General features: G+C 41.1%; 1 protein-coding gene across 2 annotated transcripts; it reads right to left on the bottom strand.

Moving 5' to 3' along the window:
- Positions 1–56522: 56522 nt before the first annotated feature.
- Positions 56523–60206, bottom strand: LOC147446312 (uncharacterized). Of its 2 annotated transcripts, XM_086525568.1 has the most exons (6): positions 60073–60206; positions 58619–59686; positions 58223–58280; positions 58052–58135; positions 57795–57936; positions 56523–57302 (listed from the first exon to the last, which is right to left on the bottom strand). In XM_086525568.1, the coding sequence occupies exons 2-6, from the start codon at positions 59580–59582 to the stop codon at positions 56856–56858; spliced, it is 1695 nt and encodes a 564-aa protein (XP_086381694.1). In that variant the 5' UTR covers positions 59583–59686; positions 60073–60206; the 3' UTR covers positions 56523–56855. The 2 variants fall into 2 exon arrangements, with proteins under 2 accessions (XP_086381694.1, XP_086381693.1); XM_086525567.1 differs by lacking the exon at positions 60073–60206 and having other exon boundaries at positions 58619–60000.
- Between the last annotated feature and the right edge of the window lie 11883 nt (positions 60207–72089).

The raw sequence follows: 72089 nt of genomic DNA, 5'->3' as shown, positions 1-72089 counted from the left end.
TGAGGTGGGAAAATTTTATTTCATATTGCTCACATTGCTGTTAAGCACAATCAAGTGGCCGATGCACTTTCATGACGACCAAAAGTTAATGCGGCGTCTATAGCAACTCACAATGGTCTATCTTCTATGATAGATGAGTATGCTACTCACGCTGACTTTAAAGACATATTGTCAGCCCTTGTTTTAGGGAAGAAAGAGAAACCATTCACCTTGCAAGATGTTGAGCTTGGCGTGGAAGCGAACAGAGTCCTGGATGGACATAGCTAGCAAGAGAAGAGAGCAGACAAGAGATGAGAGGAGGGGAAAAAGAAAACACATAAAAAGTGTCCAAAGTAAAGAGAGTTTCATTAGATTTTGATGAGTCTTATAAAGGCATTTACAAGAGTTCACACCCAAGTGACCGCCCAAGTTGGGCTGACCCCAACAATTGCCCCCTTCAGCCAAACTTGGCATAATCTTCTACACATCGCCCCCTAGAACTAGACTCGCTACTCTCATGACACACAAACTTTTAGGTTTAATCTCAACCAAGGGTTTTAGGTGTACCCATAACCTGACGCTACCAAGAGAGCCTCCCCTTTATCATAGGTGGAGGTAGGTGTAGCTACCAAAACACGGAGTTTTTGGTTTACCCCCAAACCCTAGAGTTTTTGGATAACTCTAGCTAACCTTGAGTTTAGGTTTACCCAGTAACCTCATGAGATCGTGGTTTTACAAAACGGGGCTATACAAGGGAAGGTCTTACCGTCGCTGACACATACGCGATACTGTCTAATCCCTTAGTAAAGAATCTCAGTGATATACATCTTGACAAAAAATATCATGATACTCATGAAGACAGATGTAGGTTTCAATGCCATTGGTTCAATTGACATATACATCAATATGGTTTGGAATACATCGCTTCATCATTTGTGCTTCAACATTGTGGTCATTAAAGACAACATGCACATTGTACGTGTGATTTGTGTAAACAACCTCTTAAATAAAAGGCCATTTTGATGAAAAATAATAGTAATAATTTTCTTTTTGTGATAATGCTTGAGAAATATAATTCGCTGGCAAAGCAGCTACCGTGAGAATTTGTCAACGCCTTCATCATCACTCATGTGTGTGTGTGTGTGTGCATCATCGCTACCGTCTACAGCTCGTAGTAGCTGTAGGCTCTTGTGCTGCGCACATGAGGCGTTCGTGCCTTGCGTTCGGTGAAAAAGGGCGCTCCAACTCAGCAAGGCCCACCATGCCCCTGCACGTAGAGAAACGACTAGCCACCATTGCTACCGCAATGGAAGCCCCCCCCCCCCCCCCCCCCCCCCCCCCCGCCCCTTCATCACGTTCACCAACCGTTCCCATGCGTTTGCATGGCGGGAGTGAGCCTGAATCAATGTGCCGTCTCCAAAAGCTGCTACACACTCACGTGGCACTCCTTGGTTCCTCCCTGCTCTGCACCTTGAACTACAGCAGTACGTCAGCTACAACGACCGCTGTTTAAAGAACCTCATGTGCGCAACATGGCGACCGACAGGGTGCGTTCATTTTGCCATTGGACGTGTGATTGAAGGTCTCATGTGTGCTTCACATCTATCTCCTTGCCCTTGGAGGACTCAGCGGCCCTAGCACCTGAGGTGGGCCGCCTGCGAACTCGGTTCCTGCATAGCTCCCTTGAGGCTTATGTGACAGCCGACCTGGCTCAAACCCCCGTGATGCTCACTAGCATGGCAACCCGTGTTGGCCACCACTCGCCCCTTTGCAGTGCTCTCAAAGCCCTCGCTCATTGCGTGCTGCTGCTGCCCCTCTCTATCACCGGATCCGGGCCTGAGACTCATGCCTCCAATTTGCCATCTCTAGTTTTGCCTGCTCAGCCCCCGGGCTGTTGTCCTCGTTCGCCACTACCTGTTCATTTCTCTGCTACAGTCAAGGTTGGCTATGCCCCCCCTTTGAGGCTTGTCTTCTCACGGGCCTTTGGCCGGTCGAGCCGGCTGAGGCTATGTTGCTGGCTGCCTCAACACCAAGCTTTGCACCCACTCTCGCCTTTTGTAAGCATCTCTTCAAACCTTTACGACCACTTCTCTACTACGATCTCCCCTTTGAAACCACCACCCATAGACCAAACCGGATCACTTGTATCCAGAATGATATGGTGAGCCGAGTCAGGCGTCGCGGACCCTCAGGACTAAATAACACATAGCATTAAAGAGGGGGGGGTAAGGGGATCGAGGACAGAGAAGTGCGCGCACAAAAATCGGGGAGATTGTAGCCGTAGATGGACACTTAAAAACTAAACCCGGCCACAGACTAAACCCGGGCAGCGTCTATGTTTTAATAATAAAACCCAAAAAAACGGGCCATGGTAACAGCATGTGCGCGTGGGTGGGATGGTTACCCCATGCGTCTCAATCTGGGCGACGAGGCCCTGGGTTCAAATCGAGTCGACGCCCGTCCACATTTTCGCGTTGACTTATCGCGCGTCCGGGTTTAATCTGCCTCGGGCTCCCTCCGTCCACTTCCGGGCCGTCGATCCCATCACCCCCCTCCCTTTAATGTCATGTGTTACTTAGTGTCGTGGGTCGCCGACACCACTTCGGCCAGAGCATTGGAAGCCGCAATAAGTCAAATTTCTGCAGAAAATTCAGAGATGGTTCGAAACTCACCTCAACTCAATACCTCCAAGACCTTGCTCTTATACCAGTTTTTGAGCTTGGTGCGGAAGCAAACAGTCCTGGATGGACGTTGGGGATAGTTGTGAAGTGCCATGTTTTGAAGGGGATGCTTATGTGGTGAACTCTAGATTTGGCCTGCAATGGTCCAAGATAAACATTTTGCTATGGATAGTGCATTGACTTGTACCCATTTAGTTGCCTTGGTACTTGCAAACTTGCCAGAGGAGTACGAGATGGTGCCATGTCATTACGCCTTCAAATCATAAAGGAAGAGCTAGATTTCAATGATATAAGCTATTTTCTCATTGAAGTGGAAGCTGTCTTAGTCTTGAAGGGCAAGGTTTGAGATGAGACTCACATGGTGGTGCCCAAAGTGGCTAAGAATCTGGGTCTATAGTCCAGTGGAATTTGATGCAACATGCTTCAACCAGAGAGAGGAAAATGAGCGATAGAGAGGGGCAATTGGAGCTGCAAATGCTTGATTTGGATGCATGTGCTGGAGTTCAAGTCATCACTATTTGAACCCATGTGTTGGAGTTCAAAAGCACATTGCAAGCTAGCAAGCAACCATGATTATGTATACAAAACACTAGGGATGTAATGCAAACAATCCATTGTTGTTGGCTAGATTATGGACAAGGTGTGTTCCAAAGTTCATTATCTTGTAAAATCTTAGACATGATGTGTTCATAATTCATGAATGGGGATTCTTAAATGAATTTTGGTCTACATTTAAACTTTTTATGAGGCAACCAATGCTCGAGATGGCATTCTATTCATGTGACAAGTTGGTGATTGCAAATTCACCAAGGTGTATCTAATGGTTAGCTACTTATGGGGTGTCCATGGTAGTTTCTTCATTGACTTGGTCTTCCTACATATTTCCATTATGAGTTTCAGAGAAGGTGTTAGAGCTTATGCATCTCAAGTCAATGCCTAATGTGATCCTAGTATTCATTTTGTCCCTTAGGTATTTAATTTACTTAAATGACATGTAATGGGTAGGTCAATTTCTTGAGGGGGGGATATTTAAGAACCCCAGGTAGTATATAAGTGCACCTTTGCCCCCATTGTATAATATTCTAATTCATTGCTAAGTTGGTTGGTTTAGCAAAATCTCTCTCTAACTCTCTCTCTCTCTCTCTCAGACATTCTCTCCCTATCTCTATGCTTCCTCATCATTAACTTTGACATGGCATCAAGGCAAGGCAAGCCCCTGCATTTTCTCTCTCTCTTGGTGCTTAGTGTTTTAAAACGCAACCCGCAAGGAGGGCTCCATTGCCTAGATGCGCTTTTAGATGCCCTTGCAATTGGGGGGGGGGGGGGTTGGGTTTTCAGTAGATGTGAGCATTTTGAGACACAACTATTGGAGCAGCTCCATTCGACGTAACTTTCTTTATAGATAGGCTCCCTCTTTGTAGCGTTTTAAAATGCTTAAGGGGTGGTGATTTAAGAAAAATGGTGCCATTGTGCATGCTTTTGGCACATTTGGAAATGCAATTAGCTAGAGAGGCTCCATAGACCGATTAGACCGATTACTCTAGGAGCATTTTGAGATGCCGAGGAAAATGAATAGCTTTTGTGAGCTCGTCTTAGCATTTGAAATGCTCTCGATAGGGCCTTCAAGGTTTTTGGCTCCTCATCGAAGCGTTTTAAAACACTAACGGTCTTGAGCTCTTCTACACCCACATTTTGGCCATGGAGAGGAGCATTGTTTGGCCAGATCCAACATTGGCTATGCAAGTAGAAGGCATTGGTAGGCTTTGGCTTGGAGCCAAGGGGTATGTCATATGTGCTGTGAGTTTCTTTATGGAGCAATACATTCCTATGGAGGCAAAGGCAAGGCATCAAGTGTTTCTGGAATCTATAACATTTTCAAAAACCCCCATAGGCTGTTGTTAACCCTCACGGCTCACGGACACCCCATCACCTACGATGGACGCGTATTATGTATTTGGTAGAGTCAGGTACCGGGCTTGTCGGACCAATAGGGAAAGGTAGAGTGATCGCCGATGAGAGGCGCACTTTAACTTGGACATTCAAGGGATTAGCTGGTTAAGCATGGGCGCCCAAGTGTGAATGGGGTGAGCTCCTATAAAAGCCAACTAAACCTAATTTTTACTCATTCTCTCATTTGTGCAATTGAAGAGTGCTCTTGCTCCATCTCCATCTTCTTCTTCTTCACCTCCTTGTGTGTGTGTGTGTGTGTGTGTGAGAGAGAGAGAGAGAGAGAGAGAGAGGGAGAGTGTGTGTGCGATCGAGCATTACGAAGGCACGACGGCGGCGAAGCGGTTGAGCGCGGCACGACTGCAGCTTCTTCTTCATCGCGGCGAGGAATCCACCACGAAGGCGAGCGTAGAGCGGTGAGTGACACACCCTTTGTTTTCTTGAGCTTGCTAGTTTAGGCTTGTTGTGTGCTTGGAGCCGTTTGTGGCTCGCATACGGTGTATTGGCAAGTCCCTTGCTTCGACAGTGCGGCAAGGAGCGCACATTTTTGGCGCCGCTGCCGGGGATATGCCCTACACTAAGCTCGGTTAGCACTTTACGCTTCCTTGTGGTGCAATTTCTATCATAGGAAAGGCAGGGAAGGAGTGTGTGGAGATTTCTGTTTTTTGCGTTTTCTGCATTTGCTGTCAAGTTTCAATTTCTGCTATTGTCTGCGTTTTTTCAATTTCCGCAATTTCTGCATTTTCAAGTTCGGCGTTTTCAATTTCTGCAATTTTCTGCAATTTCTGCGTTTTTTTTAATTTTCTGCAATTTCTGCAATTTTCTGCAATTTCTGAATTTCTGCGTTTTTTCAATTTCTGGGATCGGGATCATTTGCCCAGGCCCAGGCCCAGGCCTCAGGCCTCAGTCCTCAGTCTTATGATATATACTAGACTCACTCTTATATATATACCCTACTCCCTCAAGAGAGAATGAGAGCATGTGGGACAAGTCCTCCACTCTCCTCCTTTCTCTTCCCACTTGCACCCTTAGACTTTCTAGTTTGGGCCTAGTTCCCTACTGGAAATTGACAGTTTTAGGGATTCCGAGGGCATAGAGTGACCAAACGGAGGGCTGTAAAGCACGGCACGACCCTCTGACCGATACGCTCGTTTCGAGCTATCACACGGCCCATTCCACGACACGCTCTAAAAAATCTAGCAAAAAAATAAACAAAAAACACGCTAAAAACTAGTCACAAGGCCTCCTAGAGCAGCTTTTTGACACCTTAGGGTATCAAAAGCACATGCACTTACGCTCTGGGCAGGTGCTAGAACACGAGCATATTGAGAGTGTCTCTGTTCATACGGACACCCATTACCCATCCACGATAAGCTCTAGACCCTCAGTGGGGACACAAGGTAGCACCACCCAAGACCCTAAAATAGCCGCTAGTGATTCCTCCTCCGACTCAGAAATCATGGAAGCATACCCTACCCAAAACACTGAGAGAGAAGGCCATGCACCTCCCGAAGCTCCACAGCCTAGTACTAGTATGTTTAGCCGTTTCATGGAAACATTAGGTAGAGCTACTCGCTCGGAACCTGATGCAAATGAAGCACACGAAGGGGGTGGGGAAGTGGACTCTCCTTTCACATCGCACGTGGACCCCACACCCCCAAAGAGTGTCCATGTGGATATCCTACCAACTTCTTACCAAGAAGGCCCTGTTGAGCTGCCTCCTTCAGAAGTTCCCTCTAGAGTACCGTTGGTGACAAGTAAAACCACGGGGAGCAACATTGCTTCTACCTCACAAGAAACCGTTAACACGTCGACTCTAGAAGGATTGTTCATTAATGATCATTGGACATACGACCTCCACACTGAGGTGTTGACGGACCTACACTCTGACCCATCTTACGTCATTTCACCTGGGGTCTCTATGCAATCTGAGCCTCCGAGCAAAAACTTTAGCTTCCCTAACTTGGCTCAACCCTCTATCAAGGAAAACACAGTGCTCACTCCAGGGATAAGCCTGACAGAGAATGTACCGATGACATCTACGGTTAGCGCAGTGCCACTACCTAGTGTCGTAGTACCTAATATGGGGCCTCGACCATATGTGCCTCTAGCCCCTTATGCACACATGGCCCCCACACCGCCAATAGTACCACTTGCTTATGCTCCTCGAGTGCCGCTCCCTAGCTCTTATCCGAGTGGACCTATGCCCGGTTATGTTCCATATCCTGCATCATCCACACATATGCCAAGACCGGTACCCGTTCCTCTCCCACATATGATTCCAAGAGTACCTCCACCGGCCCTGCCTCCTCACATAGGTGACTTGGCAGCGTTTGCTCAAACCATAGGTCGATCTATCGCGGAAAATATGCGTCATGCATCTGATAGAGAGCCTAGAAGTAAGGCAGTACAAATTGCCAAACTCACGCAAAAATTCAATGGGGACGAAGATGCTAGAAAACACATTGAAGTGTTTGAACAAGTATGTGATTCCTTAGGGGAACGCAAGGAACTACATAAGTGCAATGCCTTAAGCTTGACATTAAGTGGGAAGGCTGGAGATTGGTATAGGACCCTAAGGGTGGACGAGAAAACAATCTACCCTACCCTTCGAAGGTTGTTTCTAAAGGAGTACCTACGAGAAGGTGTGCTTTGGGGTGTAGCATCTCAGCTACAGAAGGCCGAACGTAAGGAAGGAGAGTCAGTAAGGGACTTCATTAGTCGTCTAAAGCACTTAAACTCTCGTTGCCCTGTAAATGAGCGCTTCAACAATAACCAACTGCTTGATCGATTCATTCGAGGTTTGAGGAATGAAGGAATCTATAATGGACTAGTGATTAGAGGTATCACAACCTGGGAAGATGTCACTGCCAATGCAATCCAATTAGAGGACAACTTGATGATAGCAGGCATGAGGGTGTCTACTGACACGAGATCCACTAGCTCACAAGCCATTGAGTATGAACCCATGACTGCAAAGCCCATTGCCAATGAGCCAAAGGTATTTGAGACATTCTTGACAGACCTCACCAAGGCAATCCAAGAGTCTCTTAAGGATAATCGACCCCCTCAAAATAGTCACATGTATCCAAGAAGGGAGCAACAATGGTGTTCCATTTGCTTAGGTCCACATAGCACTAGTGAGTGCCCTACGTTTAGAGTAAAATTTAATGGAACTTGCAACGCATGTGGTAGGTATGGTCACCAAGCTAAGGATTGTTTAATGATCAAACGTATGATGGCAAATAGACCACATGTAGCTTGGACGGATGCGCCTCGAGCTCCTGTATTGATGTCTACTCCACCTGTTGAGCAACTACCGCAACACATGGTCCCTAGATCTCAAAATGTTGTACAAGCTACATCGTTACCACCTCCTGTGCTAGGACCGCAGCCCCCGCATCCAAGAGTCGCCCCTATGAACCAAGTGGGTTGCGAGCCATCTAATGCTTATGCAGATGGTTGTGAGGAGGAAATAGACACTAGTATTGCCTACGGTCTTGATACATTGGAAGAATGTCCTATATACTACATGGAAGATTGTTGGGGGCAAGTCAAGCCGGTTTATCAAGCTGCTGCTCTCGCATCCAGAGGTCAAAATATCAACACCCAGGCTAGGAGGCCACCTCTTCAATGCTACGAGTGTGGTGGACCACATCGAGTAGCGGAGTGCCCTATTAGGCTGCAAAAGAATGCTGCACAGATGCAAATGAATCAAGGGAGCACGTCTGCAATGCCAATACTCACATGTAATCGTTGTGGCATAGATCACTTGATTGCCCAATGCCCCTATAACCCAAATGCGCCTAAAATCACACCCCTGAATTTGGTCGAAATTGCTAGTGTGACATCACCAATACCACCCGTCGCACCCGCTTATGCGATTACACGGTCCATGCTTCAAGGGCCAGGACATATCCTCGAAGAGAGAGATACCGCGTCAGTTATCCAAGCAAAGAAAAAGAAGACACGAAGGAAGAAGTCGCAGAATACGGAAAATTCAAAGCCAAGTTCCAAAACAAACATAGGAACAGGAGATGACCCCGTGTATATGAATGACCTCGAGGATGATTCAGATTCAGTCGAGACAATGGAGACTAGAACCAATACCACAAAGGGAAAGACCGACAAAGAAAACCGTAACATGGAACCAAATGAAAGCCGAATGAGAGAAAACCATAAAGAGCCTCTGAAAACACCACAAGTGTTTCCAAATCCAATCCAAGACCCCCAAGATAAACCGCAGGGGCAAAAAGGGAAGAATCGTAAAAAGAAGATTGGGACGTACCCAAACCCAGTAGACGAGATTGAGCAGGTGAAACATCTAAGAGGTTTAGTGGAGGAGACTCAAAGGAAACTAGAACCAGAACCCATGCAGGTCAAAATTCATGACACAGTGTTTCCCACGCAAGTTCATCCACCTCACATGAACCATAGACCGTTAGCCATATCTAGTATCATCCAAGAAGGGAGTGAGGACAGGACATCAGAAAGTGAGCATACACCTTTCTTGTTGGAAAGGATGTTTAACGAAGGAATACCTGATCCCATTGAGGAATATGAGATTCCATCCTCACCAGTTCCTAGTCAAGGACCTACACCCTGCAAAACGCCAATGAATGTTGCCAAACTAGTGGACTTCATGTCTTCTGAGGTCCGAACCACGATCATAGCAAAGCTGTATGGAGATCCTGAGTTATTCCTTGCACTTCGAGCATTCCTTAACGGAGAGCTACGAACGGGATTACCGCAGTTTGCGCAACCAAATAGGCCTGACTCGATTATGATTGACGAGGAAAATCATGTGCAATCACTTGACTTAGATGGACACGAGTCTGTGATCGAGGTACCCATTAACGAATTAGGGCAGTATTTTGAAGGCGACGAGTCTAATGCGACCCTACCCATCACTACCAAGGTATTAACTATAAAGGGAATTCTTGATGGTGGTGCAGGAGTTAGCATCGTTACAAAAGATTGTTGGGAATCCATGGGAAAACCCCGCCTCAGTGTTACTAACATTGTGGTAAAGATGGAAAATGGTACCATAGCCAAACCTATGGGGATGCTCAAGGATCTTGAGATCAAAGTTCTAGGACACAAGGTACGACATACGTTCATTGTAATGGATTTCTCTAAACACCTTATGTCGTATGAAATGATTTTAGGACGACCATTCATGAGGGAAGCACAAATGGTTCACGATTGGTCTAAAAATCATGTCTATTTGCAATTCCAAGACTCTGTCCTTAGAGTGGATTTGGTGACTGGTAAGGTACACCCCTTAGGGAGTAAAACCATTATTGATCATCGCTCTGACACCACAGTTCACTCGGCCCCACTACAATATTGTTACACTTGTAAGAAGGATACAGACATTGGCCAAGATTCTCCTTACATGGATGTGTTACCGGGTATGACGGAATCAGACAATGTGGATTGGGTCCACCTAGCATCAACCATAGACACTTGGGGAAATAGGGGGACGACCTGGGTAACACCTGAGGGGGATGAAATGCCTATACCCTTAAATATGCTACAAGCAATGCGTATCGCTTCTGACAAGACTCATCCTAATGTAACGAAGAGAACATACAAGTGGGTCCCTAAAGCTTCTTTAGTGACCATAGCTAGTGCTAAAAAACAGAAGCCTTGTAAGAAACGTACCACTCGCTCCAAGAAAAGTAAGAAAATGTTGCGATGGATCCCTAAACGACTATTGGAAGCCCAAGGCTACTATCAAGGAAATGATCAAATCTGGGTGCCAAAACGTAGATTGTGCTCTTACCTATCACCTGACCCAAGTGAGCCCAATCCCGTATCTCCAAAACGAATCAATGATCGTGCAAAGAAAAAGATCACAGAATGCTACACACCTGCTCCCGAGCTAGTTTGGGTACCAAAGAAAGAACGATTTGTTCCACCTAGCTCAGGAACAGGGAAATCAAATGAAGCTTCTTGCTCTTCATGTAGTTCCTATACGCAAATAGAAGCTTCGACACAACCTCCACCTACCACTGTACATATCCATCCAAGCACGAAAGAGTTTGCACCTTCCGGGGTAAGTTCACCACCTACAACAACGTTGCAAATAAAATCATGGGAGAGTACCTTACCACCCTTGCAGCTTGACAAGGCACCTAGGGTAATAGAAAACTACTGGCAAAAATCCTCACCTATTACCAACTGGAACAATTGGTTTCAAAGGGTGACAAGCTCATTTCAAACGGTATGATCTACCCAAGGAAGGGGGGAGTGTTTGCTGACAGTCATCATTCATTTGTTTCCCTCTCAACCTTTTTCCCTGACCTCTCAATTCCAATCTTAGGGAATGTACATATAAAGCTTTATACTCACAAAAAAAAGAAAAAATAAAGAGCAAGAGCAATTAGCAAACGAGTATGCACAATAAAAGTCAAGACATTGACTCAGACCTACACATGTCACATTTGGTACAGTGAAACAGAAACCTATGCCATGAAACACCTTCGATCCTCATCGCTTGAGTGATGGAGGGTAGGTAAGATTAGTACGATAGGAGTGTTTCTGTTTTAGATTTGAGAGATTAGCGAAGTTCTCTTTTCCCACTAATGTGCCTCCTAGAGGTATTGTTTGTGTTTCATAGTGTGTACAGGAGCGTGTTGCTATTGATAGGGTTTGGACCTTCATGGAACCTTTCTCTCGTTCACACTTCAAATCAAGCACGACCATCAACACAAACAGGTGTTTCTTGTCCATTAGCATTGCCCTTATCTTTTTGCATCCATGATTGTCTGCTTTGATTGTGATTGGTAGCATAATATTCAGCGCATTGGCTTAGTATCAAACATTTAATTCAATGTAATGTTTTGTCATAGTCACTTGTCTAGGTTTAAAAATCAAGCAGTCCGACTAAGCTAGTTTGACCAAGTTAGGTGTTAGAGATCTTCTCTTAATACCATGGGGAATGCCTTCCTAATAAGCAATGGTTACTTAGGTTCTTAATCCGATTTAGGCAGCATTGTATGAAATGTACTAGGGCTTTCTAGTGGGCTTGACCCTATTGACCTTTAGCTTAAGTATTATAAAGGGAGTTTACTAATGTGATGAGCCTGGGGAGGGTAACAGTGTTATATGACCCCCCGAAGTTACAAAATTAAAATGCTGAAAATGAACAAACAAAAAATCAAAGTGCCACAATGTAAAATTTTAAGTTGGAAGAGAAATCTCAGCTTGATTTGGTACTTCACTCACATGTATCGCCTATGGTACTAGAGCCCTAGAGGTTCCCAGTGTGGGCGCTTTTCCTTGAGAAGCAAAAAACCCAGGGCAAACAAAATAAGCACACACATCATGATTGAATCAATGTGAAAAGACTTTGGGGGGTCAAAGAAAAAGTAATCAGTCAGGCTATGATTTCATGAGAAATTCCTTTTATGGTAGCTTAACTACAAGGTTTTCTAGATATAGCCTCTAGTCAGCCCTCGAACATGAATACTTGGCTCTCGCGATTAAACAACTTAATTGACCACAGAAAATTAAGAAGCTTACCCATGGTATTAATACTTGATCTCTAGTGCCTTTCGACCGTCAAATTAGTGACCCCAGACTTGTTTAATTTTTTACCTTTACATCTGTTTATGCATTTGATTACATTGCAATTTAATGTTCATTGCTATCAAATTGTTTGAAATTCTTTTACCAATCAATGTGTCTACCTAAAACTGCATATGCTTTTTAAGAGAATGCAATTACTGTGCCAATGTTGTTTGATTTTGCAGTGACTGAAGAAGGCTAAGGACATTCATCTCAAATGCTCTTCCACCTCGACGAACCAGCTTCAACTCAATAGCTTCCGAGGACGGAATCTACATCAGGAAGGGGGGCATGTTAACCCTCACGGCTCACGGACACCCCATCACCTACGATGGACGCGTATTATGTATTTGGTAGAGTCAGGTACCGGGCTTGTCGGACCAATAGGGAAAGGTAGAGTGATCGCCGATGAGAGGCGCACTTTAACTTGGACATTCAAGGGATTAGTTGGTTAAGCATGGGCGCCCAAGTGTGAATGGGGTGAGCTCCTATAAAAGCCAACTAAACCTAATTTTTACTCATTCTCTCATTTGTGCAATTGAAGAGTGCTCTTGCTCCATCTCCATCTTCTTCTTCTTCACCTCCTTGTGTGTGTGTGTGTGAGAGAGAGAGAGAGAGAGAGGGAGAGTGTGTGTGTGATCGAGCATTACGAAGGCACGACGGCGGCGAAGCGGTTGAGCGCGGCACGACTGCAGCTTCTTCTTCATCGCGGCGAGGAATCCACCACGAAGGCGAGCGTAGAGCGGTGAGTGACACACCCTTTGTTTTCTTGAGCTTGCTAGTTTAGGCTTGTTGTGTGCTTGGAGCCGTTTGTGGCTCGCATACGGTGTATTGGCAAGTCCCTTGCTTCGACAGTGCGGCAAGGAGCGCACAACTGTACATTTGCCTCATTTGAATTTAGATTCAAACTTCCTCCATTGAAAAGAGGCAATAAACTGTCATAAATTTCCTGTGAGCTTACATTACTATCTCTACTACATGACAGCAAAGACTGAACAAAATCTTCCACAACCATAATATCTTGAGAAACCAAGACACGCTTTGTTTGCAGATGGTACAACTTGTAACCTTTGCTTTCAACACTATAGCCAACAAAAACGCATTTGACAACCTTATCATCCAATTTTCAATGCTATGTTTGTGGCACCAAAGCATAAGCCAAACAACCAAAAACGTGCATGTGCTCAATAGAAGGCTTTCTATCATGCCATGCTTCATAGGGAGGCATAGACTGCAAAGATTTTGTAGGACACCTATTAAGTACATAAGTGGCACACATAATAGCATCAAGCCAAAACGAATGTGGTAAAGCTTGACTTTTGACTGTACATTGTGCAATTTCCATAAGAGACCTGTGTTTCTTCTCAGCAACACCATTTTGCTGAGATGTATACATCACTACACATTGGTGTTTTATCCCATGACTAGCTAGAAATGCATTAAATTCATGAGACATATACTCCCCTCTTCAATCAAAACGGAGGGGAGGGTGTCCATAGTACATTTTGAGACATTTTTAGCCATAGCCAGAAATTGCTTAAAGCACAAAAACACTTTGGACTTTGCCTTAAGAGGATACACCCATGCATGCCTGGAGTTATTATCAATTGAAAGTCACGAAGTAAAGGTAATTGCCCAAGGATGGAGTTTGCATGGGTTGCAACCTGCATGTAGCCCTAATTGAACCATGCTTTGGAAACTTCAAACGCTATATCTTACCCAAAATACAGCCTTCACAATCATGCTTCACAGGTGCTTCAAGAGGGGGCAAAGAAGCAACCATATCAGATTTTTGCAAATGCAGCAACCTGGCAAAATTTAGATGTCCAAAACGTGTATCCCAAAGTTTTGCATCTGAAATAGCCTTTAAATCCACAATTGCATTTGCAAAATTCTACCCACACTTGTCATAAAAAGTGAGCTTATACAGCCCACGACATAAAATGCATGATGCAACAATCTCATCACCAAAATTGAGATCATGAAATGTACATTTGTCCTCCATAAATTTCACAATAAGATCAAGTCTAGCAAGTGCAGATATAGACAAAATATTCTTCTTGATCCCAGGTACATACAATGCATCAACAAGTGTGAAAGAACTACCATTTGTAGAAGTTAGCACAATCTCTCCAACTCCCTTGACCAAATAAGAGGCATTGTTGGCACAAGTCACTGAATTCCCATAAGGGACATCGTCGAGAGAGGTAAACAAGTCATGATGAGAGGTAATGTGCTTTGTAGCACCACTGTCAAAGTACCATACATGAGCATCTGCAACAACTGACATACATGCATCATGGACAAAAGGATCATAAGTGCACTTTGCACTAAAGCCCATTCTGCATTAACATCAGCATCACACTCTCCTTTCACAGAAGACTCAACAATAGCTGTATTTGTAGTGGAACTAACCTCTTTCTTCTTAGCCTCTTTTGCCTTCAACTTAGGACACTGCTTGATCAAGTGTTCATTAGCTTTACAATAATGGCAACACATCTTCTTTTTGCCCTTTTCACCAGAATTCCCATACAAATTGCTGCCAGCAAAGGCATTAGGAACATGTGATTTACCGCTCACAGAAGAACCATGAGAAGTGGCTACATTGTTGTTACCACCTTTTCTTTGAGTAGCAATAAAGGCCTATTCAACTGCACACTGTTTAGCCCTGCTTTTTTTGGAAAGCGACTCTTGCAACAACAATGTGCATAATACATCAAACTTGACAAATTTTGGATTTCCTTTGGTCATAAGTCTCCAAGTACTAGCAAAAGTCTAATAAGAATCTGGAAAAGCATCAAGAACAATTTGTACAAGGGAACTGTCAAAAATGACTTCGCTTGCAAAAATAAGTTACTTATTGATATCCTTGACACCAGCAAGAAAAGTGTCCATCTCATCTTCCTCATGCATAATCTTTGACTCCATCTCTTTATGGAACAATGCAATTGTAGCCTCATTGCAACTTGCATAAAGATTAGTCCCAGAATATCCCTAGCCCGTTTTGCAGATTTTGCTGAACAAATATGAGGAGCAATAGTGCACTTCACAAAAAACACAATCAATGCATGAGCTTGTGCATCTTTTACATCCCAACGAGCTTGCTCAACCGTAGGCAAAACAATTCTAACAATAGCAATCCTTGCCACAAAACCTGCAACAACCTCAACATCGCCTACATCCTGAGAACCGAGGCGTACATCAATGCTCTGTGCAATATTCCAAATGCCCTTTAACACAAGGACATGTTGCATCATATAAGCCGACATAGCATAATTGTCCCCATCCAATCTATGCTCAACAACAAACATCTTAAACACATATGTGTTGTTGTCAACCATGACAAATGTTGCACTTGATGTGAAAACTGCTCGAAAAGAGGAGAAATGAAGCAGGAACAACACGTGCTATATAGCAGAAATTGTAGAAGATTGTGAGGGACTTGTCATGTAGAAAATGACACTAACAAAAATTTTGCATAAAATAACAATATAGCCTATGTAGTATTGCCTATAGTGGAAATGAATGCCGAAACGAGCCCAAATGAAAATCATGAGCAGATCGAGCTCTACCAACTTCTCTTGAAGTATTTATTGATCTATTGACGCTCGCCAAAGATCACAAAAATCGGAGAAAGTGAGCAGGCGTGTGCTGGAGCTGCTGGCGACTAAGCCCAGGAGAACGCAACCTACTTTGGTACCAATTATTGGAATTAGGTTTGCAGGAAAACACACACAGCTTGGAGAAGTTGAAGGAAGCTCAAGGCACACAACATAGAGTGTATTACTTAGTGTGCAATGGAAAGATAAGATAGCCCTAGAGTGATGGGCGTATATACAATGCACGGGGGAAAAAACCTCCTAGTGAGGGAAAAATGCCCCGATGGTCCTAAGTGTGTTCACACACATCACTACCACATGTATATGGTAACAACAACTTCAACTTGAAATCTTGAATACCTATACACTTGATGACTTCATAAAGACCACATTGATGTGGTTTAAGCTTCGTATAACTCCCAAATGACAAGCTACTTAAAAACAAGCTACTTGTTTTTAAGTGATGCAAAGAATTTTTTTCTCATCCTTGAATCTTCTTTTAGATATCTTACTATCAACATACCGCTTTTGGCAATCTTGAGCTACTTGATTATTCTTCCAAATGGCCTTAGTTTGGTTTACCATCTCTTTGAACATCTTCTTTTAGATATCTTATTATCAACATACTGCTTTTGGCAATCTTGAGCTACTTGAATATTCTTCCAAATGGCCTTAGTTTGGTTTACCATCTTCTTTTAGATATATTACTATCAACATACTTCTTTTGGCAATCTTGAGCGACTTGAATATTCTTCCAAATGGCCTTAGTTTTGTTTACCATCTCTTTGAACATCCTCTTAAAAGTTTCAACTCTTATGGCAGGAGATGAAAATTTGAGTGGAGAGATATATTCTTGATCATACAGTGCACAAAATGGGGTCATGCCAATGCTTTGATGGTGTGAAGCATTGTAAGCGTACTCCATTAGATGTAGAAATTAAATCCATCGCTTAAGCTCCCTACTACAATAAGATTTGGGTTTCCAACGCCTTGGTTGACCCATTTCGTTTTCCCATCTCATTAGGGATGATATGCAGTGCTAAAGTTTAACTTTGTTTTAATGACCTTGAAGAGAGAGACCAAAAAATTTGAAGTAAATTTCATGTCTTACAATCCATTTGGACAATCCGTGCAATCTAAAAATCTCCTTAACAAACAATCGCACAATGTCAGAGGTAGTAAAGGTTGTCTTGATTGGAATGAGATGTGAAACCTTAGTGAGTAGGTCAACAATCACCATAAATGAATTATATCCTCGTTGGACCGTAGGCAATCTAATGAAAAACTCCATACTTATGCCCTCCCACTTCATTTGGAATATCATGTGGTGAAGTGTACCGTAGAGTTTATTTCTCTTTGCTTTAATCCTTTGGCATGTCAATCATTAGCAAACATAGCATAGCTTCTTCACCTTTTTCCCAATCCAGTAGAAGCTTGTACGCACAACATTGAGGGCCTTTGTATACCCTATGTGCCCTAAACAAGTGCATTTATTTAATGAGCTTCTATTTTTGTGATTTTTAAATGTTGCACTATTTTACAAGCCTTGTAGAGTCATTTTTAGAGCAAATATACATGTTCTAAACAAAGTCCAAAACCACCCAACAAGTTTATGCACAAAAGGACAAAGGAATTATCAACACAATAAGTGTCACAAAAGCACTACAAAACCAACATTGTGTGATCAAAAACTTGAGAGCATAGTAGTTAACTAAATAGGGGAAGGGGAAAAATGGGGTTGTCTATTTTTATGTTGAAACTTAAGGGTTTACTGAATGGGGATTGCAATACGGGGTTGACTAAGTATGGACGCAATATCCATGGGGGTCTTTGTAGGTTGATGCATTACCATGTGCTCCTTAGGTTGAAGTCCCAAGACATGCACATACACATACACATAATACATGTGCTTACAAGCAATGAATGACTTTTGAGGTATCACCCTTTTTTGGAAATCTAGACATGTATAGCTTGTTGGATTGCCTCTGATGTTAACATCATAATAGCCTTTAGTGAGTATACAGAACATGAAATGTTTCTTTGGAATCATAGAGACTTTCTCTAAGAAGGTTGCAGCCATCACTATAGTTGTCTCAATCCTTTTTTGTGCTTCTTTTGAAATACCATGCCTCCACTTTGATCACCTACTACTTGAACCTCCTTCTCCACATTGTGAGGAAACCTTGCTTCCCTTGTAGTTTGGTGTGGACCGGCCACTTGAAAACTGCCATTGTAAGCCTAGCGAGCTCTTCTCTTGAGATATTTGTTCCCCTTGCAATGGGCCATATGTAGGGAAAATCGGTACCTCCTTCACCTATTTTTTTAATTGCCTTCGTGTGCTCCACATCATGATTGAAAAATCATAGCATTGTGCTATGGTTTTGTCTTTGTAGGATCTTTCTGACCAAAAGCATGATGTGACCAAACCTGTGCCACGACTATTCAGAGTGTTATCACAATTTTTTCTGCCCACAACACCAAAACACTTCCTAATACAATGAATTGGCATCTTGCACAAGGCCCATTGTTCACGTGGAAGATTAACTTCCTTTACATAGATTGATTGCTCTACATTGCATGCCAAATGATCATTTTCAAGGGTGTAGTCCCTTTCAATTGTTAGTGCATGATGTGTCAGGGCAATTACTTTTTGATTGTAACTAAGGTCTTAGCTTTAACCCTTAGGGGTTTGTTTACACAAGGACTTTATGCCTAGGTAGTTTTAAACATTCAAATGGTCATATGGAGTGTAGTAGTTTTTATAGGTAACAAACGGACACTTGGCAATTGGTTCTCCTTCTTGTTAGTGTTTTTTGCTGTTTTTGGGAATGTAATGGATATTGATGATGAATACAAGGTAGCACAATACTTTCTCTTGCTTAGCCACGTTCTCTTGTGTTCACACACTTTGCAGTTTTCATGGTGTAATGTGCAGTCACATGTAGTCAATTCCTTATATTCTACATGTGGTTTGCATTGAATATCTGTTAGGGCTGTAAATCCCTGCCACTTTAGCGATCCTGTTGGTGTCTCTTTGTGGAGATGGAAACGATCTTTTAACATCTTGGGAGGATTGGTGAAGCGGATGCTGCAGTTGTATCAAATTCAGCTTTACCATATGGTATTTGGGAATACATCGGGTTCTTGACATGTTAGTCGACCTCGACCACCTGAGGGGATTCTTGAATTGGGTAACCCCACAAGAAGAGTTTGAGGAACATACATCATTGAAGGGATTCTTCCCAAATTTTCCAGGGGAAATCAAAATTACAATTGCTGACAAGTTGCAGGTGTTTGCAGATTCTTGACAGTTTTTGTGCAGGCAACTTTTGTGTAGTCAATTGCAGTTTAGTTCAAGCAACTGCAGTTTGCTGTTGCAGGTAGTTTTTATTTCTTGAAAGTATGCAGTACATACCTTTATGCAGTTTTTCCAAAATTATTTCAGTATGCGGTTATTATTCTTCTCTATTGGTTTGATCTTTTCTTTATGGCAACAAAGAAGAAGAAGAAAAAGTGTGGCATCTGTCAAAAAGATGGGCAATATTCAAAGCGATGTCCTTACATGTGTAAGCCTTGTAAAAAAGAGGATGTTTGTCTCAAGTATTGCATGCCAAAGTTGTGAAGGGAGTTGTATCAAATTATGTAGAGTTTTTAGGATGCATCATGTCATCAGGACATGTGTGATGCTCAAGAGGATCTAGATTGGTCTTTTGATTTTCTTGATGATGCACACAACTGGCATAATAGTCATGTTGGTAAGAAGAGGAAGTCATGCTCAACCGTAAGGCGGATATCAGGGTTGCAAGAAGCGGTTGAAGGTCTTTCAAAGAAGAATGAAGAGGAGTTTTGATGATTACCTTAGCAATAATGATGTCCAATTGTCTTTTTATCAACCTAATAGTGGTTCTAACATAAAACAACTTCAAGTTGTCAGTTTTCAATTACCAATAGTTTTTCAGGCATCTGTAGTTTCAAAGCTAGAATCTGATTTTTCAGCACCTGATGTTTTTCAACCTGATTTTGATGTTCTTGAATATGGAATCAAAGTTGTAGATACTCAGATTACTGAAGAGAAGAAGTTGATTCAAGAAGGACATGTTGTTCAATGCAAGGGTGATGAAGTTCAAAACATGATGAAGGAAGAAGGAGGAAGCTAGGAGCATCTCATGAGCCAAAGGAGCCAAGAGGACTGCCAACTATCCCCAAACCTCACATCTTTGCAAGAAGATAAGGCAAGTTATCTAAAAGAAGAATTGGTGATTGAGAAGAAGGGAATTCAAGTGGAGGTGAGAAAGAGAAGCCACCAATATCCCATACAAACCCATATACCAACCTTGGACATTAACCTTGAAGAGATTGATATTCAAGGAGACATCAGATTACAATGTAATGAAGTGGAAGATATGAAGATAGACAAAGACATAAGGTGTGTTGATGATGAGGATGATGTGATGAATCAGTTTTGGATGTATCTTGATGAGGAATATTCCACAAGTGACAGTTCGAAAGATGTTTGTGTTGATGGAGAAGTGTTTTTTGGAGTCTAGAAGACTAAAAACCAATTTCCAAAAGTGGAATGAGTTATTCAAATCGTGAAGACAAGGGTTTTGAATTTCAGGTCCACAAATTACAAGTTTTAATATCAAAGGTCCCTGATTTACTGAGTTCCACAGTACAGGTCCCTGATCCTGAGATTACTGATTTTCAAGAAGTTATGCATCTAAATTTGTTGAACTACAAAGGCTTGTTATTTCTCAAGTTGAGATGATCCATAAGATTTATTTGGAGTTGGAGAATGACAGGCATTCAAAATGGTTGCAGCAAGTGAAGCGATTTTCAAAATCAGTCAACTTCAAGAAGAGAAGGCATCATTGATGTTGGAGATTCCTCAGGTTCGAGCTGAATTTGACTTGCATATTTCTTATTGTTATGCAGTTCATGATTCTCTTAAGCAAGTTGTTTTAGATAAGGATAATCAAATTGAGGATTTGAATCTTCAATTTACTCATATCATGAGTGTGGAGTCTTCTTTAAACCTTGACGTTACAAAAGATGTCTTGAATGATGATGTTGTCATCAATGATCTTTATGATGTTGGTGCTTTTGTGAATCCAGCATGGAGATTGGAAGTCCATCTTTTCCCAAGGAAGTTCAGTTTCTTGATGGTATTCTTGGAAATTTGTATTCTTTATATGGTCATGTTCATGATGTCAATGGTTTTGTTGATACTGAGGAGACGATTTTGACTGTTGATTATGCAAGCCTTTTGCAAGTTCTTGATGATGATGAAGTGGGTTTTCCTGAAGATAGTTCTACATTTCTTTGTGATGTTGTTGATGGAGGAGATGATGTTGATATTCTTATATCTCATTGGTTTTATGTCTTCATGCTTGATGACATAAGGGAAGTTTTCAGGGAGCACACGTGAAAAGTTTCAGTTTCAGGGAGATATCACCGATTGGAGAGATTTGTAACTACAAAGTGGATTTTTTAATGTTTTTGAGAGGGGATGTGAGTAAGCCATCTTGGTGGTGTTTTTAAAGTGTGAAGGAGAGTTCAACTTCTTATTTTCAAGACTTGAATCAAATCAGTTTGGGTGTTTCTTGAATCAAGACTTTCAAGAAAATCAATTGTTTTGGCATACGGAGTCTAAATCACGTCTCCCAGTGTTTCATCTACGTGCAAAGATATTCGATATGTTCAAGAGGAAATGCCTAATGGTTGCAAAGTTTTCATCCTACCTTGAATCTTTCTTCAATCTTTTTGAAGAGAAACCTGAACCTGATCCCAAACTTGAACCTGCTCATGTGTTTAGTAAGCCATACCAGGCCTTTGCTGAAGAAGAGGCCGAGGAAGAAAATCTGTTGTTGCAGAAGAAGTCCATTGAACTCAAAGATCATTTTATACAGTTGAAGTATAAGGGGGAACCACAGGTTCATGACCAACTTGAACCAGTGGGTGTTGAATGTAAAGTGACACTGATGGATAATGCAGATTAGGAAGTTCAAGAGCAGTTAATTGAAGATACAGTTCTAGTCACATGACAAGAGAATGCGGTAGAGCATCTGCATGTTGGAGAGGAATTATTGAACACTCTTGAGGAAGTGTTGGGTAAGAACATTGAAGAACATATAATGGATGAGGTTGCAGCTGAGATGGAAGTAAGTATTGACACAGAGGAAGACATACAGGAGGAGAGCTTGTTTGTGTAGAAGCAAAATGATGAACTGAAGCAGCATTATGATGAACTGAAGTAGCAATATGAGGAACTGCAGAAGCAGTTGGAGCAGAAGAAACATCATTAACCTGAACAATTGCATACTCAGAGTGATACTGTGAAGTTAATTAAAATTGAAACTAAAGTTCAAGAACAATTAATAGCAGATGTAGTCACAATTCCAATTGCATTTGCATACAAAGAAGTAGATGTTGCAGATGGACAAAAACAATTTAAAGATCTAGTATTGTCTATTGTGGATGAGATACTCAATGGAGAAGATGTTGAAGTTCCAATGAAAGCACCTGAAGATGAGGTGGATTCATGAACTACCGGAGAGGAACACAACTACTGACTAGGATGAAGATGCAAAGGAGCATGTTGCAGTATTCTATAGTCACCTGTAGTCAATTCCCTGTATTCTATATGTGGTTTGCTTTGAATATTTGTTAGGGCTATAAACCCCTAACATCAATCTCCTCTTATTCACTATTTCTTGACTCCATGGTTTCAAATATGATATGTCACGGACGAGATCAAACTTTGTGCTATTTTGACTGCATTACATAATCTAGACGATGACAACTAACATCATTGCTTGCCTCTCTCTTCTTTGTTGCACAATTTCCTCTCACCAAGTAGTGTGGGCTCTTCATACATTGGGGGTGCTTGGAAAAGCTCCATCTACCACCCTTGTAATGATAGTTGGACTTGGAGTTTGTTGTGTCTCGACTCTTGAGAGCATAGATCCAAGTGAGGGACCTGTGCCTATATAACAACCTTTCAAGAATCCCAAACGCTTTGCATATGAGTTTACGACATTGCTAACACATGCATCATATAAGAAAATCTTCCTTCTTCCACATGGATGCTCTCAAACAAGTTTATGCTTGGAGTTTATGCCTACTCCTATGGACTTTTATTACCATAGTTGAGTAATTGGACATGTATTTTCTTGGATCACAAAGAAAGAAAATATAAACTCACATTCTTGTTGATGTTTCTCCAATGCTCAATTCGTTGTTCCCACCATTTAAACCATCATTGAAGTGCCTCTATGTTCTCTTTTGGGACATGAATCAACCACCAATCTTTGGTACAAATTGCTTGAATTGTAGCCTATTCTACAGTTGTTGAGAGTATCCACACTTCACACATCCCAGTGTGCTCTTTTTGCCTTTGTGCAAACACAAATTTTCTAGTGTACTTTTGCAAGATCTACTCCCAATGGAAAAGGAAAGAGTGCTCTCTACCTTCCATATTATTGCATGGGCCTCCATTGTACAATGTCCTTAATGCTAGCTAGTTTGCCCCTATCTCATCTAGCATGAACCCTACAAAATCAAGTGGTTTTTGCCCACATTGAGCCACGCTAGCATTGCGACTTTCCCAAGACAATACTTGAGACTCCTCATCCTCCTCTTTTGCTTCACAAATTGCGATAACCTACAATGCTTGCATGTTGGCCAAATATGATGCAAATGTTAGGACAAACCTTTTGGAGGACAAATATTTCATATTTTCAATAATAAAAAACATACCCCGGATCATAAATGAAACACGAAATTGTTGCCCACTGTCATATGCGTATGATCAAAGTGAACCCAAGCATTCCTCAAATCACTTTCTGCAGTTTGTCTCATTTGATTTACGAGATCCACACCTGATGCATGACCTTTTGTAGATATCTTGAAAAGGTAACATTTTTCTCCTCCATTGCCTTGTCATAAGAATCTACTATCATAGAAAGAGGGTAACTTACATCATCGTTGAAGTTGCAAAATATTGTCTTACCCTTCGCCTATCTTTAAGCCTTTCTTTGCCTTTTCTTTGGTTATTAGACCTTTAAATTTACATTCAATATCCATATCAATGTGAACGACATAATATACCAAAGGCAAGCATAAGACACATGAATAGAAACTTTCTTATATTCAATCCATGCATACCTGTCGTTTTGCACTAGTGGCACCATCTCCTCCAGAAAACCAAGTAAATCTTGCTTGATTGTGACTTCCTCACCTTATTGTTTAAGATTCAAACAACATTTGTCCAGCTACCAGCATTTCTATTTTTCACGGTCCACCTTTCTCAAATTTAAACTGTGCTAACCAAGTTATGCACTTTTGCTATATTGGCTCTTGAGCTGGCTGAACACTATGCTCGTGGTTGCCAATATGAAGTACCATTTGAGTCATACTCTCATATAAAGAGAAAACGTAGTAGATCGTAGTTTTGTATACATCAATTCATGTCACTATTTTTTTGGCAATAGTGACAGTAAATTTCACCTGCAAGATATCCCTTGCTCATCTGCCTATTCAAATGACGATGGAAACAACTGCCGTTGAGCTTCCTCTCGCTTATGTAAATTGGACAAGAAACCGATGACATTGAAAATCCCAATACAATATCTTAGCTTCATATACAAGCTATTGCATGTTCATTTGGGGATGGTTGTGTCTAGAGATGACTATCGTGTTTTTGCTCCATCCCTTTCATTCTCTTATTTTTCCCAAAAGTTGCAGGAGACTCGAAACACAAACAACCATCAGGTGGGGGGAAGTTCAGTTACGTGTAGAGGATTTCCACACATCTTTAACGTCTTCTTAAATTGAGGTGCCCCTTCTCCATTTTGTATCCATTGAACAATGGATATAGATGGTATATCTTCAGTGTCTTCAAATTCACCATCGAGATCCAATACTTCCACACACGCCTCATCATCTGCAGGTCTCATATCATCTAAAATGTTTGTTGTGTCCTTGTTGCAATTTATCTCCATGTTCTTGCTGTCAGATACATAAACACAGTCTATGGTGTGCAATGGCCTGCCAAATAACCATCAATTAGGTAGTGTTCATTGCCTTGATGGTCACAATGCATAGTCATAGAAAGCTCAAACATACGGTCTTCTTCTTGAATGACTACATGAAGTCTTTGAAAAACAGATGATGGGGATAGAAGACTTTGAAGATAGTGAGAGCTTAGCAATACCTTACCATTGTGCAAGGGAATATCATGTGTGACAATGTTACCACCAATGTGCTAGGAGAGCAACACAAAACTTGAAGCACTCATAAGGGAGAGCTGTTAGATATGGAGTGAGTATGTGAGAGGACTAGAAATTAATGAGCATTAACTGTGTAGCCATCAAATGAAGAAAAAATGAATTCCCAGCCTCCCCATACATAGAGAGAGAATGATGCTTATTGAGTGAACATGCTAAAGATATATAAATGTGTACATTCTTAGTCATGAATTTGTAGTTATTTTATAGAACATATCTCTCTCTCTCTCTCTCTCTCTCTCTCTACACACACACACACACACACACACACACACACACACACACACACACACACACACACACTTATCTAGTCTTTAATCTTGGACTAAACCTTGGCCGAAAACCTTGGCCGACTGGTTCCTTCTTTGGTAATCTCATTCTCGCTATCTCTCATCTTTCTCGGTTTCTCATAACCTCTGTGACTAATTCTCTCGTGAATCTTCATTCGTAGCACTCCCTACTCGGGCAACACATGTATTTAAGGCCTCTTCACTAAAGTCAAACTCTTACATACCTTGAAGATATAGACCACTGTGCTGGCATGTGACACTTATGCTGGCATGTGACACTTACCAAACATTTGGCTCATTCTCTTTATCTCACTTCTTCTCTCCCTCATCTCGAGTATAGATATAGGCCTGTCATTGCCAGCTGGCCAGGGTGCTTCCTTGCCCATAACCTTCGGCCCCCTTTTTTTTACTACAAAAAATCTCATACTCTCTCTCTTGCAGCTGCATACAGGCAGGCGTGCTCAATCTCTTCAAACACCTTCGTATAATGCTGCTCACAAATCCTTGAGAATCTCTATTACTGCGCGCAAGCTCTACACCTCCTCTGACAGAAGCTTCTACTCCTTCCTCCGCTTCGTCACCCATGTCGACAACGCCTTCTTGCAGAAACTCACCCAAATCTACAGAGATCGTATCCCTCCCAATTCAGAAATCCTTGATCTCATGAGCTCTTGAGATGTACACAAGGTACCTTACTCAACATACACACACACACACACACACACACACACACACACACACACACACACACACACACACACACACACACGCGCATGCACGCACACACAAATGCATCAGTATCGTAACTGTGTAGGTGTTACAGAAGCATGCCGACCTACTTTTAGGTGCTGAATGCTAACCATGATGGCTCACATATGGAATCCGTGCCCTTGAGGTTCTATATCTGCTCTTGCATGATAATGCTGTCATTCACGAGGACGTGCTCTTGAAAACACACACACACACACACACACACATCAATGATGCATCTCACCTTTCTGTTCTTGGATCATTGCCATGAAAGCATGGGAAACTGTTTGCTTATAGTAAGTGTAAATGATTCATGGTATTTTGGCAGTCCATTAGGTCAGGAGAAATTCACACTTCTGTGGATGTTTGTTACCTATATGTCTCACATCTAGGGATACCAAAACCTCTTCCTGAGCTCCTCGGTTTCACATTCGAAGGATCCTAGGAGACCTCAGCATGTCTTTGCCATGCTCAAAATAATTCCCAAAGTGTTGACAAATTCTTTGCTTGTATGCCCTCGAGTACCTAAATTGCGGTGTTCATTGATGCTTTCATGTGAAGACGATGCTACTTTGTTAGCTATGTAATGTCTTGATTATGGTTCTCTACCTGAATCAACTTCAATCTGCAAGGTGTTTATTGAACTATCAACAATATACATAGTGTTCGAAAGGCTACCACTATGGTGTGAACTCTTCCGCAACATGCTTCAATAGAGACCATTTGGGAGCTGGGATATATGGGAGCAGGACATACATACATACATACATCAGGATTTTGCCCGTATTCGGAACACAATTTTCTGGACATACCAACGAATTCTCAAACATGCAAATTCATCCTGAAATGACCACTTCGAATGATCAGGTAGGCTCTAATGCCTACTAGGATATTTGGCTTGTAGTCATTCAAGTGTTTTGGTAAATACTAGGGTAAAATGGAATTATTGGGCATGCACTTTGTCTGTCAACAGAAATGATGATTGCTTTCATTGTTGCTTGGACTGAGATTGTGGCTTATGATGACAATCTTATAAATAATATCGGAACATGAATCTGTCTTACCTTTTTAGGATGAATCATAGAATAAGGGATAATGATTGAACTGAGATTGTGGCTTATGATGACAATCTTATAGATAATATCGGAACATGAATCTGTCTTACCTTTTTAGGATGAATCATAGAATAAGGGATAATGATTGAACTTAAATAATAATGATATGCCTTATTTGAACATAACATCTGCATTATGATTAAGTTTTTTGGAAAAAAAATATCAGTAAACAAGCATCATGCTGGTTTTTTTTTGGCTTCTCTGACTCATCAAAAGGAGGTGCTATGAGTTAGTCTTGCAAGCGATGGCATTTACTGATTGGGAAGTCGTTTAACGCTTTCTTATAATGTGATCATTATGATACAATGTCCGGTGGCTCTATATGAAGAATGATGAGTTGGGAAAAAAACATTGAAGTCTTCTACGTAGAACAAAACATTGAAGTCTTCTGCTTTGTATGGTAAGGTAAATTGGGAGCTTTGTATGGTAAGGTAACTTGGACTTCTATAGGCATCATAATAAGGTTACTTGGACCTTAATCCTCCTGTGAGGGTCTCTTGGTGAGATGGTATAGTTTGTTGGAGATTTTTTGAAACTTTATTCGAAATACAAGGGAGATGCTGCCAAATTTTTATAAATTATGAACCTGCAAGATTATAAGTTAATATGGCATAGGTCATAGCATGGGAGTAGACATTGACAACAAATTATCTTAGGAGACTGCTCAAATTGGGTATAATTGACAGTGATATTTCATTTATTGCATCATGTTTTGACAAGCTTCTACTTCATGAATAATGTAGCTAATGACTTACTCATCAAAGAAAACCTTGAGAATATCGTAGTTTTTAAGCTACTATCCAAGTTAAGGGATAGTAGTTATCTTTGCGAATGGACATTGTCTTACAGGGTGTTTATGATAATATAGGTGTTTGTTATTCTTGGGATCGGTTATCATTGCATATAAACATATAAAGAATTGAGAAAATGTTTTTTGGGAATCCTTTTTGAGATACAAAACAGGAAGTTAGTCTCTAATATGTTCCGAGGATGCTACCATATTTTAGAGCTAGTAACATGGGATATACTGCTAGTTTTTAAAGCCGTAAACCTCCTGTGGAGGATCTCGTTGGGAGATGGCACAAACTGAGTTTTTTTGAAAAATTACTCCAATTACAAAGAAGGTGCGGTCCAATTTTTTCCGGGCATTCTACATTGATCAATAACCCAGAAATACATCAAATATGGTAATTGACACTAGTGGTTTTTTGAGAGAGCTCGGTGAGTATTGGGGTACACATACATATACATTTAGAGGTTATCTTACTTGAAATCTTAGTGTTAATAGTCAATCCTAAGGGTAAGCTGTAAACTAGGTCTACAGGTGTGACATGGATGACAACTGGATCTAGTGTCGACACCTGCAAAACGCACAAACATAGCGAGTTCTAACTGAATGTTTTTGTATGGATGCAGGTAACAGCTCGATCCTTCTCCATGTAGATGTAGTGGAAGCTCATCCCAAAGGATGGACACATAGAGATACAACATTAAGATATCAATTTGTAATGATCAGAGATCAAATTTTTGATCTAAATAACTGTATTATCCATTAGATAAATAATGTTGTATTGCTGTATATGAAATGGTAATTGAGTTTTATGACATTTTGTTTTAAAATAGTGTTATTTAAAATATTATTTAATACAATTGTCTAAGTATGGTTCAATTATGAAGGGATTTATCATACTTAAACACACACTCTTTTTTCCCTACTAGTGTTTGGTTGGACTAGTGCCATACTTAGCAATTGGAATTAGATAATATATTAAATAATAATTTAGCTACTCCAATTTACCTTGATTTCAATCAAATGGTTTCTGTCAGGATATGGGTATTCATACCCTAAGAATTGGATTGGCGGCTCTATTGTATAATTACAATAAAGGATATGGGTATTCATACCCTAAGAATTGGATTGGCGGCTCTATTGTATAATTACTCCCTAGCTATTGGAGAACTTAATGTCTATTATTAATAGCTTGACTCACCAAATCCAAAAGATGGGTTGGGGCCCTTTAGCACCTTAATTGGGCAAGTTGATACAAATTATATTATTACTAGCTTGATCTACCCAATCCAAAGGGATGGGTTGGGGCTCTCAGCTCCTAAATTGATCAAGTACCTACATGCTTACATATAATCCATATACTATAATCATTATCCACCCGTGAGCAGGTGTGGCATTTCAAATGGTTTTTATCTTGCAGGATCGGAGTATGGTATAGTAACCACGATGACGACATAGTTCACAAAATTGAGGTGACACATCAACGAAAAGCATGAGATGACAGGTATGTAGGTTTCATAGTACCATACTCTCCTCTCTGGAGGACCCCTTTTATCAAACAACAATTGGGTATTATTACATCTAAACCATGCTCAACACATTACCGATGGGTATTCACGCATCTAAACTATATTCTCCTCCATGGAGGACCCCTTTATCATACAACAATTGGGTATTGTTACATCTACACCATGTTCAACACGTTACTGATGAGTATGCACACATCTAAACCTTTTTAACACAGTATAAGTGAATGAACTATAGACATGGAATGTTTTTAGGACGCATGTACTACAATCGATGGGGGATTGGTCCACTTGGTGGACCATCCTCTACCAAGTGGATCTCTCCTCTGGGATGGGGGAGGGACACACACACACACACACACACACACACACACACACACACACTTATCTAGTCTTTAATTCTTGGACTAAACCTTGGTCGACTGGTTCCTTCTTTGGTAATCTCATTCTCGCTATCTCTCATATTTCTCGGTTTCTCATAACCTCTGTGACCGCTTCTCCCGTGAATCTTCATTCGTAGCACTCCCTACTCGGGCAACACATGTAACATGAAGAGTATTTAAGGCCTCTTCACTAAAGTCAAACTCTTACATACCCTGAAGATATAGACCACCGTGCTGGTATGTGACACTTATGCTGGCATGTGACACTTACCAAACATTTGGCTCATTCTCTTTATCTCACTTCTCCCTCATCTCGAGTACAGATATAGGCCTATCATTGCCAGCTGGCCAGGGTGCTTCCTTGCCCATAACCTTCGGCCCCCTTTTTTTTACTACAAACAATCTCATACTCTCTCTCTTGCAGCTGCATACAGGCAGGCGTGCTCAATCTCTTCAAACACCTTTGTATAGTGCTGCTCACAAATCCTTGAGAATCTCTATTACTGCACACAAGCTCGACCCCTCCTCTGATAGAAGCTTCTACTCCTTCCTCCGCTTCGTCACCCATGTCGACGATGCCTTCTTGCAGACCCTCACCCAACACTACAAAGATCCTATCCCTCCCAATTCAGAAATCCTTGATTTCATGAGCTCTTGAGATATACACAAGGTACCTTACTCAACACACACACACACACAAATGCATCAGTATCATAACTGTGTAGTTGTCACAGAAGCATGCCGGCCTACTTTTAGGTGCTGAATGCTAACCATGATGGCTCACATCTGGAATCCGTGCCCTTGAGGTTCTATATCTGCTCTTGCATGATAATGTAGTCATTCACGAGGACGTGCTCTTGAACACACACACACACACACACACACACACACACACACACACACACACACACACACACATCAATGATGCATCTCACCTTTCTGTTCTTGGATCATTGCCATGAGAGCATGGGAAAATGTTTGCTTATATTAAGTGTAAATGATTCATGGTATTTTGGCAGTCCATTAGGTCATGAGAAATTCACACTTCTGTGGCTGTTTGTTACTCATATGGCTCACATCTGGGGATACCAAAACCTCTTTCTGAGCTCCTCGATTTCCCATTCGAAGGATCCTAGGAGACCTCAGCATGTATTTTCCATGCTCAAAATAATTCCCAAAGTGTTGACAAATTCTTTGCTTGTATGCACTTGAGTACCTAAATTGCGGTGTTCATTGATGCTCATGTGAAGACGATGCTACTTTGTTAGCTATGTAACCTTTTGATTATGGTTCTCTACTTGAATCAACTTCGATCTGCAAGGTGTTTATTGAACTATCAGCAATATACATAGTGTTTGAAAGGCTACCGCTATGGTGTGAACTCTTCCGCAACATGCTTCAATAGAGACCATTTGGGAGCTGGGATATATGGGAGTAGGACATACATACCTACATTAGGATTTTGCCTGTATTCGGCACACGATTTGCTGGACATACCAATGAATTCTCAAACATGCAAATTCATCCTGCAATGGCCACTTTGAACGATCAGGTAGGCTCTAATGCCTACTAGGATATTTGGCTTGTAGTCATTCAACTATTTTGGTAAATACTAGGGTAAAATGGAATTACTGGGCATGCACTTTGTCTGTCAATAGAAATGATGATTGCTTTCATTGTTGCTTGGACTGAGATTGTGGCTTATGATGACAATCTTATAGATAATATCGGAACATGAATCTGTCTTACCTTTTTAAGATGAATCATAGAATAAGGGATAATGATTGAACTTAAAGAATAATGATATGGCTTATTTGAACATAGCATCTGCATCATGATTAAGTTTTTTGGAAAAAAAATCTCAGTAAACAAGCATCATGCTGGTTTTTTTTGGCTTCTCTGACTGATCAAAAGGAGGTGAACTATGTGGAGGGTCTTGCAAGCGATGGCATTTACTGATTGGGAAGTCGTTTAACGCTTTCTTATAATGTGATCATTATGATACAATGTCTGGTGGCTCTGTATGAAGAATGATGAGTTGGAAAAGAAACATTGAAGTCTTCTACGTAGACCAAAACATTGAAGTCTTATGCTTTGTATAGTAAGGTAATTTGGGAGCTTTGTATGGTAAGGTAACTTGGACTTCTATAGGCATCATAATAAGGTAACTTGGACCTTAATCCTCTTGTGAGGGTCTCTTGGTGAGATGGTATAGTTTGTTGGAGATTTTTTGAAACTTTATTCGAAATACAAGGGAGATGCTGCCAAATTTTTATAAATTATGAACTTGCAAGATTATCAGTTAATATGGATAGGTCCGGATAGCATGGGAGTAGACATTGACAACAAATTATCTTAGGAGACTGCTCAAATTGGGTATAATTGACAGTGATATTTCATTTATTGCATTATGTTTTGACAAGCTTCTACTTCATGAATAATGTAGCTGATGACTTACTCATCAAAGAAAACCTTGAGAGTATCGTAGTTTTTAAGCTACTATCCAAGGTAAGGGATAGTAGTTATCTTTGCGAATGGACATTGTCTTACAGGGTGTTTATGATAATACAGGTGTTTGTTATTCTTGGGATCGGTTATCATTGCATATAAACATATAAAGAATTGAGAAAATGTTTTTTGGGAATCCTTTTTGAGATACAAAACATGAAGTTGGTCTCTAATATGTTCCGAGGATGCTACCATATTTTAGAGCTAGTAACATGGGATATACTGCTAGTTTTTAAAGCCGTAAACCTCCTGTGGAGGATCTCGTTGGGAGATGGCACAAACTGAGTTTTTTTGAAAAATTACTCCAATTACAGAGGAGGTGCTGTCCAATTTTTTCCAGGCATTCTACATTGATCAATAACCCAGAAATACATCAAATATGGTAATTGACACTAGTGGTTTTTTGAGAGAGCTCGGTGAGTATTGGGGTACAAATACATATACATTTAGAGGTTATCTTACTTGAAATATTAAACTTAATAGTCAATCATAAGGGTAAGCTATAAACTAGGTCTACAGGTGTGACATGGATGACAACTGGATCTAGTGTCGACACCTGCAAAACGCACAAACATAGCCAGTTCTAACTGAATGTTTTTGTATGGATGCAGGTAACAGCTGGATCCTTCTCCATGTAGATGTAGTGGAAGCTCATCCCAAAGGATTGACACATAGAGATACAACATTAAGATATCAATTTGTAATGATCAGAGATCAATTTTTTGATCTAAATAAGTGTATTATCCATTAGATAAATAATGTTGTATTGCTGTATATGAAATGGTAATTGAGTTTTATGACATTTTGTTTTGAAATAGTGTTATTTAATTTATTATTTAATACAATTGTCTAAGTATGGTTCAATTATGAAGGGATTTCTCATACTTAAGCACACACACACACACACACACCATAATTTTGCTCCATTTGAGATTTATGTAGGAACTTCTCTATAATTGTAAATCCTATCATTTTTAGAATTTTTGGCAAAATCTGTAAGGGTACCAAGTGACGTGGGTAGCCATTATACACGAGAGGTTAAATCAAAGTACCACTCTATATGAATCCACTATGCCACTCTCTGGACTTATCCTTGCATAGCGGGTGCAAGAAAAACCACTTGCAGGTCCACCACCTCTCCCACTACGCCCACTCCTTCAGCGCCACAATTCTTACTATCTGTATTGTCATGCATGGAGCACCTTCAAATATATATGAAGGTAGTGGTCTTTGATCCCGAGGCTCTCAACCTGCAAGACTTTCTCATTGGGCCTTACAATGCCAACCAATTTTACATGGATCTTTCCACTCATGTTTTAGAAAAACACGAGTACTTTTTTATTTTGTGTTTAGCATATAGTTGACATCGATAACAAGTGCCCCTCTTACACAATACCTGCAATCTATGAGGGAAGCACTAATTTTTTCTTTTTCTCATAATGGATGCAGGTATCATTCGTGGAGCTTTCTATATTCTGCACACAAATTCTTCTAAAAAAGCACTCTTTTGTAACTACCAGCCTAATGGAAGTATCTTTTCTTTGAAGAATCTATACTCTGTACTTGTGTTAAGTTGATGTCCTTAGCTCCTTTCATTGAAAGCTACCTACACACACACACACACACACACACACACACACACACACACACACACACACACACACACATGTCACTTTCATATGTGGCTTACTATTATGAGAATGGATACTTGCTAATATTCAACACTACATGGATGGTAAGTGTAATTTAAAAAGGTCTTAAAGTAGGACATGGATAACAACTGATATGTTTGTTCAGACCTATAATACGTATTCGTCTAACAAATCTGCTGTCTTTTTTATATGGATGCAGGTGATGACACTATCTTTACTTAGGATTTTTTGGCTAAGCTGATGTCCATCATTGTTGAACCTGGCCTCTTTCACTTCAGAATAAGTTGTTCTTGACAATCTTATGTACAAAACACTAGAATGATACCTCATTCTCACTATGATGCACAAAAATGAATCAAAGACTATGTTGTTTTTGTGCTAATCATTGTCCTTTGTCTAAAGCTAGTTGTCTTTTCAATTGTTATGTTCTTTTGTGTATAAGTGCAATTCTAAAAATAGCGACACACATGTCCTAAACACAAGGTTCTCCTAGAAAACTGGGAAATCAGGATGCTGGCTTTGGAGATTTTTTTCTATAGGCTTTGATGGACCCACTGTCTATAATTTCTTGTTAGGTTGACATGTGTTAGGTGGTTTTTCCTTGTCTATAGATGGATTCCTGCTCACATCTATTGTAGTCTTTGACTCTGCTGGTTTTAGGTTGCAGGTTAATCCAAAATTACTTACCCTTGTGTAATTATTTTGATTCTTATGATCTCAAAAACATTTTACCTAAAAACAAACTACTCTTGGATAGACGGTTTGTTTGAGGACTATCCTGTTGGAATTAGGGTTGCAGAGAAATGCACACAGCTTGGAGAAGACGAAGGAAGCTCAAGGCACATAATAGAGAGTGTGTTACTTAGTGTGCAATGGAAAGATAGATAGCCCTAGAGTGATGGGCGTATATACAATGCTCGGGGGAAAAAACCTCCTAAAGAGGGAAAAAATGCCCTGGCGGTCCTAGTGTGTTTACACTAGGACACACATCACTACCACATGTATATGGTAACATATCCATAGAAACTGGTTAAAGCATGGCAAACTTCTACGACTGACTATAAACGACATCCATACTATTTGCTACTGGCTAACAAAGCCTTAAAAATCCGACTAGAGTATAATCCTCTCTGGTAACATTGTCACTTATAGCTCCGATGAGACTCATGGATTTTTTGATATGATACAGATATTTGGCTTCAAACTTGACTATTCTATTCTCATCAACTTGATGAGGCACTAGGCCCATACTCAATGGGCCTATTGCCAACTCATTGAGTATGGTGCGTGAGTTAGGGTGGGCACACACACACACACACACACACACACACACACACACACACACACACACACACACACACACACACATGTCACTTTCATATGTGGCTACTGTTATGAGAATGGATACTTGTTGATATTTAACACTACATGGATGGTAGGGATAAGTTAAAAAGATCTTAAGTAGGACATGGATAACAACTAATATGTTTGTTGACACCTATAATACATATTCAAGTCTAAAAATATGTTATCTTGTTTATATAAATGCAAGTGATGATGCTATCTTTACTTAGGATATTTTTGGCTAAGCTGCTGTCCATCACTGTCGAAGCTGGCCTCTTTCACTTCTGAATAAGTTGTCCTTGAAGATCTTATGTACAAAACACTAGAATGATACCTCATTCTCACTATGATGCACAAAAATGAATCACATGGCCTTCTCTATAAAGCAATGTGAGACTATGTGTTAAAGTGCTTGAAAGCAAGAGCTTTCAATCACCATGATCGCCAAATGTAGAAGGTTATCTGCACCTTAGAAGGGGGATAGAGATATAATTGTCACACAAAAAGCATGCACAGAGAAGAAGTTACAAGATTACCATTGTTTCTTCCTAGAAGAGAGCAGCTCATAGCATGTAAATTGATATATGTAAAAGTAATTTAACAAGTCCCTTGATACAAAACTTAGGGCTCTATTTATGGAATGTAATTTTTCACACTAAGTGGCCCAAGTGCTTGCCCATGTTCATTAACCAATATTCTGATTGATGGTAGGCTCCTTTGCCACCAACGGAAACCAATCCTCAAGCATCCAATACTCAAGCATGAGCATTTCTTTGTTACATATGAAATTTGCTCAATTGTTTAAGTAAGACAATGCTTGTCACAAAAGGGAGAACCATTTTATTGTTTTGAATGTATAGAACAACATGAGTGAAGAGGCCATAACGATTTCCTTACACATCTAAAGCTCATTCGGTCTAACATGACAAGAAGAATATTCTTTGAAGAACTTTCTCTGCTCTTTGCTTCAATCTTTGGGCATCATGCTGATTACTTATGGACATCATGAGTGTGCTCAAGGGGAAAATTATTTCTCCTTGCATTAAAGAAATCCATAATCATATCAGTTTATAACAATGATTATGCTCTTACCCCCCCCCCCTCCCCCCACACACACACACACACAAAAGAGAGAGAGAGAGAGAGAGAGAGAGAGAGAGAGAGAGAGAGAGAGAGGTCAAATATGACCTATGAGACCAAAAACAAAACATTACAACGAAATGAGCACGTTAGATACATATCACTTAGGAGCTGAGGGTCTATTGGCTAGGGGGAAAGAAAATAACATAAACTAAGAGGGGTTAGATGAGGGGGAAGCTAGTTTGGGAGTTCAAAACTCCTGAATGACAGCTTTTTCACCTTGATAGACTGCCCATTTGCCTTGTTTGCACACTTCATGCATCTTCTTGAGTTTGCTTGTTTTAGTCTTCAATTGATTCATAATCAATTCTTCAGCGATCTATAGATTTTTTTTGTTGAGAAGGCGAGATTGGATTAGCAGCTGCATCTGCTATTCTTTGTCCTTGAAGGTGAGGATACATTGCTTAGGTGGCACCTGTCTATGTGTGTCATTGATCTAGGAGATGGTTTCGAGTTTTATGTGAACTTTTGGAAAATATCGTTGAGCTTGGGGATGGATTCTTCAAGGGTGTCCACATCTGTGCACCATGGTGAGGGAAGTCCCCTAATCCTGACCTTGAGGCCAAGGGATTCTTGTAGCCGACACTCTTGTAAGACCGCTTGTACCCTAGTGTCAATCTTCTTGGTGATGTCTTGTGTTGCCGGTGGGCTTGGGTGACTTTTGCTCCAACTTGCTTTACCTTGTCGGTAGTGAGATTCATGATAGAGTCAAATAGTGCCTCAAGTTTGCTAAGGCGAGGCTTGAGGTCACTATTTTCTTCCATGACTCGGTCCAAGATTGCTTGGAGTTTTCCGATGAGTGTGTGTGTGTGTGTGTGTGTGTGTGTGTGTGTGTGTGTGTGAGAGAGAGAGAGAGAGAGAGAGAGAGAGAGAGAGAGAGAGAGAGAGCAAATGAGAGTTCCCTTTTGAAAGATAAAAGAAGATGATTACCTCTTTTGATTTCTCCATTTTGAGGAACTCCACTAAAGATTCTAATAAGCAATTAACTACCTAGCATTGTGACCAAACAATTGTATTGTTTTCAAGAATCCTAGAATATGTAATCTAGTATAAGAAGTATAAGACCCAAAATATGTAGACTGGGGAACCATGCGTCTCAAGAAGACCAACAAGCTTATATTGCAGTGCATGGAAAGAGGGATTATGCATATGCCATCATCCTTTGACAATAAGTACATGTTTCTCATAGTAAACTTCATAGCCCAAAGAATTTAACAAGATTTTCCTTCCAACTAGGTAGACCTCAAAAAAGCTGTCCCTCTGAGCTGATTCAAGAGTCAGTTTATGCATCGCTTGTCTGTTAATTTTTCTTAGTTTGCATAGTTAAGCAATCAGACAAATTATGTTACATATTAAAAATGATGAAGGATTAAGAGCTTCACATTTTGTATGGTTATTAGCTCGACTTTTAAAAAAAACAAAGTATAAAGAAATGTTTGCTATTGGCCTACCTCCATGATTACATACTATACTATTAGTCCCATATGTAGTGCACCATCTTTTTGAGCACCATATTGCCAAAATGAACTTGATTAAAAAAATCCATAGCATGTCTGGCAATTGTTAAATTGAGTTATAATTAAGCTAAATAGTTCACCTCTTTGTGCTCCAATTCTTTGAGTGCAAAAGAAGAATGGGATTTATCACATGGACTATTCAATCCTAGTAAAATTTCCATAAATAATCGATTTTCTGTTTGCCTATGTTGATGGCTTGTAAGATAGGTTAAGTGGTGCTTTTGGATTCACTACCATTTTCTTGAACAAATGCACCCCTTACTTTTTCACACAAAATGAATTTCTTTTTTGATGCATAAAGATTGTGTGGTAGTTTTTTCTTATGGTATTTCACGTTTCACTTTTAGAATTTAGAAAGCAAGTTAGGTTTCTTTGAAACCTAAGAATGTTATTTTTTTCACAGTGAAATTGATTATGGATCACATTGTCTTTGTGATGTTATTTAAATAGATGATACAAAGACTATATGTATTCAAGAACACATTCCTTGACTAGATTTTATCAAATTTCTTGTTTATAGCTTCAAAACTCACAAATCGTCTCGAAAAGAACAAGTCCTTCAATTGAACTAAACAACATAAAAAAGATTGAAATGGGGTACAAAGGACCAAGACATAGATGAGACAAGTTGCCACAACAGAGATTTGTCTGAAGGGTAGAAAATGGAGACTCGACTTCAAAGGAGAGCCTGTCAAATATTGATTATAGAAGACCAATAATTTCATGCACTACATCAAGCTATTGTATTGGAAGACAGTGTTGTTGCAGTTATGGAGATATTAGCTCAATCATTGCTCTTGTGAGTTGAGCCATGTTGTGAGCTACTCAATCTATATCTATGCCTATGCAAGTATGCATGCATGCACAAGCACGTACACACGTACACTCTCTCTCTCTCTCTCTTACACACACATACTCTCTCTCTCTCTCTCTCTCTTACACACACACACACACACACACACACACACACACACACACACACACATTTTAGAGCTCTCTTTACCTATTGCTTCTTTTGTTGCACAACTCTATTGCAAGAGATACGACAACAAGGAAGATCCTAAGCTTTTGATAAGCCAAGAAGAGGGTGATCCTAGGCTTCAATGAGATGTGCTTGGATGGTGAAGTTATATCTTTGAGCCCAAAGAATAATATGTACCCAAGTGTTGGGTGGGAAATGAAATTCCGATGATTGGCAAATAGCGTGATACATTGCTCGTAAGGTGGTTGGATTGTCAGACCTAGGCACTTTGATATCAATTGTACAGTTCGCAACCGAGAGGTTGGGGTGACGTGAAGGTTGAACCTTCTTCCATACTTGGGCTCTGTTGAGGACATCTCATTCCTATCCAAAGAAGCAAGGATGGAAGACAAGTGAGGCAGGCCTTTATCCTTCATGGTCGTGGATGTAAGGTCCTACACCACAAACTAATTCAAAAACCCATAAGTTATGATAGGAAAAAAACATCCAATAACAAAATGAATCAAATCTCAACATGCTTGGGATCTATAGATGACGCCTTTCTCCCTACGTTCAAGAGGCGCGATCACCAACCATAAATTCCTAGGTATAGTTTGAGACTTATCCTTAACTAACAACAAGTCTTGTGAAAAGTACTCGGCTAATCAGTTCCACTCGTCTTAGTAGACATAGTTTTGATTGGATACTAGTCTCTTAGTTTCCACACCACTCACCCATGTTTCTTGTTTTCTAATTACTACCATGTTGGTTTAGATATGTATTTATGTTCATTAGTTTCCATCACTCGTTTGTTCATATAGGCCTTCAAACATCAACCAAATAATCCCTTTTCAAATGGGGTTTAATGAAAATAGTTTAACTTTTAACCAAATAAATTATCCAAAGTTATAAATTTGATGCTACTACCGATGGATTTTCTAATCAACATAGCCTTTGCAAAGGTTTTGCTATTCATTAAACACATAGTAGATAAAATCCTCCCTTGTTGCTAATTGATAGGAACACTCACTAACTTGTGATATATAAGAATTGCTAACTGGAGCTTATTCTCGCCTTATCAATGTATTTTCTTGGTAACCCATAGGAACCTCTCAATAATTGTGAGTCCCATCTAGCAAGAAAATTCCATAAGGGTCACCTAATGCTAATTATGATGAGAATCCATGGAGTAGTAGGTTGCATGAAAGAATGAGTCTTGCTAACTCGTCAAATGTATTAAGAGAAGGAAATGAAAAAGTTGATGATACCCATAAGCTACCAGATTTGAGTGCAGATCATGATGATGGTGATATCAGTGGTCTTGAGCAGAGTTTAGATGGGGAGTTCGGCATACTCTCTGTGAAGACTCTGGATGCAAGAATAGAGTAAGGCACCTGAAAGTGATTTTGGACCATGTAGATTTGAGAGAGTAAGACATTATATGCAGAGATTGACTTATGGTAGTTATGTGGCTTATCATTGTGCATATATGGCAAAGATTATAGAGGAAGAAAAACCTACTTGTTTTGAGGATGTTGTTAAGGATGCAAAATGGCGGCAAGCTATGGATGAAGAGATGGCTGCCCTTGATGCAAATGGAGCATGGGAGTTGGTGCCATTACCAAAGGGAAAGAAGACAATTAGATGCAAGTGGGTTTACAAGATAAAACACAATTCTGATGGCAATGTGAGCAAGTACAAAGCAATACTTGTGGCCAAGGATTATGCACATACATATGAGATGGATTATGAGGAGATGCTCAGCCCTGTAGCCAAAATGGTTGTCGTTCATGTGTTTATTGCAGTGGCTATAGCTTTGGGATGGGTGTTGAAACATATGAATGCCAAGAATGCTTTCTTAAATGGAGATTTTGAGCAAGTTGTGTATATAATGTAGACACATGGTAATGTGAATATGAGTCTATGTGACCTTGTATGCAAGCTAAAGAAAGCACTATATGGGTTGAAGCAAGCACTTAGAGCTTGGTATTAGAGGATTGTGGCATTCCTCATCTCTTCGGGTTTTTGAATGTCTGATGCAGATCACTCTTTGTATGTGCAAAAGAATGATGCAAGAATTGTGATTATTTGTATCTATACGGATGACTTGATTATTGGTGGTGATAATATGGCTGAAGTAGAGGGTGTACAGAACCTATATATGCAAGAATTTGAGATGAAAGATTTGGGAGATTTTTGTTACTTGTTGGGCATTGAAATTATTCACACACAAGAGGGTGTATGGATGTCACAAAGGCAGTATTCTTTGGACATGCTGACAAAGTATGGTATGGCTAATTGTAAACCTATTGCAATGTCCTTGGATCAGAATTTAAAGTTGGAGAATGATGTAGGTCAAGTACTTGAGAATGGTACCATTTTTATAAAGATTGTGGGTAATTTGATCTACTTGACTATCTCACGTTCAAACTTGAGTTACACAATTGGATTGGTGGGTCAGTTTATGTAGTCTCTTCTCAAGAAGCCACATTTGGATGCAGTGAGACATAAATTACGCTATGTGAGTTCTATTTTAAATCATGCACTCTTTTACAGGGCTAATGTTGAGTTGTGGCTCTATGGTTACACGTATGTGGATTGGGATGGTAGCATATATGATCATAGGTTTACTAACGAATTCATGTTTTCACTTGGGAGTGCTGCTATCACAATACAAAGGCAAAGTACAAGGGTGATGTGGAGGCGGCATGTGAAATAGAATGGTTGCATTTACTAATTCAAGACTTTAGAGTACAGGTACAAAGGCCGGTTCTCATTTATTGTGGCAATTTTAGCAACACATAGTTGGTTCGAAAACCTAATGTTTTATGCAAGGACAAAACACATTGAGGTGCATTATCACTTTATCCGAGAGAGGGTCTTGGCAGGCGTCATCGACCTTAACTACGCGACGACGGATGAGTAAGTTGCAGATATCTTTACGAAGGTCCTTGGAGTAGAGGCTACGCTGTCAGTTTTGAACATTGCTTGGTGTACGGGAGATGCCATTGAGCTTGAGGGGGAGTGATAGATGTCAAGCTCAACATGTACTGGATGAGTATCGTCAACAATTATCATTACTGGCGCACCTTCGTAGGTACGCATATCTTTGACAAAGATCCTACAGATGGAGTATACCGATTGGTCTACCTACTGGAGTGATGGCGCACTTATCCACCCAGCCCAATCACTAATGATTCACACTATGCCGTTGTATCAGTTTCTCCCTACGTTGTATTTTCCCTTTTATGCATTGTAAACTTCCTATCTTGAGTGAGTGATGAAGAAGAAGAAGGTTTTGCCTCCATCTGTTTGTAACTGTGCCGCTTGCAAGGGCTATGTTTCTCTAACTCTTAACACATTATGTAAGGGGAAAGATTTAATATGATAAAGCGCTCTTAAAAGCTAATGAAGCTTCTTTATATGCTTGAATAAGATGATTTCTATGGAATGAAGAGTTGTAGATTCTCTATTCTCTATAGGATTATTCAAATTTATATGCGGTATGTGAGCTCTCTTGGCACAAGTATGCAAACACGTTTTGTCTCTTGTTTTCTATTCCCTATGTGGTAAAATATGCTTAAATATGATATATATCGAAGTAGATGCAAGTGTACTTTGAAGAGTAGCATTTTTTTTTTGGCCATACAATTGTGAGTTGAGAGAATTTATATTAACTCGATAAGAATACCATTGCCCTCGAGCACCACATGTGCCTTGAGGGGGCTAGGGTTCCATCAGAGACTTGTACACTGAGAAAGAGGATACCTACCAGAGATGTTACTCCTACCCTCTTGAGTGTTCTAAGCAGCTCAATGCATGTATCCATCCTTCATCTTTGTCAACTACCCCTTTTTTTGCTCCTGGGCCACATGTATGAGCTCAATGCTCAATCACACAATATCATCAAAGAGAGCTACATCCAGTTTGTCCTCGAAGACTCGACGGCTCCTAGACTTCCATGCTTGGTTTAAGTAGCAGAATCTCATTATCTGAGTACACACCAAAATGGTATGGCTTTGGATACCACGCCCTCCCAAGATTAGGTCATCTGTAAAATAGATGATCTTCCAAGTCCTTCATACCCATGTGCAAACCCTAGCGGCTAGTCCACAGATGAAGGGGGTCTTTCAAGGCTGACCTACAACCAGAGAAAGTGTCAAAGCCAAACCCTCTAGCGTGCACCTTAATCCCAGTGGGCAAGGCTCCCCAGATGGTAGTAACCCTCTTTAATATGGCCCTTTAATCTCCCAGATGGTAGTAACCCTCTTTACGAGCGTTCTTCTGACCAATTTTTCTTCCAAATTCTGTTGAGTGAAGCAAACCAATCCGCTTTGTACACTAGCACATTATAGGTACTCCGAGTCTTGGGAAGCGAGAACACTTTGTCTTTCGACCAATGCCACGCTCTCTAATCTATTTCTAATCCGCAAACAAATGGAAATGAAGATGCCAACACTTCTAAAAGTCTACTAATGAGAAGCCTTTCATATATCCCCAATTTATGTTCCATCACTATGAGCTTCACATCCTTCTAGCAAGAGCTTTTGTCATCCCAAAGATGTGAAAGTTTAGAGATTCCTTTGTTGTTCACTAGTCGTGCAACTTTTCTCCAAAAGGGGTCCAAGGAGCCCCTTCCAAGTTTTGAGAGCCAAGGGGACCAATTGCGGGAGGAATCCTTGAAGTATCTGAACTTCTCTCCCCATTCAAGAGTTGAAGCTGCTTTGTTACATTTCCGTGCTAGTTACCCTGTCGATGAGTATAAGGGTATTTCACTATTCTTCTCCACGGACAATATAGAAAAACTCACCATTGTGATTGATGCATCACAAGGGAATGATTTGCAAGAGGTAAGAGTTAAGGCTCCATTATCAAAACACTTTGATGACTCTAGGATATACTCATTTTCTTTTTTTCACATGTTTTGATTAAAAGCTTAGCTATTTTGATTACCAAAACACTTTAATGGCTTCACTCCAAAAAGTCGTTTTGGGCACCTAATCGTTTTCTTTTTTTCTACATGTTTTGATTCAAAGCTTAGCTTTTTTTTTTCCCTCCTCTCAGGATTGATTCTTGAAATTTAAATATCTACTCGCTCTCCCTCTCGAAAGTTTAAAGATTCCTTCTGATTTGTTACCTTTTTTGTGGTCCCTTTATTAATATCCTTCACCTTCTACTTCAATTGGTACATAAATCACCATGTTGAGCTTTAAAGAGTAATTGGCATGGTTTCGATTGTATGGAATCTTCAAAGATTTGTTCTTGGTTCTCCTTTGGAAGAAAGGGTTAACATCTGTCACCTAGAACACCACTCGCACCCATATTGCGCTCAATGATCATGAAATAATGCAATAACCAAGTCACCCACGAGGCCTTGGTGTCTACCCAACATTATTTTCTATCTAAAAAGAAAGCTTTCCCCAACGAGTGCGGTCTTCCTTGTGCCCCGTTGTCCCATCACTTGACTTGCATGTCTTATCTGCACAGATGCTATCGGGGCCTTCCTTGCCATCTGCCAAACCATCCAAAACGCCTCAATCTCCTCCCATGCAACCCCTCTCCATTCACTTTACATTGCAGTTGCAAACTTGCCTATAACATCTTGCTAGATTCCCCTTAAGGAAATGCAATCCCCACTCGGTCTACTCCAAGTCCATTATATGGAGTCTTCAGAGGATGCTCAAAATCTCCACCCACTCTCCATTTCAAAGTTCACAAGAAAACTACTTTTTAATATTTATATCACTTTTCATTAGTCACATTTGAATCCATCACGTTGAAAAGCCAAGGGTCAAGCTAAACCACCAGGCTACAAGCCTATGATGGTGTGTAAGGTGGTTTTATTCATCAAAAACAAAAAAATAAAAAAAAACCCTTCTTCTTTTTCACTTATGGTGCCAACCTTCTAGGTCTACTCTTATTGGATTAGATGGAATCTCATCAAATCAACCCCCTCCTCTCATCAGCCAAGGATGCAAAGCAAAAGTTTATGGATCTCGAACTCAAGACCTTGCAGACCCAAACCAGCCATCTTAGCTAACTAGCATATCGCAACAACGTGACTGTCTCTCAAGCGATAACATGAATAAATAAATAAAATCAATATCATGTGCCTGCTCTACCGCACGTCTCTTAGTTTCCCTTCCTTCAACTCCCGTCCCCCCCCCCCCCCCAAAAAAAAGAAAGAAAAAACATATTCCCACTTCATTAGTAGGAATCTAGTCATATTCCCTCCTCCTGCCTTTCTGAAGTCCCAACGTGTTCACTTGGATGGTGTTCACACCCTCTCAATGCATCCCGAGCCCGCATTCGTCTGCAGAGTGCTCCCACCCCCCTCGTCATGCTCATAGAGAGAAGAGAATGGGCTCAAGGCTGTGTCCTCCCTTACTTTTTGCACCTATCCTTATGCAATGCCCAATTTCCTTCTCAAACGGAGATATGCCCTCCCTCCCTTTGCCTATGTGGCCTCTAGCAGTTTGCATGTTGCACCTTCTTGTCCTACCTCCACGACTCAAACCATTGCACGATGCACCTCGCACTCTGGCTATCCTGGCTCCACAGATCGCAGAGGAAAAATAGGCATCCCAACTCCACTGGCAATTGTCGACCCCATCCGCCTGTGTGACAAAGAGACATGCAAGCCTCGTGCCCTCGTTGTTGTGGCTTGTCAAGCTACATAAGAGAGATCCATCCCACCTGCAGTCGCACCTACGCGACATAATTCAAATTCACTTGAGAGAGAGAGAGAGAGAGAGAGAGAGAGAGAGAGAGACTCTACACACAGATCAAAGCATCACTTTTCTTTTTACTTTGTTTTTTCTCTTTAACCCAAATTTGCTTTTCGTTTCCTTTAATGCACATCTAAGCAAATCTCAACTTCCCTTTTCCCTTTAGAAGTCCCAGGGGATCTCCCAAGATAGAAACGCACATGCAACTCCCCCCCCCCCCCCAACCTGCGTTGCATTTATACGCCCGTATAACAAAAATTATACGTATAAAACGTCAATATACGTCGTATTTTTGAATAATTACCGAATAACCGTATAAAACATTTTATGATCGATATATTTTTCGATCGAAAAATATATCGATCGAAAAAAAGAATATATTGATCGAAAAGTATTTCGATCGAAAAATATATCGATCGAAAAAAAGTATATATATACAATCGTCGCCGTATTCGATCGAAAAGCATTGTGGACTTTCTTGGAGTTTGGAGAGCTTGGAGCTTCTGAGAGTTTGCCAGATAGAGACAACGTCTTCGATTTACAGCGGTTTTCAGGTATATTTTTTAAGTTTTCAATAAATATTAACTTTTTTTTTGTGTTGTGCCAGACTTGTGTGGTGCAGTAGTTTCGGCTCTCACCACAAAGTTGGCTTGCAGGTCGTAAGCCACTTCGTGGTGTGTAGCCATATGGCTCACTTCAGAGGTGTATAGAATATAGTTTCCTTTCCCTTGGTCTGTAGTTATATAAATCACTCCAAGGAAGGCTTAGGGTAAATTTAGATTCTCACTCGTATGGTGTAGTAGTATATCTTTCACCATAGAGATGAGTTAGGATTAGAGGTCGACTCGTGGAGTGTAGTAGGCATGATGCTACACCTCTCACTTCAGAGTGGCCTATAAAATTTACAATCTTAAAGTAAATCATTATTGATTATTCTACATAGAAGCACAAAAATTAATGTTCGTCATTTTAAGAGTGTAGAGATGCATACTTTATGCCCTCTTCATCTTAATACGACTTTCGTTATTTTTGTGCTTCTATTTCTGTAGTAACATCATTGTTCATCAGCAGATGACTTGGTGTTACTCTGAACGTAGATATATACAACAATTGATTTACATTTGAGATTGTTGAGCTGTTTGCTGATGGTTGTGTTGTGCGCACCACACACTCCATTAGAAATAGCTTATAAAATTTACAATTTTAGATTAAGTTTTTTCTGTCATATGTGTTACATAGAAACACAAGCGTTACCACTCGTTATATTAAGAGTGAAGAGATGCATATTTTCATGCCCTCTTCATCTTAATGTGACATACTGGTTACTCATGTGTTTCATATTCCAAAAGAACATCATTTTTCATCATTAAATGACTTGGTGTTGTTTTGGACGTAAACACATACGATAGGTAACTTACATCTGCAATTGTTAATTTATCCGTTGATAGTTGTGTTGTGAGTTCCACACACTTTATCACGGATTAGATTGATAAAAACTATCAATCTATTTTACAACAGCATCCAGGACTTGTGCTGAGAATATCTCACACTAGCTGAGCTGTTCACATATACGATTTTCCAACCCTTTAGATGTAATTTCTTTCATCATCTCACACTTCTGCACATAGCAGGGTCCAGTTCTTGTGCTGAGAGCATCTCACACTCCTGGCCTGTTTCTCTCTCTCTCTCTCTCTCTCTCTCTCTCTCTCTCTCTCTCTCTCTCTCTCTCTCTCTCTGTCTCTGTCTCTCTCTAAATTAATTTTCATGGTCGATTCGCACAATGTGGTTTGTAATCATAAGATTTTCTCTTCAATTTGCAATAATTTAGTATTGTTTAATAAATTTGAATCATCATTTAATATATATATATATAGGGTTAACACTCATTATATAATAACTATGTTACTATGGTGTACAATCATTTCGTAAGATTCTTAATTTATAATTCTGTCATACAGATATGGCAGACACGAAGCTAGCGAAACATCAACAAAAGTTCGTCTCCGAAGTGATTGTGAGACACTTCCATTACTCGTCAGAGGCAGAGATTAGGCGTTGTTTAAACCCTGTCACTCCGGAGCATTTTTATCAGCTTACAGAGACTCTAACCAAGTCTGTGTTTGAGCAGCTCCAGGTAGAGTTTGCACCAGCTATTTTTGACATAGCCCTCCTGACATCAGGTGCTTTAGTAAACATGGTCAAACAAACCATTGGACAGATCATGAAAACCTTTCAAGAACTGAAAAATCCTGCAATTACTTCCTTGCCAAACATAGCTGAGCGCATACATCTTGTGCAACAGCTTTACACGGAGTTCAAGAGCAAGGAAAAGTTAGAAAGAGCAGCAAAGTGTGCAAGAGTGAAAGCCAGCTCTTTTGAAGCTGCTGTTGAACCAGAAATCATTCTTAGAACAGAGCCTGCAACGTCATCCGTTGCTACATTAGACCTCTCTCAACTACCACCTCTTTTACACCTTTTACTCGACACAGCCGTCTTCAATACCCAAGCTCTACAGCTAGGAGAGGGAAGATGGGCACATGTGAAGCGTGTGGGTGTCACACATCCCGCTTTCAAAGATCAAGTGTATGCTGCAAAAATGTTCAAAGTACACTTACATGGGCCCACCATGGAGCAACAGGTCAAAGACGAAGCAACAATTTTGGATATTTCACATCGAGGTATTATCTACCCTCTTGCCATGGTGCGCCACGTGGAGCGACCAATGCTCATTTCACGATTTTAGAATGGCGGCCATGTGGAGCAATGGATCAAAGAATGCACTGCAGACGGTAGCCAACCTGTCATCCGCGATTATGTACTCACTGTAGGAACAGTAGAGCTATTCCAGGAGAATATTTTGCAGATCATCAATGCTCTCCTCTTAACTCTAAAGTATATACATTCGCATAACTACCTCCACAATGATCTACACTCTCGAAATATGATGCTGCATTTTGGCGAAAAAGGTGTTTATGCCAGCATTGTGGAGTGGGGTTCATGCACCAAAAAAAATACCACAGACGGTTTTCCTCCTCTACGCGATATGCAGATAGAAACTAGAAAACAATATGAGAGAGATTATCCATGGGCAGCCCCCGAATGTATATCTAGTAATCCTCCCTCCTGGACCAAAGCTATGGATATTTATTCCATGTGTCATACATGTAAACGCATTTTGAAGTGCTTACCAGAGCCCCAAGAACAAAGCAAGAGACATTTTTTTAGTAATGTACTTGCTCATCTTGAAACCGGCAAGCGCCTAAATCCCAAAACCCGGCCTAAAGCTTTTGACCTCTCCTTATGTTTAAATGGTGCCCATAGAGTGGGTTACAACATTGTAATGACATCTGGCTTACGACCAGCTGATGATTAATGAAAACACAAGTCTCATGATTTCATCATTGTTTTACTTTTGGTGTCAGATTTAATTGTATGTTTAATTGAACAAAATATCTATGTTTGTCATTTGATATACTGTCCAATGTCAAATTAATTGAATGGGTATTTAAAAGTAATGACATGTTCACCTAATATGCAGATATGGAAGAAGAAATCAACCACGCTGAAGCTCATGCAATTTTTAAAGAAGAACAAGCTAGATGTGGACAAGCAGATCTTTCTACTATTGCGAACATTGAAGAAGATGAATCTGAGCTGCAGGGCGAACCACTAACCCTTAAAGAGTGCAAAAAGCTTTGCCATAATCACTTTGTACGCCATCAACTATTTCAAATAAGTGGCAATGCAAAAGATACAGCTCCGTTAAAGCTCTCTGATTTGCAACATAAAGGACTGGCACGTGTATTGCTGCAAAGGTTTATACGACAAGAGAGATGCCTACCAAACAACAACCAAGTAGCAATTTACTTTATCCAACAATGCTATGTTCGATATGTTTTGCTGAAGAGAGTGGATTGGTCAGATCGTCCAGGCACCGCTGGCGTTGGACGTGGACGCATTGCAGAAAAGGTGGCAGCACACAATGCAAATAATCCAATGCCTCCTCGCAAGCTTCCTATTGTTTTACTTCCTGAAGAGTCAGAAACACTGACTGAATTAGCCAACCAAGGACAAGACCTTGCCAGCCAAGGAGAAACACTGGACATGCTTCGTGGCCGTATTCTTGAGCTTGAAATAGAGTTAAGTGATGCACAAGCAAAGCTTCAATGATATGAATCATTGTATGGACCTTTGCCAGATGATACTACCACTTCACATAAAGATGGTGCTCAACCATCCCCTGAGCTAGGAATTACAGATTTTACCATAGACCAGCTTATAGCAAATCTATCAAACTCATAAGTCACTCACAAGCTTTTTGTAATCTCAAAATTATATCAAACTCTTTTCGATTGAGTAATTTTCCAGAACCTTGTTGTAATTTCAAACCTACATCGACTTTATGTAATTGTTCTTCGACAAGATATTATTGGCAATTTATATTTGTGTGTGAGTAAATATGTGCGTATGAGAGAGAGAAAGAGAGGTTTTGATGTGAACGACAACGAGATATCACTTTCTTTCATCATATGCAAAAACTTGTTAAGTATTACAATGGTACTCTCACAAATCATCTCCATCTTCAAAAACTGCAACCATATCATCTACTTCGTCCATATCTGAGCATTCTGAAACTATCTCCCATTCCATATCATCTTCATCATCAACTTCTGCAGAAATAGCTTCATGCGTTTGGAAGACTCCATATTGCTTTTGAGCGGCTCTAGTTGCAATGTTTTGAGGCTTATAAATAAGTCTCATATTGCAAAAAACATACACCAAATCAGCAGCCCGTTTAGTATGAAGTCCGTTTCGCTTTTTTGTGTGCACAAAGTCGAATGCTGACCAATTTCGTTCACAACTTCCACTTGATGCAGCTACTGATAAAACTCTAACTGCAATGTGTTGTAACCCCACTTTCTCTCCACCATACTCCTTCCACCATAAAGGTGCACTTGTTTTGCCAATGGCATCCATATGCCACGGATCCTGAAACATACCAGTTCTGTTGGCATAATCTACTCGCTGATGAAAAGCTGTTTTTCCATCTTCGTGCCCTAAGAGTTGGGAGCACACTGTTTTGAAGTCGGACATAACTTCTTTGTTGGCAGATTGATGATGCATTTGAAACTTAGGATCCAATACAAAAGCCGCACCATGCAATGGCGTATGCAACTGCACCCAACGCTTGTTAACAATTGTAATCATGGTAGCTTTATCCTTTGCACCAAAACTGACATTTTCTCTTAGCTTGCGTATAGCCTCTGACATATACCAGTACACCCGACCAAAAATAAAAGAATCTGTGTCAACTGCTCTCAAAAGATCTACAAATGGCTTAGACACAGTTACTATTCTTTCTACATTACGCCAAAAGACTGGCAAGTTTACTATTTGTGCACATCGACCAGCTGCTTCCTGATAACTTGGATACTTGCTGAGCCATCCATCCCATCTTCTGTCTGCTAAGGTTTCCATCAATGCAGGCTTTAACTCTTGCAAAGCAGCAAGAACATAGTATGCCGTAGCAAACCTTGTTGCGCAAAATATTTGCAGAGCTTTATTTGGTGACTTGGTTCGAAAAAGAGCATACGAAAATTGATGCTCTCTAATGAATTTCACCACATGATTTGCATCCAATAAAGTTTGCTTCACACATGCCATTTTACCAATATCTTTTAAAAGAAAATTTAAAGTGTGAGTTGCACATGGTACCCAAGAAATCTCCGGATACTTGACTTGAATAGCTCTTCCTGCTCCTTTGTAGTTGGCCGCATTATCTGTGACAATAGCAGTCACATTCTTTGGTCCACCTGCCTTTGCAATTGCACGCTCATACACCCCTGCTAGGTAGGTGATAGTCTTCTCTTTCAATGAGCTGTCAATTGCTTCCACGAACATAGCCCCTCTAGGGTTAATAAGCATTACATTGATTAAAGGTTTTTTCTGACAGTTAGTCCATCCATCCAATGCTATGGTGCATCCATATGTTGGAACAAACTCTAGGACTGTGCGTTTGAGAATGGCTTCAGTACTGTCTTTGACTTTATCAAGATATTCAGTTCGCATCTTGTTATAGTCAGGAAACACAAATCCTTTTTTGGCTGTACTCATCAAAGCATCTTGAAATATTGGATTGCGCATAACATTGAATGATATGCCACACGCAACAAATGCTTGTGTCCATTTTAAATGCAACTCAAGCAACCATTGTTTACCTAATGTTTCAGGCATTGTCTGTCCATTGGATGACGCTCTGCCGGATCTGCTTGTGCTAGGAACTCCTCCTGATGTAGAAGCATGTCCATGAAGAGGGTTCAATTGAGAACTTTGATCATTTACTTGAGTGGTACACACCTCTTCTGTTGCCTCATTGCATACAGATGGTTCAATATTCGCATGAATATCTTTAGAAACATCACCTTTATGTTTAGCTGCAAGAATCAACTTTACTTTGCGAGAATACATGGCAAATTTTTCATGAATATCTTTTGGTGGTGCCCGCACTTTTCAACATTGCCAGGGACTTTAAACAAATGCTCTTTAATTCTGGTTGCATTACCACTGAACTCGTGGCCACAAGATTTACATTTAAGTCGAGATGTATTTCTCCCAGCTTTCAACTCATGCACATAACTCCACTCTTGTCCTTTCACCATGATGCACAAAAATAGTTTGCTAGTAAAAACAAAGTCAATGATCATTTTCATAATCAAAATCAATTAAAACATTAAATTAATTTAACTAACAATGATTGAACGAAATTAAAATAATTAAAAACAATGATTGAACAAAAATACAATAATAAAAAACAATACCATTGGATTACATATAAATTGCATCGATTTATCTAAAGTGCAAGCTTGTATCTTTAACACATTACGATAATCAATAATTATAATTAAATCAAGTATTAAAATGATTATCATTATAAATTACTATATATACAAGAGCTATAAGTGACATTTTTAAATGTCAAAACGATAATCACTTACAATACTTGATAATTATCGTATCTATGTAAAGTGCGAACAAAAAGTTCTTACACTTTACCATAGATTTTTAAGCGATTATCTATATACAATGCGAACATATGTATGCTCTCACACAGTACGGTAGATTTTGCAGTCCAAATAAAGATAAGAGAATATCATTATTTTTGGACACGTTTTTTCTAAATTTTTACTCTAGTGAGAGCATAGCAGTGTGAATAGCTCTACACAAAACGTAAAAATATAATTTTGTTTCATTATATTCATTTTGAAGTGAGAGAAAATCTCTACACATCAAAATCGAACTTTAAATTACATAAAATTAATTTTTATGTAATTATATTTTTAAACTAATTATCTCATGTGAGAGTACACTCTACACACAACGATAATATCTTACTTTTTTTTTATTAGTCACTTTCAAGTGTCAATTAATTGAACACATTGACAAGTGATTCTTATAATTACAGTTTGTATCAGGTGAGAGATTAAACTCTTCACAAAATACAAACTTTCAACTATTTACTAAGTTTTTCAAAACAAATTCATATATTTGAATCACAAAACTTAAAATTCTATCGAATTTTAATTTTTATTGAATTCACATTGTTTTATTTTTTTACAAATTACATTTTTTGATCGTTTGGTGAGAGTACTCACATGGAAAACACTGACTTTGAAAGCTGATATGCAACCTTTCACGTGTTGCTATATATACTAACATATTCGATCGTTATAATTTTTGATCGAAAATAATTTCGATCGAAAAGTTTTTCGATCGAAAAATCAAGAAGTTATACGATTGGCCGTTTATGCTGATGTGGCACCGTATAATACGACCGTATAATTTAGATAAACGAATAATACGCCCATTATTCGCGTATTATACGTCTCCCGAATAACGAATAATGCAACTTAGCCCCCCACACACCCCGCGACTAAGTGACATGGGCATGGGAGGGGATCTACGTAGAGGGGATTACGAGCCGTAGATATTGATGATGGTATCAAAAGTAATCTCGAGTACTTTTGACGCCATCGCCTTGCACACATGTTTAAGTAAACCCACGCCCACATTATTTTGAAGTGTGCGCAAGGCAAAGTAGTTAGAGACATGTACCTCACAAGGGCAAGGTCACGTGTTCAAATCCCACATATACAAAAGGGGATACCTGAGATTACTTTCAAAATGCGAATACCTAAGATCAACTTTTGTCATCTTGGGTACACAAAGTAATCTTGGGTACCCGGATCCCAAAGCTACGGCCCGTCATCCCTTCACTGTATATCCCACCCTCCCATGCCCATGTCACTTAGTCCTGAGCCCCGCCCCCGTGACCCTTCCTCATCCTCCTCCCCTACCTCCCCCTGACTGCCTTTGCCAACTCCTTTTCTCTCTGCCCTCTTCTGCAACTTGCTGGTCACGCAACAGAGAGAGAGAGAGAGAGAGAGAGCTCCAAGCACACTCGCTCTTAGCATGCCCCCCGCCCCCCCTCGTCCTGCTCATCTACCCTCCCGAAACACGCTCCTTTGCACTCTACCAACCTCTGAAGCAAAAACCTGCTCAAGTCTATGTTTATGAAGGAGAGAGAAGGTTGGTGAGGGGGTTCTGGAAGGAGCTGGCCAATGCACTAGAAAGAGAGAGAGGAGAGAGCTTCGCCTCGGGGGAGAGAGAGAGAGAGAGAGAGAGAGAGAGAGAGAGAGAGAGACGTCGCCTCATGATCACGAAGGGAAGAGTGGGCATCTCAAAAGATGCCTCAATTTTGTGTTTTTCCAAAAGACCACACATACTTTGATGAGTTATATCATGTCACTAGTACTTTAAATGAATACGTCATTGGTTTTTCCATTATTGCATGCGCTACCATTACTGCACGCAGTATATACCTCCATTGTCATAGTTTGAAGGTGAGGTTTACAGATGTAACATTATTTGCACCAGTATCTATATTCGTAGCACAAAACGACGGTATGGAGCCATGAAGATGATTTCCTACCTCAAACCTTTTAAAATTCATCTTAACTAGATCTAGATTGTGGGTATGTTTCAGCCCTCAAAAAACTAGTCTTGGTTGGTGGGCGTTGTTATATAACATCTATAGAATGTAACAAGACATGCGCAAATTCACATCAAGCATCTAGCACTAATGGAAACAAGATCATGACTCAAGCGTCAAGAAGCCAGGGAATTAAGTGCTTTACTAACCTGGAATGTTGTACTGGTTCTTTTCGATTGTCCAATCTATAGGCCGATATTTGAGTCAAGCTACGAAAAAGCAATGTGAATACTTAAACATATCGTCTTGCAATGAAATGTAGCAAACTGAAAGTGCTAAGTATACAGTGCATATCATGCAAAAGTGCCATACAAAAGTATGGTGAAGAGTTGACACTATGACAAACCTGGTCATTCTTCATATGGATTTGGCAATGCATTCTTATGATGACATAATGGGACCAACCAAAAACTTGAGCGACAAACACACTATTGGTCATGATGCCTCCAACAGTACAAGTGCATTTTGAAGAGCAAGAGGCCTGTGGCAATAAAGAAGCTTCACAATCATTATCAAGAAAAAGAGCCTTTGGCTCACCAAGTAAATACCAAGGAATTTGCGACGAGAGCTGGAGACAGTGGGGAGACTAACTGCCAGTTCACATGGCACTTAGGTTTGCAACTGGTTGACAATCAATTGCGAACGAATTGTGTTCGCATGAGGAGTTGCGTACAGAAAACGGGCAACTTGTTGGCAATTGGTTTCAGGCTGCTGCTCAAGGGCTTGCTTATCTCAAGGTCTGGAACGCAGCCACAACCACCACGCGTTTAACTTTAGCAACGGTTAGAGTTAGTATTTTCTACCAGGATGGTACCCATAGCATTGCCTTATACATTCTTCTCTCTTGTTGCTGGTTCTTTTTCCATACCCCTGGTACATGGATGATGATCCATGGTGAAAGCATGTATAGGTGGTACTTTCTTTTGGGCACTCCTTTAGGGGGAGGTGGCATCCAGTGGCCCATGTGCCAGCTACCGGTCACGATTGGATTCTGGGCAGACAACCGGCGTATTGCAGGGCCACCCACCGGGGTGCAGATTGACGGTGGGGAGAAGGGCTGCAGCCTGCTACTCTCCAGCGGCCGTCGTGTATTCCTCTTTCAACGGCCAGTGGCACAGCAGACATAGAAGCATGAGTTGGCCTCGATACGCGCCTGTTTTCGATGTGTTGAAAAGAGAGTTGTACGTAATAGGCGGATTTAGCAAGCCGCGTGAGCAAGTGCTTGGAGAAGAGTGCTGCGACTTGGAGCGGAACCAGAGGCGGCAAATTGCACCCAGCTCGTGGTGAAAACACCTCGCTGTGGCTTACTGAACGTGGTCGTTCTTCTCAACTGCTTAAATTTGAAGTGCCACTGTGGAGGCAAGTGAGTGTGCATGGCAAGGTGCTTTCCTGCAGTAGCTACCATCATATTGGAAGGACAAACCTGAAGAATTTGGGACTGCTTCTGGACACTTGCATTTGCGTGCAGTGCAGAGTAATTTATTGTGCAGGGTTCTTTTTATATGGTTCTTTTCACGACCTTTTTTTTTTCAATTTAAAGCAACTGCTACGCGGCGGCTTGTGCGTCCGGATAGTGCAAAAAGAGCCCCAAGTACATAAAAGCTTAAAAAGACAGAAAATAGGGTGGTGAAAGGCTCCTGCTATCCTTTTGAGGTAGTGCAAGCTGAACATAGCAACATCCTTGTCTCTAGTCCTTCAGAATAGGCAAAAAAGGGAGAGCATTGCGTGTCTTTATACTCATTGCATACAGTTGTTTTTGGCTATGAAAATATAGCTGTTACAAAGGAAATATATATATTTAGCCAAGGCAAACCTACAAGCACCCATATTGAGGACTACTGCCTCCTGCCTCCACAGTTGCCACCGTCCAGTCATACGGAGGGTATGGTACCAGCATTTGTAAACCTTCCATGACTGCCACCACCTCTCCTAGAAAAGAGACTCTTACTCAGCCTTCATTGGAAGACCTTGTAGTGGAGAGTCTAAAGCTGATTGTTACATGTTAGCATTTGTTACAGGTACAAGAGTATAATTTCAGTAAGCTTCTATATGTACAACGTCTGCATGGGTGAAATTCTGGCCTATATGATGTGTTTGTAGTTCAAGCTCATGCAAGAGCAGACTGGAACCGGATTGTGCGGTGCCAACATGCAAAACAGCGAGCTCACTTTCCACTTCCTGCCCAACTCCATCAGAGATTTTGTCGGACGTATCCAAAGAGGAACTCAGCTGTTGCATACAAGCTTTATGCCGAAAACATTGTACCAAGTGATCATTGGTCATGCCCGCAGCTTGCATGAACGAGTAGACTATGGTTGGGCCCACAAACCGAAACCCGCGCCGTACGAGATCTTTGCTGATAAACTCGGATTTTGACGTTTTTGCAGGCAATTGCTTGGGATATCGAAAATCATTGATCATTGGTTTGTAGTTTAAAAAGCTCCAGAAGTAAGTATCCAAAGAGCCAAACTCTTCGACTACCTGAAATCAGCAAAGTATAATAAGATACAGCTACCTTTCATCTTATTCGAAACAATAGGTCACTGAAGTGCTTTCAAATATCACCCACAAACAAGGCTTTGATTGAAGAAAAATTGTAAATCCAAAGACAGAAAATTGAATGACTTGCTTTAGTTAAACTGCATGAGGCAAGGCAAGCTTAAAGCCAACAGAAGCTACTTCTTGTGTTCTCTGGATGGTAGAAAAAGAGTTTTTTTGAACAGAAGACTTGCTACGGGCTCTCTTCTCTGAATGCCCTTGTACGACAACCCTTTGAAATTGAAGAGAGAAGAAAAAGAACTAGCCCGGAAAGACCTCAAAAATCTATCTGACGAGTCTTGCACTCAAGACCTGCTATTCAAGAGGGATTTGGGTTTCCAAATTTCTTAAGTGTCACCAAAACCAGGATTCAAAAACCCCAGCCATGATCACCTTCAAACTACCAAACAAAAGGAACACAAAAGCTTTACATACCTCCAACACTCTTTGGGCATTCTCTACCACTCCACGAATTTTGGCATCTTGCAGCTGAAGGGTCTTATCAGCCTCCAGCGACCGAATGTGCTTTTCTTTGAACGAGGCCACTACAGCTGGATCAAAGCCACAGAACACATTCCTGGAGAAAAAAAAGTTCACGTTAACCCGTGCTAAGATGGCAACAGCCATGTGCGTAAAGCTCAGGCGGTTTAAATGTAACATTTTAATCTGTCTGTCTTTTTGAGAAACCATACCTATATAACTCCCTTTTGTGAAGGATCATAGTCCAGCTCAGCTCTACCTGAGCTCCAGCAAGAACCAACAGTTCAAACAAGCTCCTGATCAGGATCAAACATAACACCTGTCAATTTAAAAAAATTCCACAAGCACTCCACCAACCAGAACTGAATGCATCCAATGCTCACCTATCATCGTGAACACCAACACCCCATTCTTCATCATGGTAAGCAACATATAATGGATCTGCAAAGCAAGACAAAAACAAAAGCTCTTCAGCCAAAGTTTCAGGTTTTACTGGCGTGAAAAGTCGTTTGTGTGGCTTGCAATTTCTAAAACATCCGCAGGAAGTATTAACTCACACATACATTGGCTTAATGATGATCTCTTATTGAGGGAAAAAATGATATTGGACTGACTTTATAACTTGCACATTGTGTCATATGTACTGAACCAAAGACAAAACTAGATTGTCTATGCTCTGTAATGCAGTGCATCATTGAAACAATAAAAGCACTCCTTTTGTATGATGCGGGATGTTGGTACAATGAGACATGATAAAATGCAAGGAAGGCAGAGCTTACCACTTTGAGCAGTGATGAACTTGCACCTCTGAGGTTCAGCATTGGCAGATATGAGAGTAGGGACATCTGGAGCAACCCTACCAGCCTTTGCTGGCTTGCGCCCATATTCTGAAACCCTGAGTTTCCTTTGCACACTCAAATCCGAAGCAGCTGCTTTCTTGGCGGCCACAAGCTGAGCAAGAGAAGCATCATCAAGACTATGAAAACCAATGGGTATGGAACTTGGGCTGCTACTGCTATTCCCCTTTCCATAGCGTCTGTGGAAATTATCTGAGGTGGATCTGGAAAGGCTGCTGTGACGGTTCGATTTCTTTTGTGGTGCAGCAGATTCTGCGGACGAGATAGTTTTGGAATGCAAGGCCACACATGGAGAATTGACTTCAGCCAAAATGCCATCGTCAGAGTTACGCAGATCATCAGTGAAATTCAGGGCATCATTTGATGATGCAGGTGTGGGCTCGCTACCATCTGATTCAGAGAGAGTGGTGCACATGACTTGCTTGCTACCATCTGGCACATGATTGCAAGAGCCCACTGGTGCTTGATCAATGACAGTGGAATTGTCTAAAGATGCCGCAATAGTGGGAGAGGAAGCAGGGGAACCCTGGCTTTGTAATTGAGGAGGGTGAGGAGACGTTCGGCGATGGCGAAGGTGCAAAGAAGGCGAATCGGGAGGCGAATTTGGTTTATTTCTGGCCGGTGGGGTAGAGGGCTTCGTCGAGATCACCTTCAGTGATGAAACCGGCTTTACAACAGAAGGGCTTTTGAGAATTGAAGCTCTTGGAGTGGTGGGCAGGGAATTGGGGGGCGAGATCTTGACAGAGAGAGCAGAGGAGGGCTTGAGGGGAGGAGATGCAGGGGGCTTCTTGTTAGTGGGTTTTCTTGAGTTAACTCCCCTGCTATCTTGGCGAGCTACGTTTCCAGCTGGCCTTAGCACAGGTCGGCTTTTAGCTTCTGTAGACATGTCTTCTTGTTGGTGTAGGCTTCTCACTTCTTGGCTTTTGGCAGGAAGGAGTCGCCCCTTCGAAGCAAGCTCTTGTTATTACTGCAGAGTAGGCGCAACTGCACCTGTGTTGTCTTTTATAAGAGAGGGCGCCTCTCTCTCTCTCTCTCTCTCTCTCTCTCTCTCAAAATGGTGAACCGTGAATGATGCAGTAAGAGAGAACCCACCCAGTGACCCAAGTAACCTCTCTCTCTGACTCGCCCCCAAAATGGTGAATGATGCAGTAAGCAAGAACCCACCCAAGCAACCCCTCTCTCTCTCTCTCTCTCTCTCTCTCTCTCTCTCTCTGCGCGCCAACACGGCCCTTTTACAAGGAGTACAGGAAACCAACAATATGACAAGAGCCCACAAACAACCCGCTCTCACACACAGGCGGATCTCGCTCGCTCTCTCTCTCTCTCTCACACACACACACACACAGGCGGATGGATCAAGCCTCAAGGGCCTTTACCTCACAGGAGCGCAAGCAATCGGAGAGCAGGCTCCCACCACGAGGGTCACACTCCAAGAGCTAGCAGTGGCACAGTGCACAAGTGTTCCCCTTGCGTGTAGAAAGGTCCATGGTTGGACCCAACTTGCATAGCACAGCTTGACTCTGGTTGTCTTAACCACCATAAGAACACTCTTATTTAAGGGGGGGCATGCGTCAACATTGAACAACTCTTAGAATAGGACACTCATACAAGCTGCCATATATGCCTCCAGACAACAAGCTATGGTATCATTGCATTGGTAGCCAGGTGGAGAGACTAGTCACATTCCTCTTACACCATTTGGGGACCATTCACCCCACCTTCCCCCTCACCTCTAGTCACATTCCTCTTTCACCATTGGGGACCATCCCCCCTTGTATGTACACTTTCCGCCAATTGCAATGAAAACCCTCAATTTGTGTTTTGCTCGTGGTAAACTTGCTATCTATTTTCTATACTACAGATAAAGGGGGAGGGAATTCCCCCCCCCCCCCCCCCCCCCCCCCCCCACGGGTCAAAGCCTGCTTAATCCGGTGCTCTCGCGACAGTGGCGTCTGAGCCAAACTGAGACAGCGGGACAGCAGAGCGCAAGGCTCTGCGCGCAGGCGGAGAGAGAGAGAGAGAGAGAGAGGGAGGGAGAGCTTGTAACATTTAATGGCCTATTAACTTGTGTATAGCGGAAATGAGCATGAACATAGTGGGCATTTCATTAGAATAGATTCCTAATGAGAATTACAAGAGTGCTTGGGTGGAGAGAGCAACAAAAAGCATAACACCTAGTTAGATAGCATCGACAATACTTTCAAAAGAGAGAGAAATTAAGCTAATGACAACAGTTGAGGACCGGATTTGCATGGAGCCGGTCCCCCCTCCAAAAGGCTTTGTATTATGGTTTCTCCCATCAAGAGAGACATTGTACAATACAATTCTTTGTGTTCCTTCAAGACTAGCTAGTGCAATGAAGATGAAAGCTTCATGCACTAAGCAAAACACTTAGCAGACACAACTTGAATTATCCCCGTTCTCAGACCCAAGACCTCACACACCTTCGAAGATGGTGAGAGCTAGCAGGGTATGAGAGTAGATTGAGAGGAAGAAGGAGTATCTTACGAGAAAGATGTACATCTCCTCACATAATCACTCATATTAGCATAGCTTAGCTTAGTAATTAGCTTGGTAGAGGAGATGAGCATGCATTGAAGCTTGGCTCTTGGTTGGATTTGCATCCACATGCCAAGAGTGTGTTGATGTAGGCTTCTATCTCACAAGCTTGGAGTAGTTGATGAGCTCTCCATTAAAGCTCGGGAAGAGATAGTCTTCTCTTTCTTCACACATGAGATTGTGCGAGTGTGTGTGTGATAATGCCTTGCAAAAATCAGCCCCCTCTCTCTCTTGGGCGAGCCCTCTTGCTATTTGCTCTTGCTGAGCCCTCATTGGCTCTCCCCAAGTCAAGCCAATGACTATTAAGCAGCATAAGTGATAGCCTTCTGACATGTGTCTCCCTTTCCCCTTTTGTGAGAGCTTTAGGTAATTAAATAATAAAACTAAACTCTCATTGGACCCCTTTGCCTCCTGGCCAATAGGAATCAGGCAAGCCATTGGGCTCCTGAATGCTCATTGGACCCCTTGTGAGACTGCCCAATAGTCTTCTAGGAGACTTAATTCTCATTGGTTTCTTTTATTAAATGTTTTTAAATTAATTAAACTAGATTTATTCTAGCTTAATTCTCATGGGTCCACTTCAAGGGTCATCCAATAGAAACTGGGCACACCTTGTGGGCATCTGGCCTAGGGAGCTGACATGTGTCCCTCATTCCCTTTGTGTAAAGGGAGTGTGTGTGTGTGTGTGTGTGTAGCTTTCTCTCTCATCCCCTAGAAGAAGGGCTCGCCCCCTTCCATGTAGGGATATGTGTTGACTTTGGAGAGCACACAAAGCATCCAATTCCCCCTAAGCTTTAACCCTTTGGACATAACCTTTGAATCTTGGAACCTTAGAATTTTGGAAGTCTTAATGGGCTGAACCTTAGGGTCTTTTTAGCCCATTGTTGCACATGGCTCTTTTGCAGATGGCCCCCCCTTTGGATCCCTATTTTCCCACCTTTGGATCCCTACTGTGGTCGGTCTGCTAGCTTAACCAATATTCTAGCCTTTTCTCCCCTGGCACTTCCCCCCATTAAATGATCAGTTTAATATGAGAAAATCATTTAGGAGAATTAGATATTGATTATTATGACAGAGCTCTACAACCACGTGGCTGAACAAATGCAGCCTCTTTCTCACCACCTCTCACTACTTTTAACCCCTACTCATATCCTACATAGTTTTAGCTAGCTGCTTAGTTCACATCTAGAAGTTAAGATTTTAGTTTTTCACTTAACTTTTTTTTTTCATAGCAAAACTCACAATTGTGAGTGAATTAAATTTATCATCCCAAATAATTACAAGGTCTTGTCATGCTTATGTTGAGTCATGACGTTATCCAGGGACCATAATTACATCGGCTACTAGCAGGGTAGCCATCCCAACTAACTCGCCCCCTTATCCTTGATACATAGGGTCCATTGTCATGTTCTTTTGAGATCTTTTACTTACCGATAGCCAAGATTTTCCCCCGTCCTAGGCATGCCATCTGGTGACAACAAGGCACAACTAGTCCTAGACCAGTCCTCCGAGTGTTGCTTGCGTCCGAGCGTCCATATTAGCACTTTGCTTTCTTGTATAATTGTTGCGAAGCTTGCCACCTCAAGACCTCCTTCAAACACACATAGGTTCCTTGTCTGCCATACATTAAGTAAGAAGAAGTACTGGACGATTTGAGTGCTTTTGAGGATTGTAGGACCACCTGAATTCTTCCCTCCTAGGAATAGATCAGTCTTGTAAAAACCAATTTTCCATGTTCTTTGGACCCACTTGCATATTTTCCATGCGAGGCCTTTGATAGTTGGGCAATCTATTTAACTTAACTTCATTTTATTTTTGTACCCAAACATTGTATTAGATCCACCAAGATTGTATCATTTTGGTCTCATAGGTCACTTAACTTAATATAAATGAAGTTTTTCACTTAACTTCATTTTATTTTCGTACCCAAACATTGTATTAGATTCACCAAGATTGTATCAGTTTGGTCTCATAGGTCATTTTGGCCTTTTGAAGACGTTTAATATAACATTTCATTTCATTCTCTCTCTCTCTCTCTCTCTCTCTCTCTCTCTCACACACACACACACACACACACACACACACACACACACACACACACACACATTTGAGAAGTTTGATCTTTCGCCCTCGCTTATGCAAAATTTACCCGTTGAAGTTCAAGAACCTGTGGTTGTGCGCAATGCTCAATCGCTCACTACAATACTACAATGAGCCATGAGGTAGGTTGCAGTGGGTTGTTGGCATCAGCATAGGAATCTTGTTGGACCGGATCTTCAACGAGCTCCATCCCCGAGTTCCTAGGAGATATGCTATTATGGATTGTTGGCATCGCCATCCTTTAGCCCTCTTCCATGAGCCCCAACCCCGAGTTCCTGCTGCTTTGTGTGGCTTCTCTCTCTCTCTCTCTCTCTCTCTCTCTCTCTCTCTCTCTCTCTCTCTCTCTCTCTCGTGAGCACACAATGGAGAAGAAGGTAGAGGTAGAGTAACAACACTTCTTTAGCATGTACCTCAAGAATGAGTATTTTAGGTCAAAATGGACCTTTTATATGAATCTGACCCATTCACACATGGGTGTCAACAGTGGCCGATCATAGCAAAAATAATGTAAAAATGAGATAGGTGGTATGCCTCTCCTTGACGATCACCTATACACCTATAAGACCGACAAGCTTGGTCCATGACTCAAATAAAGTGATAAGGCGTTCGTCAAAGGTGATAGGGTGTCCGTAAGTGGTTAACATGCCCCCCCTTCCTAATGTAGATTCCATCCTCGAAAGCTAGTGAGGTGAAGCCCATTCGTCGAGATGGAAAAGCATCTGAGATTGAACGTCTTTAGCTTTCTTCAAACACTGCAAAATCAACCAAAAATGGCACAGTAGTTGTATTATCATAAAGCATATATAATTAAAAAGCATATACAATGAATATGCACATAGATTGATTGGTAATAGAATATTAAATAATTTTTCATCAGTAAACATTAATCTGTAATATAATCAAACGCATAAGCACTTGTAAAGGTCAAAAAATGAACAAGTATGGGGTTGCTAATTTAATGATTGAGAGGCACTAGAGATCAACTATTCATACCATGGGCAAGTTTCTCAATTCTCTCTGGTCAATTAAGGTGTTTAATCGCGAGAGCAAAGTATTTCATGTCCGAGGACTGACTAGAGGCTATACCTAAAAGACCTTCTAGTTAAGCTACGATGAATTGCATTTGAAATTATTGCTTGAATTATTCTCTTTGTTTGACCCCCAAAGTGTTTTCCACATTGATTCAATTTTTGACGTGTGTGCTTATTTTGTATGCCTTGAGCTTTTTGCTTTTCAAGGAAAAGTGCTCACACTGGGAACCTCTAGGGCTCTAGTACCATAGGCAATACACGTGAGTGAAGTACCAAATCAAAATGGGATTTCTCTTCTGTCAGGCCAAGGGCTAGAGGGCACGGCCCGACCTAGGGTGGTCAGGGATCTAGGCCAAGGGCCGCGGACTGAAGGTGTGGATAGGGGATCCATTTAGGGAGAAGGGCCATGGGCCCTCCTATAAAAGGTTGGCTGGGAGGAGGATCCGGCATTCAGTCTCCCTATGGTCTCTCATTGGTACCAGAGCCAGGGAGGAGGGGAAGAAGCATGGTTTCGATTTTCTCTCTCTCTCTCGATTTTCCTTGGCATGGATCTTTGTTCTTGCTTGGGCTTGATTGTCAAGGTTCCATGGAAGCAAAGGGGAGTGGTATCCCATCTTGCATGAAAGCATGCAAAGCCATTCAAGAGGCAGGGTCAAGAGTCGATGAAAAAGCCGTCCCTTGTATATCCAGAAGCCAAGGAGTTGAGGTCGGCAGGAGAAACCCCTTTATAGAGCAATTGCCATGGCGGGCTCAAGGGCGACAAGCGGCGCGGGAAAGAGGGCTTCCATGGCGGGCTCAGAATAGTGGGCAGCGCGTTTGGTGGAGGTTCTGGCTCTAAGAAGATGCACCATGGCACCCTGAGCGGGTTTCCTTTCTTTGGTGACTCACCTGGGGTTGACAGAGGGCGTTGCAAGCCCGTTTGAGGCTCTGTGCTGCCATGGAAGCCATGGTTTTTTATTTTCTCATTAGGCCGCCCTTTAGGGCCTGTCAAGTTGGCCGACCCCTTTCCAAGGAGGCTTTCCCACCCCACCCCATATCTACACATAAGACCTCGAGGTCTTGCCGAGTAGTACAAGCCGATGGCAGTATACGAAGCCGATGCGGATCGCAGGCCATTCTGAGTACGACAAATTTTTTTTGATTATCTGAAAATTGTGGTTTGGCTACGATAGCTCTTAGACACTCGAGCATGTTTTGAGCATCAACAGGGCGACGCTCCATGGTTGCGAGTCCACTTGGATTCACGAGGAGCTTGGTATGGATGGCCATGCAGCATGATAGATGTTGCCTCGTGGCTACAACAACATGTTCTCACCATTCGAAGCGAACTTGTACGAGTCATTTTTTGATGTTCGGCAACACATGTGACAAATCGAATGCATGCAAGGCATGGGCCGGGTGTCATAGAAAGGCTTCAGCATCGCGAATACAAATTATGATGATATGCATGGCATTTTACTATGTATTTCAATCCCAGCACTATCGTCAGAGATCTTCAAAACCTTTATTTTGCTACAAAGTTAGAGTTTCCTAGAACTCATGGCAAGTTCAGGCAGGGCTTGCTCAATATGGCAGGATGTTGAGCATAAAGTCCCAAGCAGGTGACTGCAACCACTATTGCACACCTACTTTGTCTAGTAATTTTAAGCTTCCAAGTCCGTTGCGAATTAGGCAAGGCCTTGGTAGCAGGAAGTACGACATATTGCAATCGGCAACGACGTCATTCATGGGGTACATAGTTTCTTTTTTGTTTCTTGAGCATGTGTTTGATAACTATGGTATGCCATGGACGTTTATGAGTGGTCAAGGACAATAGTACTCAAGTCAAGCAGGTACGCGGCACATCTATTGCAAGTATTTTTCTATTTTTCAACACATTGTTCAACTCGACAAGGTCGATTATTTGTAAATGCTCGACAAGGTTAGCTTTTTCTTGTTATGCCATTGTAAATTGGCAAGAGTATGTGTTCCTTATGAACACCATAAGAGTGCTTGAGTACTTCTGTGGAACACGGCTTCCCTTTTGACATTTGGCATCGTGGTTCCCACAGTTTGGAATATGGTAATAGCATACAAACTTAGGGAAACTTGCCGAGATGTCTGCAGGTTTTTAAATGACATGAGGACATAGCTCCTCACTCAAGCAGCACTTATGGCTATGAGCCCGCTTCGAGTGAACTACCAAAAACCTCGCCATAAGTGGGTGACAAGGTTAGTACATTTCAAGTTATGTTTATTCTTGTCTGTGTTTTACTTTTTATTTTGAAAAAGATCTCTCTGTTGTGCAAAGCAAAGTGCTTGGGCAGACTCCATCGGCAACAACTATACAAGCAAAGTGCTTTACCTATCTTCATGTGAAGTACAGCTTCTCTTATGTGTCATAATCTTATCGATTGACTTCGGATGAATGATAATGTAAACATCTTTGGCACTATGTGGATATAAGCTCATAGTTTACGCAACGACACACTGTGATGTATCCATGCCAATGTAATCGTGCCAGGCATGTATATTAGAGGCTCACATGGTTGAGAGTTTCATTGAAGCCAAGGGCTTATCATTCTATTTTTGGATATGTCTGCATGGCATACTAGTATGATGGATGCACAACATTCATCATTGCATATGCTTCCGCTATAGCACTAGCTACTCTATCAAGGATGAGCTTCGTTGTTGCTGTTTTTAGACATTTTATTTTTATTCACAGGCAATGTGCCATACATCTGCACCTTGATACAGTCATGATCACATACACGGTAAGTGGTTCAAGATGTGACTTTTGGTACCTGTCTCTACGAGCGTACAATTACACTGATGTACGCTTATAGGATAAGCTATGACACAGGTACGGTCTGCACTAGTGCATTTGAAAAGGCATACAACACATTAGAATACATGGATTTCCTCAGCCCAACATTCTCTCTCACTTTCTTTTCCACTTCTCTTCGAGAAAAGTGAAACTAGGCATGATTTTATTGAAACCTTTTTATGTCAATACGGTAACAGTAAGGGCTAAGCGCCATCTATTGACACTTCTTTGGAATGGCTAAGAGCCATCTTTTTTTAATCCATCAGTGATTGCTTTCAAGATCTACCAACTCTATTCAATAGAGTACCCATCGCTTATAATAAACAAGTAGCAAGGGGTCTTGCCATTAGAGATTTATTGGGCATTATTTTAGCACTACACACTTTACGTGTGATAGTCCAGTTGAGTTTTTTATCGTCTTAAACTCGTAAGGGCTTATCTCTACCAATGTGTATGGATGAAGCCATCATTGGCTGTTCACACAAAACCACGATTATTTTGACAGCACGACTATTCATACAAAACCACAATTATGGATTTTTGGGTGTCCAATTTCGGTGAAGCTCCTATTAGCACTAAGAGTGCCTATATGAGTACAATTTGGGGTAAAACCTAGAGCGTGATTATTAATCACTTAGTAAGGATTGATGGTCTATTCTTGGAACCTTAACACTTGCATTTTCAAGGAAATAAGTCCACAAACTGCCAAGGGGTAGTGGAAATATTTCAACTTCCAAAGTAATGAAATGCCATGGCAAACCCAACAGGGGTCATGGACAAAGGCCACGGGCCGGCTGCTTGTTGAGCAGTTTTCATGCAACGTTTAACCAAGGGGTTTGAAAATGTTGCTTTAACCAAGGGGTCTAGATTGCAATGGAAACACCCAAGGTTACATGTGCAATACTTGCATTTCACTCATTTTCAATTAGTGTTCCTAGGCCTTTGCAGGTGGGAAATTTGGGCAAGTGCCTTTCCCTCCAGATAAGTGAACACTATGCTCAACCTCCAGAGAGATGACAAGGTCATGTAAGAGCCAAGAATTTTGGCTCGTTGTTGCATTACACAGTTATGGACCCACTTGTAGGGTTTTATTTGGCACATGGTGTCGCATGGGATACAACATGGTCTAGGAACTCAAGGAGTTCGGTTTAGCCAGTGTGGAGCAAGGCTAATGAGGGTCCCTCTCACTCCCGTCGTAGAGTGTTTGCAGTTACCCCCACACGCAAGTACATCTTGTACTTGAAGGATGTTCTTTTTTTAGACACCCTTACATGAGACATATTCCACATGTGGAGAATATGAGTCTTTGGGATTGACACTGGTATCCACTATTTCAAGTATGTGTCACGACAAAGTCCCTAGGTGCTGGTGCTGGTCAAATCTGTTTTGTAGACCATTTTCATCACGACGTATCAGGAGCAATTTCGGTGGCCAAAAATTGTCGGATACTTAGAATGACTTGTTAAGGTATAAGTGCAGTTAAACAACATTACAGATGGTTTTTTAATGCATATAGCAAGGTATGAGTTATTCATGAAAAGATTTCATTGTTTGTACCTAGAAGTGATTACTGTTTCACCTTTTATTATGGTTCAAACGTTTCAGCAAGGCTTGCAAATGATTGCAATAAAAAGTATTTAGTTTCTTTTTGCAACTATTTACACTCTTCTTCAATGTGTGCTAGGAGCATCACATTCGCCATAAGTATTGGCAAGAATGATTATGGATGTACAGGTTTGGATCTGTTTTTTGCTAAATGCATCCACACTAGGTGTTATGGGTCCTAGTGTTTAGCAAAGGCTAATTTGGAACGACATGCGTATTCATCAAGTTGTTGCTTATGAAGCATTTTGCATTCTATGTGCAGTATCTCTCTAAGATTACTTTTGGGTCTACTAATCACCAATAGAGGTCATGGCTCGGTTTGGGTGCTAGTGGATTTTTCAAGTTAACCAAGTTACTTTCATGGAAAGTGGTACCCTTTTGGGTACATCTTTGTTGTGATAACTCGTTTAGCATTCTCATGTGCGTTCTAAATGGAGTCTACACATTATGATTGGATTGGAACCGGTAACACAAGAGGGTTGCAAATGGACAACAATGTGCACTATTGAGATGATTATTCTTGATTTCATTGGACCTCCTACTGAACCGTGTTTCGATCACACAAACAGTTGGCTCCTTGAGGGACGCCAGTGTGGAAAACATTAGTGTTCTTATGAAGATCCTCCACTTTTGTTTTTGCGGACAAAAACATTTCTCCAAGGGGGGAGTAATGTCAGGCCAAGGGCTAGAGGGCACAGCCTGACCTAGGGGGTCAGGGACCTAGGCCAAGGGCCGCGGACTGAAGGTGTGGATAGGGGATCCATTTAGGGCGAAGGGCCATGGGCCCTCCTATAAAAGGTTAGCTGGGAGGAGGATCCGGCATTCAGTCTCCCAATGGTCTCTCATCGTCCATCTTAAGATTTTACATTTTTGGCACTTTTGTTTTTCACTGCATTTCAATTTTATAACTGTGGGGGGTCATATTGACACTGTTACCCTCCCCAAGCTCATCACAATAGTAAACTCCCTTTATAATATTTAAGCTAAAGGTCAAGAGGGATTAAGCCCACTAGATTTCACTAGTACATTGCAACAATGCTTCATAATATTGGATTAAGAACCTAAAGTAACCATTGACCATTAGGAAGGCATTTCCATGGTATCAAGAGAAGATCTCTAATGTCTATCTTGGTCAAACTAGCTTAGTCAGACTTCTTGATTCATAAACCTAGACAAGGGACTATCACATCAAATTATATCGAACCTAATGTTTAATATCAAGCAAATGTGCTGAATATTGTGCTACTAATCACAGTTAAAGCATGCAAACATGGATGCTAAAAAGGACAAGAGGCAATGATAATGGACAAGAAACATATGTTTGTGTTGATGATCGTACTCGATTCGAAGAGTGAACTAGACAAATTGCATGAAGTTTAAAATCCCAACTTCTGCAATGCGTTTCTGAATACACTAGAAGGCACATCAGTGGGAAGAGGCATCAACGTCTATTAAACACAATCAAAACAACATAAAGAACCCTAACCTAAGTATTTGCACCCTCTTAGAGGGTCAAGGGAATAGGTTATTATATAGATGGGCGGGTAGCCCTAAGTCTAAACCCCTATCCTCATCATCGTCAAGAAAAATAAAGTCATCATCCGTGACACCATACGTGCCATCCGTGAAATCATGTAAATCTTCCTCATCATTAGATGCACATATGTTCACTAAGAATTTCACTGGGTGTGTATAGTCATCTTGTTGGGGTATAAAGCCCAATGTGGTCGCCTAGGTAAGTGGGCGGGCCGCCAGGTATGTACACATATTCTTTTGTTAAAACCTAATAAGAACTCACTATGCTCTACACATTACAGTAGAGCGAGTTCACCATATCGTCGTGCTCTTCTTCTCACACTCTCTCTCGCGTCGCACTTCCGCTCGTACTCCTTCAACTGGTATCAGAGCTCAGATCGAGGCTCGGGGCAGCACTGCATGAGGCTAGAGTCACCAACTCAGATTGGAGTGAAATTCGACAGGCGAAGACACGTCCCCAAATCTCATGGGAGGGACCTAGGGCCTTGGTGTTGTCAGAATTTCATTCTGAGGTCATCTCGGTCACCGTTCGGCTTCGACAAAGTTTTGCGCAGGCCATTTTCGACTACGTGGTCTCAGCGGGTGCAGATCCGACTCTGCAAATTTGGGGTTTTCGGCCTACGATTGCAGGTGCTGAGGATATCGACACTCCCAGAGTGTTGATTTGTGGCTGTCTACACATCGAAGGATGGCTCACAGTTCTTGGAGGCGTGTCACATACGACACGGACGCATCTACACACAGACTGTAGGCGACATCCACTAGTTCATCAGGTAGCTTGTGTTTGCTGCTTGATATTCCAGATTTCATCCTGACATTGCAGGTACTTCCACATGGGATGTATTGTCAGAGATGATGTATGTTTGTTGAGGGTTTGCTGGCTGTGAGTCACGCAGCAAACAACCGCCGCAGCGGTTACAACATATAGTGGGAAATTTGTGGATGTATGACTTTGTGGGAAGTCTATGTACTGTCAGATTTACTACAGCCTTTGTTGAGGGTCGAGTGAGGTTTTATTGAGCTAGGGGACTCTCGAATGTTGAGATCCTTTCGGTGATACAGGTCTTGGAGCGATCCCTCGAGCACCCTTAGATAGGCAGCTAGGATGTATTGACTGTGAGTTAGACAGTTGGGATTGCATCTTTGCTTTACTGCCGTTGAGGCATTGTCACAGTTTATGCTTACAGGATAGTGACAGGACAATGAGAGACAGTACAGGTGCAGGACAGGTTTAAGCGCAGCTTACAGTGTCAGAGAGACAGTGTTTTTTGAGTTGTTTTTTGGTTTGTTTTTTGAGTACACCAGAGCCATTTTACAAAGGAGACTCTGCCGAAATTTATGCAGAATCTGAAGCTTTCTTGGTTCATTTGACAGGTTGATATTGGTTCAAAGATCAGTTTACAGGGGAAACTCTGCCGAATTTTTCCCAGGAAAGTAAACCACTATGAAGCGTAGCTATGGCTGGATCACAGGACACTGCTCTTTACAATATCAAGAAGCTGGATGGAACCAATTTCCCATTGTGGAAGAAGCAGATTAGGCACGTGTTGGTACAAAAGAAGCAGATAACACAGTATAAAGCTCAAGGGGATAAAACCAGAAGATATGGACGAAGATGAATGGAGCGAAATGGATGAATTGGCACTTTCTACCATTATGCTGACTTTGGCAGAAAGCGTTTACTTCAATGTAGCAGACGAGATGTCGGCTTATCAAGCATGGTTAAAGCTGAGTGATCTTTATGAGAAGCAGA

The sequence above is a fragment of the Adiantum capillus-veneris genome, chromosome 12, assembly GCF_014529385.1.
Source record: "Adiantum capillus-veneris isolate H3 chromosome 12, ASM1452938v2, whole genome shotgun sequence".
Taxonomy (NCBI): domain Eukaryota; kingdom Viridiplantae; phylum Streptophyta; class Polypodiopsida; order Polypodiales; family Pteridaceae; genus Adiantum; species Adiantum capillus-veneris.
Note: the sequence above shows the minus strand (reverse complement) of the source record. Positions and strands in the feature narration are given on the sequence as shown.

Bases quoted from the DNA above. Each gene is read 5' to 3' on its own strand.
- LOC147446312 (XM_086525568.1), bottom strand. From the start codon at position 59,582: ATGTCTACAGAAGCTAAAAGCCGACCTGTGCTAAGGCCAGCTGGAAAC. The intron at 58,281-58,618 runs GTAAGCTCTGCC...CTTGCTTTGCAG, and splicing joins GTTCATCACTGCTCAAAGTG to ATCCATTATATGTTGCTTAC. The intron at 57,303-57,794 runs GTATGTAAAGCT...TGCTGATTTCAG, and splicing joins ATGCCCAAAGAGTGTTGGAG to GTAGTCGAAGAGTTTGGCTC.